The sequence below is a fragment of the Phyllobates terribilis genome, unplaced genomic scaffold, assembly GCF_046119375.1.
Source record: "Phyllobates terribilis strain yellow unplaced genomic scaffold, ASM4611937v1 Scaffold_2__4_contigs__length_985480577, whole genome shotgun sequence".
In the NCBI taxonomy this organism is placed as follows: Eukaryota; Metazoa; Chordata; class Amphibia; order Anura; family Dendrobatidae; genus Phyllobates; species Phyllobates terribilis.
Window position 1 is genome coordinate 216,274,412 of NW_027362762.1, and position 72,089 is coordinate 216,346,500.

The following is a 72,089-nucleotide window of genomic DNA, read 5'->3' on the forward strand; positions in this document are numbered from 1 at the left end:
GCATGCTGACGCTCAGAGAGCAGTGAAGAGAGCAGCACGCTGGCTGCTGTGCTTAGGTGAGCCAAGGCCTACAGCACGTATAAAGGCCTAGTGAGGGCCTTGAGTGGGCCGAAGGCGAGAGGAGAAGGAAGAAGTAGCGAGGGGGCAGAGGAGCATACCAGGCTCACCCCGATATATATACCGGACACCGGGTCCGTGCCTACAGGGACTCCTTATACCCAGTAGGAACCACAGGAACCCCTGGAGGACTACAGGTCCCAGTTTCACCAAACGCAGATTACAGTAGCAGGGCTAGGAGTCACGGAGGTCCCAGCGTCCAGGGAGAGTGATCGCCAAAGAGAAGGCCCTACCACCAGGTCAGCAGGTGCAAAGAGAGACCGTAACCAAGCTAGGCCTAGCTCCAGGCAGGTCAGAAGCTTAGAGAATAAAGCAACGGATCAGGAGGCCCTATACCCGCTCACTGGGGAGAGTCCAAAAGTGTGCCCTTCGCCTGGAGTACCCTGGACCGTGCCTGCAACATCACCAGTAAAGGTACTGAAGCTTACCCCCATGTGAGTGTCCGTCTTTCCTCCGGGACCGTCCTGCCATCTCTCCCCTGCACCACCATCCATTACACCCCGCGCTGCCCTGGAGTTAGCTCTACCTGTGGAGAGCCACACCATCCCTGCTGCTGTAACACCAGCTCCAGAGGCTCCAACACTTTCCCAAATCCCCTATAAACTAATCCCCCTTTTACTGACCGCCATGAGTCACGGACCGGGCCAGCTACCGTGATATCCCCCAGCAACCAGAGGCCTGGCTGCCGAGTACCCCACGGCCCATGGGGGGCGCGTCACATTCAACACCTGGGACGGTCACTACGAATACCGCATGATGCCCTTTGGTCTCTGTAATGCTCCAGCTGTCTTCCAGGAGCTGGTCAACGACATCTTCTGAGATCTTCTGTATTCTTGCATGGTGGTGTACCTGGACGATATCTTGGTTTTCTCTCCGGATCTGCCCTCACACCGGAGGGATGTTCGTCAGGTTCTGCTGAGGTTCCGGAAGAATCGCCTATACGTTAAATACGAGAAATGCCTCTTTGAGCAGACCTCTCTGCCTTTCCTGGGCTATATTATCTCCGAGACTGGTCTGCGGATGGATCCCAAGAAGGTGTCTGCCGACTTAGTGGCCCCAACCGGAGGGGTTGAAGGCGATTCAGTGATTCCTGGGCTTCCCAAACTATTACCGCCTCTTCATTCCTCATTTCTCCTCCCGGACTGCTCCCATCTCTGCGCTCACCCGTAAAGGAGTAAATCCCAGAGAATGGACTTCCGAAGCAGAGAAGGCCTTTGTCTCCCTCAAACAAGCCTTTTTCTCCGCTCCTGTGCTACACCGTCCGGATTGCAACAAGCAGTTCTTCCTGGAGGTTGATGCGTCCTCCTCCGGGGCCAGAGCAGTGCTCACCCAGAAATCCTCGTCCGGGCGAATGGTGACCTGCGTATTCTTCTCCAAGCTATTCTCCTCGTCCGAACGCAACTACTCTATAGGAGATCGAGAACTGCTGGCCATCAAATTAGTGCTGGAGGAGTGGCACTATTTGATTAAGGGGGCTCTGCACCCAGTGGTCATCTACACTGACCACAAGAACCTCGCTTATTTGCAGAACGGCCATAGACAAAATCCGTGTCAGGCCAGGTGGTCTCTATTCTTCACCCGATTCTGCTTCACTCTGCACTACCGCCCGGTGGACAAGAACATCAAAGCTGACTCTTTATCCCGCTCATTCCTGTCTTCCGACCAAGAAGAGGAGCCTCTACATATCATTGACCCCTCCAAAGTAATGAATGTAATGAACTTTTTGCTGCTGGTTGCGAGGCTGGCTTTTGGAATACAGGAGCGAGATGCGGAAATCTTCTCTCCCGGGTAGTCTTAGCACGTTCCAGAAAACGGATGTCAATCTGGGTAGCTAATGACACCAGGTCGTCCAGGGTGGAAGCGATGTCACAACCGGCTAGCTCATCCTTTATCCATCCGGAAAGACCCTCTCAGAAGGTGGACACCAGGGCCTCGTTGTTCCAGGCAAGCTCAGATGCGAGGGTTCGGAAACATATGACATACTGGCCCATGGAGAGACTCCCTTGGCGGAGACTGAGAAGTGAGTAGGCAGTAGAAGATTTTTGTCCAGGCTCATCAAACACCTTCCGGAAAGAAGCGAGTAAAGCCAGAAGATCGGACACCAGATATTACTGACCGCACAACTCCTGCCCTTACAAGGGCAGTCCACAGCTAGCCCTGTATAGAGACCCTGCACTGTCCCTTATTTTTCATGTCCCAAGGGACAGTGCAGGGTCTCTATACAGGGCTAGCTGTGGACTGCCCTTGTAAGGGCAGGAAATGTGGGGTCAGTAATATTGTGAGCTGACAGGGAATGATAGGGTCAGCCCATGTCCGCACTTTGTGTTCAAAAGGTAACTCTGGACATCAACCTCCTCCCTTGTTAATCAAGAAAGAATGCGTGTGAGAATTCCATTTTTTTCTCTTATATAATTGAACTGTGATAAAAAGTTGTTGTCTGCACTCAGACTATACTATGTATAATCACTTTTTTATGTTACTTTTATCTTCATGGACTCGTGGTTAGTAGGTAAATGTGTGGACCTTGAGTACATGTTTCAGTGACTATTTTGGTTACACAGACCGGAAAAAAATCTATATCATAGAGGGTATCTGTTTGACACAGGGTTTTCTCCACTGATCCCTGTTCTTCTATGGTCCTTCTGTTATAGAATCTATCCTATCAAGTTTCTTGATCACCCCTGCAGTAAGGAGATCAATAAACCATATTTTTTATATACACAGGGGCGGTCTCTGGGCTATATTTCTATTAATTGTCAGGTTGGCCCAGCGACTCGCTCCAATTTACATTGAGTGGCACATTTTATATATCGTTTTAAAAGTTACGTTTTAAAATTTCACAGTTTCGCTATCTAATTTCTACATTCAGCAGAAATTGGGGGACAAGTTTTGGTGCAATTTTTACCCACTTCCCAGTGTGAAAATGTAAAATCTGGGGCTAAAACAAAATTTTGGTGGTAAAAATTTAATTATTTTTTCTTCATTGCCCAATGATATAAAATGCTGTGACACACCTGTGGTGTCAATATGATCACTGCATCCCTAGATAAATTCTAGGTGTAGTTTGTAAAATGAGGTGACCTCAGGGGCTCTACCAATGTAACATGGCACCCTCAAACCAGTCCAGCAAAATCTGAACTCCAATATGACACTTCTTCCCTTCTGAGCTTTGCACTGTGCCTCAAAAGTACTTTTCGACTACATATGGGGTATTGGTGTACTCAAGAGAAATTGCACAGCAAATTTTGGGGTCCATTTCTCCTGCTATCCTTGTGAAAATGAAAAGATTTGGAGTTAAAACAACATTTTTGTGGAAAATAATATTTTTTTCATTTTTACAGATTAATATTGTAAAATTCTGTGAAGCACCTGTGGGTTCAAAACGCTCACCACATCTAGATAAATTCCTTGAGGGGTCTAGTTTCCAAGATGTGGTCACTTGTGGGGGGTTTCCACTGTTTAGGCACATAAGGGGCTCTACAAATGCGACATGACACCCGCAGACTATTCCATCAAAATCTGCTTTCCAAAGCGTCACTCCTTCCGTTCTGAGCCCTGCCATGTGCCCAAACAGTAGTTTTCACCCACATATGGGGTATCTGCGTGCTCAGGAGAAATTGCACAAAAAATTTTGCCATTTGGCATCCATTTTCTCCTGGTACCCTTGTGAAAATGCAAAATTTGGAACCAAAAGAAACTTTTTGTGGGGAAAATGTGATTTTTATTTATTTTTTTATATTTTCACGATTCAACATTATAAACTTCTGTGAAGCACCTGGAGGATCAAGGTGCTCACAACACTTAGATAAGGTCCCTGAGGGGTATAGTTTCCAAAGTGGTGTCACATGTTGGGAATTTCCACTGTTTAGACACATCAGGGGCTCTCCAAACGCGACATGACGTCCGCTAATTATTCCAGCAAATTTTGCATTTAAAAAGTCACATGGTGCGCCTTCTCTTCCAATCCCTGCCATGCGCCCAAACAGTAGTTTTCGTCCACATATTGGTTATCGGTGTATGCAGGAGAATTTGCACAACAAATTGTATTGTGCAATTTCTCGTGATACCCTTAAGAAAATGTAAAATTTGGGAATAATAAAACATTTTTGTGGGAAAAATTAGATTTTTTTTATTTTGTGCTCATCACATCTATACAAGATCCCTGAGGAGTCTAGTTTCAAGAATGGTGTCACTTATGGGGGGTTTCTACTGTTTAGACGCATCAGGGGCTCTCCAAACATAGCATGGCATCAGCTAATTATGCCAGCAAATTTTACATTCAAAAAGTCAAGTCACATGGGGTATCTGTGTGCTCAGGAGAAATTGCACAACAAATTTTGGGGTACATTTTCTCCTGTTACCCCTGTGAAAGGAAAAAACTTGGGTCTAGAGGAAAATTTTTGTGAAAAGTTACATATTTATTCCTTCCACATTCCATTAATTCATTTGAAGCACCTGAAAGGTTAATAAACTTCTTGAATGTGGTTTTGAGCACCTCGAGGGGTGCAGTTTTTAGAATGGTGTCACTTTTGGGTATTTTCTGTGATAAAGACCCCTCAAAGTTACTTCAAATGTGATGCGGTCCCTAAAAAAATGTTTTTAAGTTTTGTTAAAATGAGAAATCGCTGATCAAATTTCTGTTTTTTTCACAAATATATACATAAGTCATATTAAAGAAATTTTACCACATATAAGTACAATATGTGACAAAAAAAACAATCTCAGAATCACTGGGATCCATTGAAGAGTTCCAAAGTTATTACCTCATAAAGTGATGTGGCACCCTGCTGTTCACAGGAACCACAGGACCCAAAAGGGTGCATGGATGGACTTCTCCACAAGAGGCCCTCATTACCAACAAACACCTCCACCCTTCCACCTCATACCATCAGAGGGAGCCCGTTAGGGATATATATGGAGGGTGGAGCCAGGCAGCTCAGTCAGAGAGCGTGCTGGCGCTGAGACCAGTGAAGGAGCAGCACGTTTGCTGCTGTGTTCTGAGGGCCCCGAGTGTGGCCGGAGGCAAAGAGGAGAGGAGAAAGGAGTTGAGGGGGCAGAGGAGCATCATAGGCTCACCCCAAGACAAGAACTGGACACCGGGTCTTCGCCTACAGGGTCCTTTATACCCAGTAGGGATCACCGGCATACCAGGAGGACTACAAGTCCCTTGTTGACCTGAAGCTAAACCCTTGACAGGACTAGGAACCACGAAGGCCCCGGCATCCAGGGATAGTGGTTGCCAGAAAAAGGTCCTACTACCAAGCGACAGGTGAAGGAACAGCATGACACAGAAGCTAGTCCCAGTTGCAGGCTGGCCAGGAGCTCAGAGAGAGGGAGACACGGACCAGGAGGCCTTATACCCGCTCACTGGGGAGAAGTCCTGAAGTGCACCATTCCTACCGAGTACCCTGGATCGTACCTGACATCGGCACCAGTAAAGGTACTGAAGTGAACCCCCTGTCTCTGTCAGTTACTCCTGCTGCGCCATCTTGCCTGCACTACAAGCCCCAGCATCACCACCATCTGCACCTACACTGCCCCGGGGGCCCGCTCCGCCTGTGGGGAGTAAGAACATCCCAGCTGCCATCCCATCACCCACGGAGGTCTGCAGCAGCGCCGGTAACCATTACCGGAAACCACAGGTGGCGTCACGAGACAAACTGTATACTAAAACCCCTTTTTAAAGAGACCCAGAGTACGGGCACAGGAGCTGACTGCCGTGACCTCCTAAACAAGGTAAAAGGCCCGAGTACCGAGTCCCCTATATTCCCCCTGGGTGACACAGCTCTCTTTCCTGGCGTCACGAACAGGATTTCCCGTTGCCACCAGGTACTGTGTGCCGTAATTGAACTGTGTTTTTACCGTGGTGAACATCGCCGTTACCGCGTCGCCGTGCGGGAAGAAGAGGGGCGTAACTGTGGGAATCGGAGAGGCGTGACTGCTAGAAGCGCGCGAAGCTCAAGCCCCGCCTCGCGCTCTGCCGCAGCACCAGGAAGTGTCAGGTCCTGGAAGGAGACTGTCGTCTTCGGAGCTGCGGCCTACCCGAAAAAGAAACAGGAGGTAGGCTACGGTTTACTAGGGGGGGGGGGGGCGCAACCATGGCCGATGACCAGCAAGACGCTGGAGCACCGGATAACACTCTCGATGCTCAACTCGCGCCCGGCGCTGCTCAGGCCGGAGCAGCCGCCCCACCAGCAGGGGTCGTGATTCCAATCATGCCCATGGCCCTGCCGTACATCCCCGGAGCAAAATGGCTTCCCCAGTATGATGGCAAACCAGACACCCTGTCTGGATTCAAGAGAAAGATATGCGGTGTATTGGACATGTATTCAATAACTGGTAAGCAGAGAGCCGCTGTTGTGCTGGGACAATTGACTGGTACCGCAGAGCGGGAAGTTGAAACCTGGCCAGCCGCAGACCAGGAATCAGTATCCGTTATCTTTAAGAGACTGCGAACTGTCTTTGAAAACCGCACTAAGACAGATCTCCGGATGAGGTTCTACCACTGTACCCAGAAACCTGAGGACAGTATCCGGGACTATGCCTGGTGCTTACAGGAAGCCCTGCGGGCCCTGAAACAGGTTAGTCCAGCCAGCATACATGGTGAGGACAAAATGCTGACAGAACAGTTCATCCAGGGGTTGAGGTTTCAGGAGGAGAGCAGAACCGTAAGGTGGTGGGCCTTAGATCATCCAAATGCCACCTTTGACGCCCTGAAGGACATGGCTATTAAGGGTCTGTAGCCCCTGGAACCATCAAATACTGCTATCCAGCATTACCAGGATGGGGTCACCTCAGTGCCCGCTGCACCCACTGCTTCTTCATTAACGGCTGAAACAAAAATGCAAACAGTGCCCCCTAGCGAGCTGGACAGCCTGCGCTCTGAATTGCGTCAGCTAAGTAAAACCCTGGCCACTGTCCTAAGCGCCCTGCAGCTACAAGCGGAGCCCGAGCCGGAGGGAAGGATCCTACTCGCCGACAGTCCTGAGGATGTCCCCTGGATGAGGAGAAGAAGAAGGACAACGCCACCCCGTGGGAGGACCAACGACCAACGTCTCCCTCCAGGAGACTTCATCTGCTACGGTTGCCACAAGGCAGGCCACACCACGCAGAACTGTCCTTTAAACGGGCAAACCCTGGGGTCAAGGGCCGACTCCCAGGAGTAGATCAACCAGGCCCATCCAGCTGGTGCGACCGGTTTGTAGGAGGAAGGCCTTTCCTGTCCATCGTGCTGGACGGCATAGCAACACCAGCATTACTGGACACCGGCTCACAGGTAACCATCATACCTGACGTCCTCTACAAAAGGTACTGGTCCATAGATGAACTCCACCCGCCAGCCCCGAACCTCTCTGTGTATGCCACTAACGGCCTTCCTCTAGTAGTGTGGCCAGTGACACTGGGTGACACAGTGACACTGGTCAGAATTAAAAAAAAATTGGCCTGGACAGGAAGGTGAAAACAGGCTTTGGGTTTGGGTAAAGGGGTTAATTGAACATTGGGGGAATGATTAATTAAGGAAAGCAGCTAATCTTAAGAACATTTTATTAGTAATATGAGCGTTAAAATCAAATAACATTTTATTACAACTGCAAAAATATCTGAACAAAGCCAACATTTCTCATATCTATGAAATGACATCCTTCATGTTTTACAACAACCTCTGTTGTCTAGGTAAAGTTTAAAGCGTTTTTACCAGGTTGCTAAGTAATCACCTATCTGGGCATGCGCTCTCAGTTCAATGTCTATGGGACCGCCGGAGATGCTGTAGCTCTCCTTAGCATAAATTGACAGACTGCAGATTTACAAAGTAATATGTCAGAGTACATGAACCCGAAAACAGGTGAACATCCAAAAATTCCTAATTAAATATGAAAAATGAAAGCGAACATTGGGTATTCACCTGCTGGGCTGAGTTACAAGTGTTAGTAACATGCTCAAATGCCAATCAAAGCTATAGCTCCTCCATAGAAAGCAACGTAAAAACAGATCTGTCAACAGTTTACAGGAGGAATTTTTCTCTGCACCAGATGTAGAACAAGGGAGCCATGAGAATACATTACAATTTTGATGACATACTGTAGCATTATTTTAATTAACATGTAAACATGGAGAAGATAAACAGTAAAAGTTCAGCGATTTAATAAGTCACTGGCTGATTCCAAGACGATGTCTTAAACTGGATGCTGTCTTTTCCATCTCTTCAATATTCCACTGATGCTGTCTCCTGATCAGCTGGGCCTTGTTTAACTGAGAATGGAGGCGTTTCAGTATCGCATTGTATCTTTTCTTCTGTACCTGTTATGTCATTGAAATAACATAAAACATGAATTATTCTGCAGTCTCATCTTATTACACACCATTAAGGTACATATTTTAATTACAATGACAAATAGGCGTTGGCCAAGAAGATGTAAAAAAAAAAAAAAACATTCATTTTCAGAAATTCATGAATTTATAGCATTTCTTTTCATTCTCTCCAGCGCACTTTAAAGTGTAACCGTTGTATCATGTTTTATTTCGTAAATCGATAGTACACATGAAAATACAGTATGTAATGCTACAATATAACTTATCAGAGAAAATTGCATCTTTCTCTTCCTGAATTGATCTTTGACACTCAATTCATGGGTAAAATCTGTATTCAGTGAAGACAGATTTTCACATTACTGAGATAGGAGATGTCAGTTTTCCTGAAATTACACTAAGGGCTCATACTCATCTGCGAGAAAAACAGACAAGTGCAATCCGATAAAAAAATCGGATTGCACTCTGACCAATGTTAATCTATGAGTTACAGCTCATCTGCGATTCTTTTTCTCAGCTGAAATCTGACTGAGAAAAATTGCAGCATGCTGCGATTTGCTGTATATATTGGACGAGACTAGCCAATGCAAGTCAATGGGTGCAAGAAAAAAACGGACGGCATATAGACCATCCGTATGCCATCCAATTTTTACATAGATACATTACCATTTTGTAGCATAGAACACTGTAAATGGTCCTGTAATGATTGCAGAATAGTTGCTGAGAAATAAAACGCATTGCATATGGATGTCATACGAATGCTAGGTGTGAAAAATTGCATTGTCCTCTCATGAAAATCACATGACACTTGTCCGATTTTTCGGTCCAGATATAGGAACATTTTTTTTCAAACATATGGGTATGTGCCCTAACACCACGGCCCAACTATCACTATTCGGTCAGTATTTTTTCTCAGGAGTGGGATCCAAAACCAGGCGAGGAACAATCAGAGAAAAGGTATAATAGAAACAAGTCACCAATTCTGCATTTATCACCCACTCCTGGTTTTGGCTCCCACTTCTGAGAAAAAATACTGACCGAATACTGATAGTGGGGCCGTGGCCTAAGGGTCTGTGCACACGTCATAGATTTTTCGCAGATTTGCCTTGTTTTTTTCTGCGCCGATTTGTCACAAAACCTGAAGGTTTTCCTGATGCCAGCTAGGTGAATAAGAATCCTGAAGTCTCATGCACACGTTTCTTATTTTTGACTCGCACATTTGGTGCAAATATAAATCTACAGCATGTCAATGCTTTCAGTGTTTTTGTTGCAGATTTTACTCATACTGAGTGGGGAAAAATCTGCACCAAAAATGCATGTAAAAAAAACATCAAAAAGTGCTTATTTTACAAAGTGTCTTTTCCGCCAAGAGATGCAGAAATATCCGCACCAAATACTTAATGTGTGCACATACCCTTATGGTTCCCCATAACACTTTATGAGCACCAATTGTCATCTCTTATCTCAGGAATATGAAAGTCTGTGTTCACTGAAGTCAGATTGTACCGTGAATTTGAGAATATTGAGAAAGAATAATCAGCTAAAAAGGAGAAAGAAGCACATTTCTCTGATAAGATATTCTACAAAGTTTCATATTTTCAAGTGTACTATTGAGAGATATATACAGTACAGACAAAAAGTTTGGACACACCTTCTAATTTAAAGATTTTCTGTATTTTCATGACTTTGAAAATTGTACATTCACGCTGAAGGCATCAAAACTATGAATTAACACATATGGAATTATATACTTAACAAAAAAGTGTGAAACAACTGAAAATCTGTCTTATATTCTAGGTTCTTCAAAGTAGCCACCTTTTGCTTTTGTAGCATCGGCGTCTCTGCCTCCTGCCCGGCAGAGAGGCCATCCCCCTTACCGCTGCGGTCCTGCCCCAGCGTCTTCTGGCCTCCCTGCAGCTGCTGCTGGTGCACGCAGCTTCCCTGGCCCTGTGCTTAGGGCACGCGCTCCCGCCCTCTTAAAGGGGCCGCGCGCGCCGTCCTAAGAAGTCCCCGGCCAATGGCCGGAGGACTTCCCCTATAAAAGGCACCTCCTCCAATATGGAGGTGCCCGTGCAAGGTTGTTGCCTGTATGCTAAACTCTGCTTCAGCCCACAGGTTCCACTGCCTGTCTGACTACCAGTCTAGTCCGTCTGACTATCAGTCCAGTCTGCCAGCCTGATTACCAGTCCAGCCCGACAGTCTGCTTACAGCCCTGTCCGCTAGTCTGTCTATGGGCTTGGCCAGTCCGCTTATCCGGAGCCTCCACCTGCTACCTGTCTCCGCCTGCCAAGGACACTCTCCAGCCCGACGGTCTGCCTCCGGTCAAACCCGCCAGTCTGTCTATGGGCTAGGCTAGCCTGCCTACTTGGAGAACTTGCCTGTCACCTGGAGGCTCCTGCCTGCACCTGCCGTGTATACCTGACAGCCTACCTAGAGGCTCCCGCCCATCACTCGCCGTGACCACCTGACAGCCTACCTAGAGGCTCCTGCCCATCACTTGCCGTGACCACCAGACAGCCTACCTAGAGTCTCCTGCCTGCACCTGCCGTGTATACCTGACAGCCTACCTAGAGGCTCCTGCTAGTTTCCTGCCGTGTCTGCCAGCCCGTCTGCCCGGATCTCTCGTCAGCCTGCCTGCCGTGCTCATCTACTGTACCGGTCAGTCTCTGCCTTCTGACCCGTGGGAGTCACCTGCTCTCATACAAGGTCGGTCCCCAGAGTAGCACCTGGTCCCTCTGCTCGGTCCTTCCCTCGTCACGGAGTCGATTGAGCCACCGTACAGCCTTGGTCGGTCCGAGTTGATACCTAGTTACGCCCCTCTGGTCCCTCCTTGCACCGCAGCACAGAGGTTCCACCACCCGGATCTGTAACAGCTTTGATGACTGCTTTGCACACTCTTGGCATTCTCTTGATGAGCTTCAAGAGGTAGTCACAGGAAATGGTCTTCCAACAATCTTGAAGGAGTTCCCAGAGATGCTTAGCACTTGTTGGCCCTTTTGCCTTCACTCTGCGGTCCAGCTCACCCAAAACCATCTCGATTGGGTTCAGGTCTGGTGACTGTGGAGGCCAGGTTATCTGGCGTAGCACCCCATCACTCTCCTTCTTGGTCAAATAGCCCTTACACAGCCTGGAGGTGGTTTGGGGTTATTGTCCTGTTGAAAAATAAATGATTATCTAACTAAACCATGGAGTAGCATGCTGTTGCAAGATGCTGTGGTAGCCATGCTGGTTCAGTATGCCTTCAATTTTGAATAAATCCCCAATAGTGTCACCAGCAAAGCACCCCCACACTATCACACCTGCTCCTCCATGCTTCATGGTGGGAACCAGGCATGTAGAGTCCATCCGTTCACCTTTTCTGCGTCGCACAAAGACAAGGTGTTTGGAACCAAAGATCTCAAATTTGGACTCATCAGACCAAAGCACAGATTTCCACTGGTCTAATGTCCATTCCTTGTGTTCTTTAGCCCAAACAAGTCTCTTCTGCTTGTTGCCTGTCCTTAGCAGTGGTTTCCTAGCAGCTATTTTACCATGAAGGCCTGCTTCACAAAGTCTCCTCTTAACAGTTGTTGAACAGATGTGTCTGCTGCTAGAACTCTGTGGCATTTACCTGGTCTCTAATCTGAGCTGCTGTTAACCTGCGATTTCTGAGGCTGGTGACTCAGATAAACTTATCCTCAGAAGCAGAGGTGACTCTTGGTCTTCCTTTCCTGGGGCGGTCCTCATGTGAGCCAGTTTCTTTGTAGCAATTGATGGTTTTTGCAACTGTACTTGGTGACACTTTCAAAGTTTTCCCAATTTTTCACACTGACTGACCTTCATTTCTTAAAGTAATGATGGCCACTTGTTTTTCTTTACTTAGCTGCTTTTTTCTTGCCATAATACAAATTCTAACAGTCTATTCAGTAGGACTATCAGCCGTGTATCCACCAGACTTCTGCACGACACCTGTGAAGTGAAAACCATTTCCGGTGACTACCTCTTGAAGCTCATCAAGAGAATGCCAAGAGTGTGCAAAGCAGTCATCAAAGCAAAAGGTGGCTACTTTGAAGAACCTAGAATATAAGACATATTTTCAGTTGTTTCACACTTTTTTGTTAAGTATATAATTCCACATGTGTTAATTCATAGTTTTGATGCCTTCAATGTGAATGTACAATTTTCAAAGTCATGAAAATACAGAAAAATCTTTAAATGAGAAGGTGTGTTCAAACTTTTGGTCTGTACTGTATATATATATATAAAAAAAAGATGGTTACACTAAGGCCATGTGCACATGTCGTGTTTTTGCCACGTTTTTTCAGCGCGGATTTGTTAACAAAACCTGAAGCCAGCAAAGTGAAAGAAAAACCTGAAGGCTATGTGCACACCATCCGTACAGACCAAAGAGCTGCACGCAGGTGAATCCGCATGTGTTCATTGAACCATGCGGATTCACCGCAATCAATACATTGTATTGATCTAATTTCTCTTGCGGAGACGCAAGAGAAATTGACATGCTGCGGTCTATGAAGAGGCGCCGCATGTCCGTGTCCGCGGGTGATCCGCAGGTGCACGGACACACATAGTGGGCATGGGATTTGTTGAAATACAATCCACTTTGCTTGCAATGCAGAACGCTGCGGTTTGCACACAGCGCAAGTGTGCTGCGTCCAATCCGCAGCGTTTACTGACCGTGTGCACATACCCGAAGTGTCATGCACACGTTGCGTTTTTTTGATTTGCAGATTTGATACAGAAAATCTGCAGCATGTCAATTCTCTGTGCGTTTTTCATCCATTGAATTCAATGAAAAAACGCAGGCAAAAACACGTTTTTGAGGCTGCGTTTTCCTGCCAAGAAATGCAGAAATGGTGCCAAGATTTCTGCACACAAAATACTCAACGTGTGCACATATCCTAAGTATTCCATTAGACATAAGATTACTATGTGCCTATGGACAGCCCTGCTTCCTAAAATCATTGGCCAGATTATAATTTAAGCAGAGGGTGTCAGCTCTATATTCTCCAGAATCTAGGCTGTTAAAATACTCATAGAGAAGTACTTCGCGTTTGGCCATCTGTGTTATGATCAGATATGAATAGTACTGTGTACAGTGTCACAGTCTAATAACAGTGGCAGTGTAATTCGCAGCCCCTCTTTGTGTGTGAATACTATTATTTATGTCAACACTTGTACATTTATTTACTTCCATATGTAATTACTGCTAACTGAAGTGTGATTACTTGCCTCTATGTCTTTTCTGAGCACAGCATGTCTTTCCAACTCCTCTTCATATATTTTCTTTTTTGCGTTTATACATTCCCCAATTGCTTTGATTTGCTCACTTAAATGTAGTATTTCCTCCTGTAAATGGTGAACACTTACTAATGTCTTAGTAGGAATTACTTTATGATCAAAAACAGATCTCAGCTTAAAGTAATAACTCCCTAGTGCTCTTATTAAACGGCTTTCATAATTCCCATTCATTTGCTTAAACAGCATTTGAAAAAAAAATCATGAGTCCCTCATCTGCTAGACCACCCTGATCTTTATTTATTGTTGGAAAGACTTCATCTAAATCGAAATTCTTACTTGCATCGTTAACAATATTATTTTTATTACTTGCTCCTTAGAGGCCTTTTATTTCAGAGCTGCAGCAGTGACCTCAACCATCAACATGACTTGTCTTCTGCAGTAAATCAGTGGCCTCGGCAGTCTTGTGTATCTAAACACAGGATCACCACTGAGTCTATTGAGGAGAGTGTCTGCAGTGCTACCAACTAGACATGACCGCTGCATCCCTGTAAATACAACATTTGCTTTTGTCACAGTTGGACTTGTAACTGCAGACTTGTGAATCCTCGCAGCACGAACAGCACACACTGTCAAGATTCTCTGAGGCCAGCGGCGAGGCCAGATGGTCATGTGACCACAAGTTTCCAATATTCGTCTAGTTGAAATGTGACCGAGTGTATAGTGTATATAAATCACATATTGCGGCCACATGCCCGGTGCCGGGACTGAAGAAGCCTCACAGCACGCTCTGTGCACACTGTGAGGATTCACAAGTCTGCAGTCACATTGAGTGACTGAAGACTTTCGTGCCAAACCTGGACATTCCCTTTACCTAATATAATGTCTTATTCCTATAAATTCCACAGATCACAAAGTAGACAATGGTTTATTGTTACTGAACATGTCTTGAAGTGAAACTCCCAGGTTATATTTGTAATTTTTATATTACTCTCTGAATTGAAAGGTCAAATGCATGTTTTGTTATTTGCAGTTTTATAAATCTTCCCCAAGATATTATACTGTATACCAAATACTATGGTGATTCAGAGATGAGGTGTAGTAAGAGTTAGAGACCAATCGGATTGTTTCCTGCACGTTCATTTTCTTCCTACCCTAAATAGACTATTTTTTGCAAGCGCAGTTTTACTTGCTTTAATTGTTATTATTTGCAAAGTATAATAAAAGAACAATAAGGATAATCAAATTTAATTGTAATATATGCATCTTTAAACATGACCCACTGAACGCTGCTTATAAATCTTACCCATTCATTCCTTACATAATTACACAGAAACGAGTGGGAAATGATGAAGTTACTGACGATGGTTCCTTTTTTTAACCACTAATCTTTCTCATGCAACATAGTGGTCAGGAACAGGAAGCATCAACTGCATGGAGATTCCAAAGTAGTCAATGGTCGATGTCTGCATGAGTAGTTCAGTCATTACACGTTATCATTCAGTAAAGTACACCAACCAGAAAAGAACAGCTGACTGAGAGACCACTAATAAAAGGGAAGTAAACTTCAGAACACAAGTCCTGTTATTTTTTACAACCTTTCGCAATTATTTCTGACATGTTTACTGCAGAATTCTTCAATTAGCTAAAAAGGAAAAAAAAATCTGAAATATTTTACACATTTTCATAAATCCTCTCTAGACTTTTAAAAGGGATCTGACAGCTCTTTTGACAAGTCTATTTTAGTAAAAACTTGTATTTGCCATTAAATAACAATTCTGGAGCATCTTTTCTTAGAAATCTACATTGTGACGTATCTCTGATATTTTGCCTATAAATTTATAAAAGAAAACCTGAAAACTGGTTGTTACCATTCCCCTTGTCAAAGGTGTGTGTCCCTACTCAGAATTGACAGTGTGAGATTGTGTGGGGACATAGCCTCAACTTCTAACACAAAATTGTCAATTTATTCATAAGATTCTAAGGAGTAACAAAACAGCACAATGCAGAGCTCTTAGAAAATATGCTCCAAAATTGTTATTTTAGGTTGAATATAAGTATTTATTAGACAGTATGTTTTAGTGTACTTATTTATCATCATAAATATGGATGTTATTATGCCTTTTCATCCACTATATGCTACATTACCCTACATATATTACTTTCAAGATAATTTAATTACCAACCTGCACTTGTTTTACAGCAACGCTTCCAGGATTATGCAAGTCAAGGATCATTTCCTCCTTCTGCTTCTTTAATAGTTGAACCCTTGTTCGTTTCTTATTAAGCTCAATCATAAATGGCAGTGTATTTTCTGCCACTGAAAACCTATCAATACTATCTGAAATTCTTTTTCGGTAGCCATTATTTCTGGTCACAGTAGATTCCAAATTTTCTTTCTGAATTTCTAACTCTAATTTAAGCTTAATGTTATCGGCATAAATTGAGTGGTTTTTGGTCTCCAGGATTTCACATTGCTGTGTTATATTTTCAATTAAGTTTTCTTCTTCAGTAATCTTTCTTTCAACTTCTCTTGTTTCCAATAGAACAGTCTTCAGCTCTGTTTCAAGTTCATTAATCTCTGTCTAAAATGAGAACAAAACTTTAAAGATAGGAACCTATTTAAGAGCATATGTGGACAATAGGTAATTGTAATCTTGCTAGTAATTGCTTGTGTCTTATACGGGTCAATTCTGGTGCCACCTGAAACAGCAGGTCCAACCAAAGCTGGCTTAACCACTTACTGTGATGGCTGGGCAGGGCCTGTGCAGTTATAAACTCTATATAGGTCATGAAATGATAGCAATCAGTGGTGTACAAAATTAACACAATAATAAATGATGGAAAAGTGAGCAAACAAGCTACAAGACCTGTCGTCCCAGGTGGTTCGAGTTGAGGTTGTGTTAGCAAATACTAAAAAGGGCTCCATTTTATTTTTTTTCTATGGGACACCTTCATATATATATATATATATATATATATATATATATATATATATATATATATATATATATATATATATATATATATATATATATATATATATATATATATATATATATATATATATATATATATATATATATATATATATATATATATATATATATATATATATATATATATATATATATATCTCTCTATCCAGTATAATAATTCATTACAGACTTAAAGCTTCATGCTACATTGCACATTTATCATCTACTGAAAAGGAACAAAACTGACTTTCCAATACTTTACCTTTAAAAGACAGATTGCAACTCCTGGCAAGGAAAAGCGTCCCAAAAGAACAACCACAGAAATAAACCATGAAAGAAGAAAGTATATGCAACCCGCCTGAGGACGCCCACGCGAAACGCGCTTTAGGGTTGCAGGCACATACCAGGGCATTTGGATCAATGGGTAAGGATTAGCATTGTTGAATCTATTGGTAAATTTACATTCTTTGTTAGATGCAGCACATTACTCTCAGGTATTCGCTTCTTTCTAGGATTCTAAGGCTGCCGTTAACCCTTGCTGTAATGATATACTCTTTGATCTGTCTATGTACATTTGTGCCCTTCTTGCTGCATGTACATTATTTATATTTGTATTGAATTAATTACACGTATCATCATCATTGCTACCCTTCCATATACATTGTTTCCTTTTTGTGTCCCCTTGTTTTTCAGTCTTCACCTCTGAGCCCTTGTTGTTTTTATTAAATTTTGCTTTAGAGATAAATTTGATTACGTATTTTGTACTTATTTGCCATATAATAAAATTTGATATATGTTTTTAGTTTCTATCTTGGTGAGTTTTAGGACTCCACATTTTTATAGGACATACTATACATCTAAACTGGCATTTTACCATTAATGTTTTTGCATAATTATTGGGTCTATAGCCCCTTTTTCTTCTTGTTTTACAGTTGCTCTTCGGATACTGATAATAAAAAAAGAAAAGTGCTAGGACTAAAGTAAGTATGAATAATAAAATTGTTTTTTATTGAGTGTAGATTAAAAAAAAACATATACAGCAGCATGTAAAAGTTTGGGCACCCCTGGTCAAAATTACTATTAATGTGAACAGATAAGCAAGTTGAAGATGAAATGATCTCTAAAACGGCTCAAGTTAAAGAGAACACATTTCCTCTTTATTTTAGGCCAAAAATATATATTTATCTCAATATATCACATATATCAAAAGCAGAGACAAAAAACAAAAGTCAAACTCCATGTCCCATAAATGACAGCAAACCACTGTTAAGTACATACTGTGGTGGCCAAAAGTATTGGCACCCCTGCAATTCTGTCAGATAATACTCAGTTTCTTCCTGAAAATGATTGCAATCACAAATTCTTTGGTATTATTATCTTCATTTAATTTGCTTGCATGGAAAAAACACAAAAGAGAATGAAGCAAAAATCAAATCATTGATCATTTCACACAAAACTCCAAAAATGGGCCAGACAAAAGTATTGGCACCCTCAGCCTAATACTTGGTTGCACAACCTTTAGCCAAAATAACTGCGAACAACCGCTTCCGGTAACCATCAATGAGTTTCTTACAATGCTCTGCTGGAATTGTAGACCATTCTTCTTTGGCAAACTTCTCCAGGTCCCTGATATTTGAAGGGTGCCTTCTCCAAACTGCCATTTTGAGATCTCTCCACAGGTGTTCTATGGGATTCAGGTCTGGACTCATTGCTGGCCACCTTAGAAGTCTCCAGTGCTTTCTCTCAAACCATTTTATAGTGCTTTTGGAAGTGTGTTTTGGGTCATTGTTCTGCTGGAAGACCCATGACCTCTGAGGGAGACCCAGCTTTCTCACACTGGGCCCTACATTATGCTGCAAAATTTGTTGGTAGTCTTCAGACTTCATAATTCCATGCACAGGGTCAAGCAGTCCAGTGCCAAAGGCAGCAAAGCAACCCCAAAACATCAGGGAACCTCTGCCATGTTTGACTGTAGGGACCGTGTTCTTTTCTTTGAATACCTCTTTTTTTTTCCCTGTACACTCTATGTTGATGCTTTTTGCCAAAAAGCTCTACTTTTATCTAATCTGACCAGAGAACATTCTTCCAAAACGTTTTAGGCTTTCTCAGGTAAGTTTTGGCAAACTCCAGCCTGGCTTTTTTATGTCTCGGGGTAAGAAGTGGGGTCTTCCTGGGTATCCTACCATACAGTCCCTTTTCATTCAGATGCCGACGGATAGTACGGGTTGACACTGTTGTACCATCGGACTGCAGGGCAGCTTGAACTTGTTTGGATGTTAGTCGAGGTTCTTTATCCACCATCCGCACAATCTTGCGTTGAAATCTCTCGTCAATTTTTCTTTTCCGTCCACATCTAGGGAGGTTAGCCACAGTGCCATGGGCTTTAAACGTCTTGATGACACTGCGCACGGAAGACACAGGAGATGGACTTGTAGCCTTGAGATTGCTCATGCTTCCTCACAATTTGGTTTCTCAAGTCCTCAGACAGTTCTTTGGTCTTCTTTCTTTTCTCCATGCTCAATGTGGTACACACAAGGACACAGGACAGAGGTTGAGTCAACTTTAATCCATGTTAACTAGCTGCAAGTGTGATTTAGTTATTGCCAACACCTGTTAGGTGCCACAGGTAAGTTACAGGTGCTGTTAATTACACGAATTAGAGAAGCATCACATGATTTTTCAAACAGTGCCAATACTTTTTTAGGTTTGGTGTGGAATTGTATCCAATTTGCCTTTAGGACAATTCTTTTTGTGTTTTTTCATTGAAGACAAATTAAATGAAGATAATAATACCAAAGAATTTGTGATTGCAATCATTTTCAGGAAGAAACTGAGTATTATCTGACAGAATTGCAGGGGTGTCAATACTTTTGGCCACCACTGTAGGTTGTGCAACATAGCAGTTATCATAAATAAAGGGAAGGATAATAGGATTGGGGCAGTAGTAGATCAAACTCAATATTGTTATATCAATAGCATACACCCAAATCTCAATCTCAATAACCCATGACAAATACTGCAGATCATGGTCCCAGCATATATAAAGTGTATTAGTTGGCTAGCCTGATAGTATACACAGAATAATATTTATAATAATGTTAGACAATTGAGGGATTATATACCTGTATTCATATTGCTGGACCGATGACCAGGGACAGAAGGGAGTTTGCAATAACGCCTCAATGCGTGTTTCACCGCCTCACACTGCAGCTTCGTCAGGGTTGTTATGGGTTCTTCTAAGCAGCTGCCTAGCACTCTAAAAATGAAAATGGTGGAGGCCCACAAAGCAGGAAAGAGCTATAAGAAGATAGCAAAGCGTTTTCAAGTTGCCCTTTCCTTAGTTCGAAATCTAATGAAGAAATAGTAGTTAACAGGATCAGTGGAGGTCAAGATAAGGTCTGGAAGATCAAGCGAAATTTCTGTGAGAGCTGCTCGTAGGATTGCTAGAGAGACAAATCAGAACTCATGCTTGACTGCAAAAGACCTTCAGAAATGTTTAACAGACTCTGGAGTTGTGGTACATTGTTCTACTGTTCAGAGACACCTACAGAAAAATGGCCTTCATGGAAGAGTCATCAGAAGAGAACCTCTCCTGCATCCTCACCATAAAACAAGCCTGACGCATTTTGGAAACAAGTCCTCTGGACTGATGAGGTTAAAGTAGAACTCTTTGGTCACAATGATAAAAGGTATGTGTGGAGAAAAAAGGGCACAGAATTTCAGGAAAAAACATCTCTCCAACCATTAAGCATGGGGGTGGATCAATTATGCTTTGGAGTTGTGTTGCAGCCAATGGCATTTCACGGTGAGAGGGAAGAATGTATTCAATGAAATTTCAACAAATTTCAACAAATTCTTGATGCAAACATAACACCACCTGTAAAAAAAGCTGAAGTTGAAAAGAGGATAGCTTCCTAAACACACGTCAAAATCCACAATAGATGACCTCAAAAGGCACAATCTGAAGGTTTTACAATGGCCCTCACAGTCTTCTGATCTGAACATCATTGAAAATTTGTGGCTAGACCTCAAAATAGCAGTGCATGCAAGACAACCCAGGAATCTCACAGAACTGGAAGAATTTCCCAAGGAACAATGGATGAAAATCCCTCAAACAAGAATTGAAAGACTCTTGTGTGGCTACAAAAAGTTTTTACCAGCTGTGATACTAGCAAAAGGGAGTGCTACTAGGTACTAACCATGCAAGGTGCCAAACTTTTGCATTGGCCCATTTTCCTTTTCGTAATTTTTAAAATATAAAAGATGAAAATATTTTTTTTGCCTAAAATACAAAGCAAACGTATCATTTTTAACTTTAGGCCTTTTAGAGATGATGTAATCTTCAACTTGCTATACTGTTCACAGTAATTTTGACCAGGGGTGCCCAAACTTTTACATGCTACTGTATATATGCAATATAACAAACACAGAGATCTATTGGTGGGTGGGCCAGCAGGGAAACCGACATAATGAACAGGCACCAATCACTAGGTAAATCAATATATGCAAAAATAAATGTATACTTAAAAAATATATATTCAGATGGTTAGTAAAAAGCACAAATATCAAGCACAGACTATTGTAAAAATGTAGTGAAGCTCACTCACCAATCACCAGATCCGCATTTTGCAAATGCTTTGTTAGGGGTAAGTTTTTACCTTTAAAAAAGGTAGAATAATAATACTAATATAATAATAATAATACAATATGGCTTTCTGTGAAATAACTGTAATAAAATATGTGGTAATTACATGATACACACTTGTAATTTATGTACAACTGAAATAAGGCAAAAAATACTCAAAGCAGCCAATAAGATTCCTATATCATTTCTCTAATATGTATAAACTGTACATAAGAAAGTTAAAAATCGACTTCCTTGCCATGAGCAATACAGGTTGTGGAATATGTAAAATTCAAGTAATACTCAGTATATGTAAAATCTAGGTGTCTCTCAGGATTCTGGAGATAGGCAATGTTAGAATCTATGTTGTTTTACTTTTCAGCCATCTTTTTGTGGTTTGCTGGCTTGTAGTCTTTTCCTCTGGTGCTGGGTGTCTTGGTCACGTGATCTCCTCACTCTTTATTACTCAGCACCTTTCTCCCATTCCTTGCTGGACATCAGTGTTGTTACGCTTGTGCTCTGGCTAAGTTGCCTTGTTAGTTCTTTGTGCTTAGGACAATTGATATCCTGGGACTTCTTGTTCCACCAGTTTTGTTCCCTTTAATGTTCGTTTCTGCAACTAACTTTTCTGTTAGGAGGTCTCCTGTTTTTGCTCCCAGTTCTTAGATCTTTTAGGGACACCTTTTTCCCTTTCCTTCAGGTCTTCGTTTGAGTTCAGTGCAGGAGTGTTGGTGGGGCTATTCACAAGGAATAGGGCACCCACCGCAGCGTTGGGTTTTAGCTGAGTCTCAGTGCAGGGACAGCTTTTCCCTTCTATTCCTTAGTTCTTAGTTGCAGAACATAACAGGCAGCTTCTTAATCAATCGAAGTAAATGTACCAGGCATGTACCAGTACGTCATTGTTTTTGGCTATTCTGCTATGGTTTCTAGTTGTAGTAGTTCTGCTAACCACTAAACCACTGCATCACATGAGTGAGTAAACTACTGTATAAAGATTTTCCATTCTTGCAGAGTGACAAAGTGGAACTGCAAGATCTTCAGAAATACCAGTTTCTCCAGTAATTTCCTGAGAGTCTGTGATACATAATTTACATTCATCTCCCCAGACATGTAAATACTTCACAGGGAAAATACCTGGATGCGTAACTTTGTGTATGTTCAAGAGCTGACTTAAGTGTTTTCAGGGGCATTTCCTTCTTATATGTAATAAAATAACTATAGAATATGGGATAAAAACGTGATTCTCACCGTTCGTAAAAAGGAGACCACAATGGGGGGAGATGTACACAAGCATGGCTACGTCACTATTTTGCAATGTTTGTAATTTTATAGTGAAGATGTAATAAATTAAGTTTTTTTTTGATGTATCCGGCACCTTGGAAAACAATTTTATCCTAAAAAAAAATAAAGCTAGGGACGCAAAATACACATAAAGCGCCAGATTCATCATATGATATGTACCAGAATTCTGGTGTTTAACTCTTTGAAATTTTTCAAAATATACTGTATGTGCTACTAGTAGTTGCGCAAAAATATTGCAACTTGTGGCGATTTTATGGCAAGTCCAGCCAGCTTCACGAACTTTTTGAAAAATGGGCAAATTCATCAATTTATGGCACAAAAGTGGTATACCGTATGACAGAAATGTACTCCAGTTCATGACTGGAGTATATTTCTTAAATGAAATCTGTCAGCTCACTCAACCCCCATCCAAATAAAAACAACTTCACGTGTGTGCAGATTCTAAGAACACAAGTGAATCTTGTGTTACACAAAAACAGTGTTCTGTTGCAGAGAAATCCACTTTAGAAGTGATATGCAAATGAGTCTGCAAGTGCTCTGGGTGGGACAGAGAACTTCCATTGCCTCGTCGCCTAACTTCACCCTTTACTCGATGAGTGACACACTGTAGCAGTGTTAAAGAAGCCCTCCCATGAATACTTTTTTTTTTAAATTAAATGTGTGCTTAAGTCCATGTAATGTATTGAGAGTGTATTAATATACTCACATACCACTGCTGTCTCGGGTGTCCAGTGCCGTTCTGCTCCTCTTCACAGTGATGTCACAGCTCTTCAAAGTAGCTGGCTCACTCTATGTTCTATGTGTGAGCCGGAAGTCTTTTACAATGTAAGCCTAAGGAGCCTCGTTCTGATTCCCCATAGGCTTACATTGTAAAATGCACTTCTGGGTCACGCAGAGTGCAGTGGGACCCGGAGAGACTACAGAGGGGTGAAGTCACGTGAAGCAGAGCAGAACAGTGCTGAATCCTGGAGACAGTGGCGGTAGGTGAGTATATTAATACACTCACACTACATACCATATAAATATACATACATTTAATGATTAAAAATATTCCTGAGAGTGCTTCTTTAACTAACTGACAATCAACTAATGGAGGGCAGAGTAAGGGAAGAATCAGACGGTTGTATAAGGACGAGGGTCCAAATGCAATACTTGGACAGGCCAGCGTCTCTCCCGACCTGAGCATGACAGCATGTTATATCTCTATTTTTGTTTCTTATTTTTATTTAAAAAATGTAGACAGTTTAGATTGATATTACAATTCATCTTATTATACAGATTGATTGGCAATCCAGGAATCATGACAGTACTTGTATTCTGCGAACAGAAAGAGGTGCAGAGATTGGAAATGCAATTTTTCTTTTCTATCAGTAAGTAACTGAAGGTGACTCTCCAAAAGCAGTAATACATTTTACATGGTTCTAATTCATAAATGTCTTTTCTGAATGTTTATTAATACTGTACATTAGGGCTTTTAATATGAAGTTGAATTTAGCAATAGTAAAATGACGGAAATTAGGACATGTAAATTGAGAGATCACAAATCTCTTCCCAGGTACTCTCTGATGCATGAATAGCAATAATTAAGAAGCAGGCAGCACAGATTGCTGTTTTAACACATCCATCTGGGTTTTTTCTTCTTCGATGGACAGCTTAATCTTCATACAGGAAGAGATTTCCACCATATGTTTTATGGTATTAACGTTTCAGCATTGCTTCTTTTACTGCATCATGATTTCAATTACCCACTATGAAAGTTAGAATTATACAGATTACACTATTAAATTTCAAACCTGCTTAAACATGAAAGTACAGGTTCACGTTTGAAGACCATTATTAATCTATAGAAAACGTTGAGTAACTTGTACTTTTTTTCTTCTGATTTTAAGTTTCAGCCTGTATTGAATCCTAGTGCTGCATTTCCAATTCTTCTGGCTTCAGGCCATGTGCCCACGTAGCGTTTTGTGGCGTTTTTACGGCTGCGAAAACGCTTGTAAAACAGTCTGCCATGCAAAGCAATGTGAATTCGGATGTGCTCTGCACATGATGCGCTAATTAGCGTGCCGAATTCGCATAGCGTTGCAAAACGCAGCATGACCATTTCTACCACGATTACGCTGCAAATTCGCGGCCATTGAAGAACATTGAAATGTGGCACCCTGCTGTTCACAGGTACCACAGGACCCAAAAGGGTGCATGGATGGACTTCTCCACAAGCGGCCCTTATTACAAACAGACTCCTCCACCCTTCCACCTTATACCACCAGAGGGAGCCCTGTTAGGGATATATATATATATGGAGGGTGGAGCCAGGCAGTTAGTCAGTCAGAGAATGTGCTGCCACTGAGAGCAGTGAAGACGCAGCACGTCTGCTGCTGTATTGAGGGCCCCGAGTGTGGCCGGAGGCAAAGAGGAGAGGAGAAAGGAGTTGAGGGGGCAGAGGAGCATCATAGGCTCACCCCAAGACACGAACCGGACACCGGGTCCACGCCTACAGGGTCCTTTATACCCAGCAGGGATCACCGGCATACCAGGAGGACTATAAGTCCCTGGTCGACCTGAAGCTACCAGCAATAACAGGACTAGGTACCACGAAGGCCCCGGCGTCCAGGGATAGTGGTTGCCAAAAAAAGGTCCTACTACCAAGCGACAGGTGAAGGAACAGCACAACACAGAAGCTAGGCCCAGTTGCAGGCTGGCCAGGAGCTTAGAGAGAGGAAGATACGGACCAGGAGGCCTTATACCCGCTCACTGGGGAGAAGTCCTGAAGTGCACCCTTCCTACCGAGTACCCTGGACCGTACCTGACATCCGCACCAGTAAAGGTACTGAAGTGAACCCCCTGTCTCTGTCAGTTACTCCTGCTGCGCCATCTCTCCTGCACTACAAGCCCCAGCATCACAACCATCTGTACCTACACTGCCCCGGGTGCCCGCTCCGCCTGTGGGGAGCAGGAACATCTGCCCCAGCTGCCATCCCATCACCCCCGGAGGTCTGCAGCAGCGCCGGTAACCATTACCGGAAACCACAGGTGGCGTCACGAGACAAACTGTACACTAAAACCCCTTTTTAAAGAGAGACCCAGAGTACGGGCCCGGGAGCCGACTGCCGTGACCTCCTAAACAAGGTAAAAGGCCCGGGTACCGAGTCCCCTATATTCCCCCTGGGTGACACAGCTCTCTTTCCTGGCGTCACGAACAGGATTTCATGCCCGTTGCCACCGGGTACTGTGTGCCGTAATTGAACTGTGTTTTTACTGTGGTGAACATCGCCGCCATTACTGCATCACCACGCGGGAAGAAGAGGGGCGTAACCGTGAGAATCGGAGAGGCGTGACTGCTAGAAGCACGCGAAGCTCAAGCCTCAACCTCGTGCTCTGACGCAGCACCAGGAAGCGTCAGGTCCTGGAAGGAGACCGTCGTCTGCGGAGCTGCGGCCTACCCGAAAAAGAAACAGGAGGTAGGCTACGGTTTACTAGGGGGGCGCAACCATGGCCGACGACCAGCAAAACGCCGGAGCACCGGTTAACGCTCCTGATGCTCAACTTGCGCCCGGCGCTGCTCAGGCCGGAGCGGCCGCCCCACCAGCAGGGGTTGTGACTCCATTAATACCCATGGCCCTGCCATATATCCCTGGAGCAAAATGGCTTCCCCAGTATGACGGCAAACCAGACGCCCTGTCTGGATTCAAAAGGAAAATATGCGGTGTACTGGATATGTACTCAATGACTGGTAAGCAGAGAGCAGCTGTTGTGCTGGGACAATTGACTGGTGCCGCAGAGCGGGAAGTTGAAACCTGGCCAGCCGCAGACCAGGAATCAGTATCCATTAACTTTAAGAGACTGCAAACTGTCTTTGAAAACCGCACTGAGACAGATCTCCCGATGAGGTTCTACCACTGTACCCAGAAACCTGAGGACAGTATCCGGGACTATGCCTGGCGCTTACAGGAAGCCCTGCGGGCCCTGAAACAGGTTAGTCCAGCCAGCATACATGGTGAGGACAAAATGCTGACAGAACAGTTCATCCGGGGGTTGAGGTCCCAGGAGGAGAGCAGAACTGTATGGTGGTGGGCCTTAGATCATCCAAATGCCACCTTTGACGCCCTGAAGGACATGGCTATTAAGGGTCTGTAGCCCCTGGAACCATCAGATACTGCTATCCAGCGTTACCAGGGCGGGGCCACCCCAGTGCCCGCAGCCCCCACTGCTCCTTCATTAACGGCTGAAACAAAAAATGCAAACAGTGCCCCCTAGCGAGCTGGACAGCCTGCGCTCTGAAGTGCGTCAGCTAAGTAAAACCTTGGCCACTGTCCTGAGCACCCTGCAGCTACAGACGGAGCCTGAGCGGGAAGGAAGGATCCTACTCGCCGACAGTCCTGAGGATGTCCCCTGGATGAGGAGAAGGAGGACAACACCACCCCGTAGGAGGACAACGCCACCCCGTGGGAGGACCAACGACCAACGTCGCCTTCCAGGAGAATTCATCTGCTACCGTTGCCACAAGGCAGGCCACACCGCGCGGAACTGTCCTTTAAATTGGCAAACCCTGGGGCCAAGGGCCGACACCCAGGAGTAGATTAACCAGGCCCATCAAGCTGGTACGACCGGTTTGTAGGAGGAAGGCCTTTCCTGTCCATCGTGCTGAACGACATAGCAACACCTGCATTACTGGACACCGGCTCACAGGTAACCATCATACCTGATGTCCTCTACAAAAGGTACTGGTTCATAGATGAACTCCACCCGCCAGTCCCGAACCTCTCTGTGTATGCCTCTAACGGCCTTCCTCTTAACCTAGTAGGGGTTAAGGACATGACAGTGAAGGTGGGGAGAGCGGATCTATTTATCAAGGACTAATTGTCATAGAATCTAACCCTGGTGATACCAATCCGTATATGATACTTGGTACAAATATTGTTGGCAACTGTTTGGGAGAAGTGTTGTTTTTACTCCAACAGATTGCTGACACTGCCAAACCAGGGCAGAGAAAGGAGCTCCAGAAAGAAATTCAAGCCCTCCTGTACCAGCAACAGGTAAAACTAACAGGTGGTGAGATTGGTAATGTACGGATGACAGACCCGATACCCATTGTGATTCCCCCAATGAGTGAAATGTTGATTTGGTGAAGGGCAGAAATAGGTCTCAAGGGACAGAACTACCAGGCGGTAGTGGAGCCCATTAGCTCAGAGCACAGACCTACACTCCTAACTGCTAGAGGGGTAGTTGATGTACGCAATGGGAGGGTACCTGTATGTCTCCTAAATTGTGGGGAGGAGGAAGTCAAATTGCCAAGATACGCCACTGTTGCCAGATTGTATACTGTGAATAATGATACCATACACACAGTGGAATCCTTGACCCGACCAGATGCAGTGGAGGACAATGACTCCGAAGCTCAGCTGGAGGATTGGTGTCAACAGCTCCATGTTGGAACTGACGCCACTCCTGTCCATCAAAAACACTGTGTCTACAGAGTGGTTCAGGAATATGAACAAGTGTTTAGTAAACACCCACTTGATTTTGGAAGGGTTAAAGGGGTACAACACCACATACCCACCGGTAACCATCCACTCATTAAAGAGCGTTACAGACCCATACCACCAGCACATTACTAAAAAGCCAAGGAAATGTTGCATGACATGAAAAAGGCAGGGGTTATATAGGGATAGCTGTAGCCCCTGGGCAGCTCCCCTGGTCCTGGTCAGGAAAAAGGACAGTAGCATGAGGATGTGTGTAGATTATAGACAAATTAATCGAATAACACATAAAGATGCATACCCTTTGCCCCGTATAGAGGATTCCCTGGCTGCACTAAAATCTGCCGATTACTTCTCTACATTGGATCTCACTAGCAGGTACTGGCAAGTCTCTGTTGCTGAGGAAGACCGGGAGAAGACAGCCTTCACCACCCCGATGGGACTGTGCGAATTCAACAGCATGCCGTTTGGACTCTGCAACGCACCCGGAACGTTCCAGAGGTTGATGGAGTGTTGCTTGGGACACCGGAACTTTGAGACAGTGCTGCTGTACCTGGATGACGTTATCGTGTACTCGAGGACGTATGAAGACCATCTGAAGCACCTGGCGGAGGTAATTGAAGCATTGTCCCGGTATGGGATGAAACTAAAACCTTCCAAGTGCCACCTGCTCAAACAGAAGGTTCAGTACCTGGGACATGTAGTCAGCTCAGAGGGAGTAACACCAGACCCGGAAAAGGTCACTGCCATCCAGAAGTGGCCTGAACCAAGAAACGTCAAAGAAGTACGGCAATTCCTGGAACTGGTCGGGTACTACCGGAGGTTCATAAAGGATTATACCAAAAAGGTAGCACCTCTACAAGATCTCCTGGTAGGACAGTCCAAAAGAGGAAAAAGTCCCCCATTCCAGTGGGGCAAAGAGCAGACTGAGTCCTTTGCATCAATGAAGGAAGTCCTAACTGGTGAAGAAATCCTGGCTTACCCTGACTACAGCCAGCCTTTCCTGTTGTACACCGATGCCAGCAACGAAGGACTGGGAGCTGTGTTGTCCCAGAAGCAAAATGGCAGAGAAAAGGTAATTGCATATGCCAGTAGGAAGCTTCGCCCTACTGAGAGGAACCCAGAGAATTACAGTTCCTTCAAGCTGGAGTTCCTGGCCTTGGTCTGGGCTATCACGGAAAGATTCAAGCATTACCTAGCCTCAACCAAATTCACAGCCTTTACCGACAATAATTCCTTGACACACCTGGAGACAGCCAGGTTGGGAGCCATGGAACAGCGTTGGGTGGCCAGACTGTCAAATTATCAGTTCACAATCAAGTATCTGGCAGGTCACAAGAACACCAATGCTGATGCTCTGTCAAGAATGCCCCACCAGTCAGACACCGAGCATGAAGTGGATGACCTAGAAGAAGTTGAATTACCTGCTTTCCACAGAAGCGGGGTGGTCCACGAGCAACACGCCTTCAGAAGACGTCATGGTAGGATGCTGAATCCTTTACCTCATCACAGTTGGAAGGAGACCCAGGACAGTGACCCAGTTGTCAGCCTCATCAAAGGACTGATAACCCAAGAAGGTTCTCACCTGGAGAAGGATGCGCCTCCACAAGCCAAACCTTTGGAATGAGAGAAGCCGGCTGTTCATCTACAGAGAGAAGCTGTGCAGAAGGTATGTCAACCCCAAGACCCATGAAATGGTGTGGCAGATTGTTGTACCTAGGACAGATATCCAGATGGTGTTAGAGGCCTACCACGACCAAGCAGGTCACTTTGGCTGGAAGAAGCTGGAAACTCTGCTGAAGGACCGGTTCTATTGGGTTGGAATGCGGAGTTCCATAGAAAGGTGGTGCCGGAATTGTGGACCCTGTAGCCTCAGAAGGAAAGACTACGGCAGCCAGAAAGCACCCTTGTAGTCCACCAAAACAACCCAACCCCTGGAGATTGTCGCTCTGGATCACATCAAACTGTCACCCAGCAGATCAGGCTACTCCTATGCCCTGACCATGGTGGATCACTATTCCCGGTTCCTGGTGGTAGCCCCTTTCAAGGACCTGACAGCAGAAACTGCAGCAAGAATGTTCCAAGCCTACTTCTGCAGACCCCATGGATATCCGGAAAAGGTGCTCACAGATCAAGGCCCTGCTTTCGAAGCTGAGCTATTCAAGGAATTCTGCCACCTGTATGGATGCAAGAAGATCCGGACTACGCCATATCATCCGCAAACCAACGCTATGTGCGAGAAAATGAACAACATCATTATAAACCTGTTGAAAACTCTACCTTTGGAAGAAAGGAACCAGTAGCCAGAAAAGCTACCTGACCTAGTGGACCTGTATAACCACATACCCGTGAGTTCTACTAATTGTACCCCAGCATACCTTATGAGAGCAAGGCCTGGAAAATTGGCCAAGGACCTGGAGCTCGGAGTGGTAGAACCTGCTGCAGATACGTCCACTGAAGACTGGGACACAAGTCGGCAAGAGCAGAACAGGAAAGTACAGGCCTGCGTCGAAGACAGTCTAAACAAGGTGAGGGAAAGACAGGAAGAGCAGTATAACAAACATGCACCAGCAGAACCCTTGGCACTTGGAGAGATAGTGCTAAAGCGGAAAAAAAGAGGTCACAAGCTCGATGACCAGTGGGAAAGAGCCCTACACAGTGCTAAACTCCAGATTTGACAGCAGTAAAACTTGCCTGATCAGTAAGGATGGAGGTAAAACAACCACAACAGTCTCAAGAGACCACTTGAAAGTGTGCCCAGGTCTACTGAAGACAACGGAGGAAGACGTACCTCCTATAGCACCGGAAGAACCCAAGGAAGATGTGCTTCACACAGTTCTAGGAGATTTCCCTGCGGACTGGCCTCAACTTGATGGAGCAGTTATTATACCAGTAATACACTTCTATCAACCACAAGAAGAACCTGTGAGCGCCCTAGAGGAACCTGCTCAGGAACAGGAAGAGTCCCCAGTTAGAGGAGGATCACCCGTTGAAGCAGAGCCTGAAGGCCCGGTAATCAGTGCACTTGCTAGTCCCATAGAGAGATTGAGGCAGTTTTATAATCTACCAGCACTTACACCTGATAGGTTAGCCTAGAGTGCATGCACAGACACCAGTATCACCCCAGTGCTATGAAGGTCCACACGCAGCACACAAGGCCAAATCCCTGCCAGGTTTAGGGATTAAAATACAAAATGCCTAAAGTATAAATAGTTACCCAGTTGGGTATTGCCTATTGTTTATTGTGTAAACTGAAATTAATGTGTGCCTGTAGTTACCTGTCAGGGTGCAGAGACTTGTAGGCTGAGGACTATGAGCAGCCAAAAACTGTCCTTGTAAATAGTTGCACTCATCAAAAGTGCCCCCCTTGTTTGACCACTGAACAAAAACCCGTTTGGCGTGGCCGAAGACGTGGTCCAACACCTGGATCACTTATGCCCTGTAGCCACGCCCAGGGCCTACGTTGAGGGTTTTCAGGCGGGTCCCTCAAGTTACTCATGTTATACCATCTTCAGTGAAATGGACACCTGGCTACGGGACATACTGTAACTTTATTATTGTTATTGTTGTAACCTGTTACAAAATGCTTCAGTCCAGGAGTACTGAATTGTACTAGGGGGGAATGTGGCACCCTGCTGTTCACAGGTACCACAGGACCCAAAAGGGTGCATGGATGGACTTCTCCACAAGAGGCCCTCATTACAAACAGACACCTCCACCCTTCCACCTTATACCACCAGAGGGAGCCCTGTTAGGGATATATATATATATGGAGGGTGGAGCCAGGCAGTCAGTCAGTCAGAGAGTGTGCTGCCACTGAGAGCAGTGAAGATGCAGCACGTCTGCTGCTGTATTGAGGGCCCCGAGTGTGGCCGGAGGCAAAGAGGAGAGAGGAGTTGAGGGGGCAGAGGAGCATCATAGGCTCACCCCAAGGCACGAACCGGACACCGGGTCTGCGCCTACAGGGTCCTTTATACCCAGTAGGGATCACCGCCATACCAGGAGGACTACAAGTCCCAGGTCGACCTGAAGCTACCGGCAATAACAGGACTAGGAACCACGAAGGCCCCGGCGTCCAGGGATAGTGGTTGCCAGAAAAGGTCCTACTACCAAGCGACAGGTGAAGGAACAGCACGACACAGAAGCTAAGCCCAGTTGCAGGCTGGCCAGGAGCTTAGAGAGAGGGAGACACGGACCAGGAGGCCTTATACCCGCTCACTGGGGAGAAGTCCTGAAGCGCACCCTTCCTACCGAGCACCCTGGACCGTACCTGACATCCGCACCAGTAAAGGTACTGAAGTGAATCCCCTGTCTCTGTCAGTTACTCCTGCTGCGCCATCTCTCCTGCACTACAAGCCCCAGCATTACCACCATCTGCACCTACACTGCCTCGGGGGCCCGCTCCACCTGTGGAGAGCAGGAACATCCCAGCTGCCATCCCATCACCCCTGGAGGTCTGCAGTAGCACTGGTAACTGTAACATCCCTGGCGACATGCTTGCATGGTGCACCACCTCCCACCATGCAAGACCGCAATCTTACCTGTCAGTCCATGCTGCACTCTTTGCTCCATTACCTGCTGTGTCCATGTCTCTTGTCTGATTGCTTAGGGCGTCGGCGCGGCTTTCTGCTTGTTTCTTATAGCTACTGTGTGCACAGTCCTAATGCGTCCCCAGCCTATTGCTGTGAGTCACTGGATACTTAAACCCCCCCACACCCAGTAGGAGGTGCCTGAGCAACACTTTCACTGTTTGTCTGTTGCAACTGAGGTGCCAGGTCCTGTCCTGACTCTAGTCTGTCCGCCACCCTGGGGGCTGAGTACCCAGGGCCTTTTCCTGTACCTGTGACTTCTAGTCTGTTTCCGCCACCCTGGGGGCCGAGTACCCAGGGCCGCTACCTGTATCTCTGACTTCTAGTCTGTTTCCGCCACCCTGGGGGCTGAGTTCCCAGGCTTGTTCCTGTATCTTGCTCCCAGTTCAGTTCCTGTCTGAACAGTGTCCTAGCCCGTTACTTGTTTCTCTCTATGTCCGTACCTTCCCTTTTCCTGCAGTGTCTGAACCTGCACCTAACTCCAACTTGTTGTCTCTGTACTTCTGTTTGTGAGTTTTGTGTCCACTCGCTACTTCATTGCAAGTACCTTGTGTGTATCTGGTTCTGCTTGTCCCCTTTCCCTGCCTCCGTATCTACCTCCTGTGATCTAACCATCTTCCTGTATTTTCCAGTCTGTACCATGTGAACAGAGCCCTGTCCTGTCTGCCTTCACCTTCTGCTCTGTTCTGCTCTGCTTGTTCACCGTTCCGGCGGTTCTGCTCTGCTCCGCTTGTTTACCGCACCTGCAGTTCTGTTCTGCTCTGCTTGTTCACCGCTCCGGCAGCTCCGCTCTGCTCCGCTTGTTTACCGCACCTGCGGTTCTGTTCTGTTCTGCTTGTCCACCGCTCTGGCGGTTCCTCTCTGCTCTGCTTGTTTACCACACCTGCGGTTCTGCTCTGCTTGTCCACCGCTCCGGCGGTTCCGCTCTGCTCCGCTTGTTTACCGCACCTGCGGTTTTGCTCCGCTCTGGTTGTTCACCGCACCTGCGGTTTTGCTCCGCTCTGGTTGTTCACCGCACCTGCAGTTTTGCTCCGCTCTGGTTGTTCACCGCACCTGCAGTTTTGCTCCGCTCTGCTTGTTCACCGCTCTTGCGGTTTTGCTCCGCTCTGCTTGTTCACCGCTCTTGCGGTTTTGCTCCGCTCTGCTTGTTCACCGCACCTGCGGTTTTGTTCCGCTCTGCTAGTCCACCGCACCTGCGGCTCTGTTTCTGTATCCCAGTCTGTACTGGTCCCAATCCAGCCTGCGTTCATACCTGCCAGTATCTGCCTGTCTGCATTCCCGCCGTGCCTGCTAAGTACCCACCTGCCTTCATACCAGCCGTGCCTACTAAGTACCCACCTGCTGTCATACCTGCCGTGCCTGCCAGTACCCACCTGTCTTCATATCAGCTAACCTGCCTGTTCCTGCATTCCCCGGTGTGGGTCAACAGCTGTGACCGGGGTCTGACCTGGAGTAGCACCTGGTCCCTCTGCTCTGTTCCTCCCTGGTTCATGGAGTCGACTGACCTGGTCGGACCGGGTTGATACTTAGTTACGCCCCTCCAGGCACTCCTCGGTTCATGGTACAGTGGGATCACGCTCATGCCAGTCAGTCCGGGCGCGAGAGTAACAGTAACCATTACCGGAAACCACAGGTGGCGTCACGAGACAAACTGTACACTAAAACCCCTTTTTAAAGAGAGACCCAGAGTACGGGCCCGGGAGCCGACTGCCGTGACCTCCTAAACAAGGTAAAAGGCCAGGGTACCGAGTCCCCTATATTCCCCCTGGGTGACACAGAAACGCAGCAAACCCGCAGGTATATGTGGATTTGCTGCGTTTCAATTAAATTCAATGGCCGCAAATTTGCAGCGTACTCGCGGTGCGTGTGGTACCCGGGATGAAGAGGAGACTACAACTCCTCTTCATCCCGGCTACCACGCGGTGAAAAAAAGAAATAAAAAAGTTAAAAATAAACAAAACCTGTATATTCACCTCTCCGGCGGCCCCCGGTCTGCTCCCGGCCACATCCTCTCTCCTTGGCGTCTCGTGGTGTACTGTCAGGACCTGCGGTGACGTCATTTAGTCACCTGATGGTCACGCGACCGCTGACGTCGGCGGTCAGGTGATGGTCGCGTGACCATCAGCTGACTAAATGACGTCCCCGCAGGTCCTGACAGTACACTGCGGGATGCCGAAGAGGGAGGACGCGGCCGGGAGCAGACTGGAGGAGACCGGAGAGGTGAGTATACAGGGTTTTTTTTATTTTTAACGTTTTAATTCTTTTTTTTTTACTATAGATGCTGCATTTAAAGCATCAGTTCGCACATTATAAATCCATGGCGGTTGCATGGATTTATATTGTGTGATCAACTTCTCAAGCACTTTTCCAAGTGATGCTCAAAATCGCTTGGAAAACTGCTTGAAAAAACGCATGCGAAAACGCATGTAAACGCTGAAAAAACGCTTCTCTCTGGCAGAAAAAACGCATGTAAGGCTGTGTTCACACGATGCGTATTTCATGCGTTTCCGTGGCGTTTTTGCAGTTGCGTAAACGCCGCGGAAACGCATGAAAAACGCATGGTAGAAGGGAAGCAATGTTCCCCAATGGAAATCCGCATGTGCTGTGCCCATGATGCGGATTTTTCCGCGGCGTTAACGCTGCGGTCAAAAATCCGCAGCATGTCAATTAATTTTGCGGAAACGCGGCGATTTCGCCGCCATTGACTTGCATTAGAACGCGCCAATTCCGCAAGACAGCATTTGTACTTGCGTAATTGGTGCGTTCTAATGTGCGGATGGTACCCGGGTGTGGAGGAGAGGAGAGTCTCATCCACACCCAGGTACCATTAAAAAAGCTGTAAAAAGAAGAATAAAATAAAAAATAAATGTATTCTTACCTTCTGTCGGCCCGCGCACCGCTCCCGCTTGGTTCCCGGCACTTGCAGTGAGTTGTAGGACCTGCGGTGACGTCAGAGTCATGTGACGGGTCACGTGACGCTGACGTCGGCAGGTCTTTCAATTCAAAGTTGCCGGGAGAACGGAGTGAGCAGGACAGCGCGGGCCATCAGAGGTAAGTATATACACTCTCTCGGTTCACACTGTATAAATCCATGCTGTTTGCATGGATTTATACAGTGTGACCTAGTTATCAAGCACTTTCCAGGTGATGCTAACATCGCCTGGAAAGCGCTTGTCAATCTGCATGCGGAAACGCATGTGAATCTGCATGTGGATCCGCATGTATTCTGCAGGAAAAACGCATGCACAATCTGCATGCGTTTTTTCTGCCAGGGAGATGCAGAAATGATGCAGAAATTTTCTGCTTCATTTCTGCATCGTGTGCACATACCCTTAATCTGCATGTGGGCACATAGCCTCAAACTGAAATCTTCCAGCATTCTTTCCTGGCTCAGTGACTGCGCAGAGCTTGCGCTGGTGATTTACATTCTGGGATGGGTAGTCTTTACAATAGACACTATGAGGTAATTTGATTTAGGTAGAACACTGTTTGCAGTACAGTATTTCAGGTAAGCGCTTAGGAATTTATCATTATGCCCAGCATAGTATTGGAAGTTAAAGGAACAGTAAGCCTAGAAATAAAGTTGTCTTCGCTGTTTGTTAGGGCTCGTTCAGAAAAGAGTATTAAAACTCTGAGTGTCCAAATGCAAAATGTATTAGTAAGGACCAATGCAAGTCAATTTGCTAGTTCACATGAACGTTTTTATATGTGGACCAATGGCCTGCGTATGAAAAAATTGCAGCATACACTACTTTAATTCATATATTGAATCAGACTCATCCATTATATGTGAATGGGTGTGCAAAAAACAGATCACATCCAGGTTACCATACATATGTAATGCGTCTTTCACAGACCTGTTACAATTAATATAATGTGAGAAACTGTATTTGTCTGTTAATATTTATTAAATTGTTCATGAGTAAGGATGGTGGACTGTGCTATCACGTTCTTGTCCCTGAAGACACCAATCGCGTCTTGTGTAATGTGAACTATGTCATGCGTCTTTGTAAATACAGTGTCATGTAATGTATTATGTATGGAGTGTAATAAATAATTACAGTGTAGGTGTCACGGGTGTATCAGAGGTGCCAGACAGTCACCCTGCAGTTGGTTGCATGAGATCTGTACATTTGGCATTACAGACATCTTCTTAGATGAGAGGCTGTCTTTAGGACCGAGTGGCTCCTCTCTGTTGCTAATTAGCTCTCTGGCCTGGGTGTATATAAACCTGGTGTGTCTGAGAGGGAGGTGCTGGCTATCTTCATTTCTACTTGTGAAGGCTTAGCAAGAGCAGTACTTCGTCCTCTCTGGAGCTTGAGGCCAAGTTCGCATTTGTCTGGACTTGTCTAAAGCTAAGCATTCTCCCCGTTTGTCTACCCTTGTTATCTACAGAGTTTAGTGGAGATCGACTAGTGCTCATCTATTCCCATCCTTAGCCTTAGCCATACGCCAGGGAAAGACAGGGCGAGGCACGCATGCGGAGATTGCTGAGGAGCCTGACCGAGTCACCTTGGCTGAGTCTAGGCTACGTCGTCTTCAGCAAGGGAATCTGTCAGTGGAAACGTACAGTTCGGAATTCCGTAGATGGGCAATGGATTCTAAATGGAATGAGTCAGCCCTTAGAAGATAATTTTGTTCGGGGCTTACTGAAAGGTTGAAAGATGCCTTGGCAGAATATGAAACCCCTCAGTCCTTGGAGGCTGCCATGTCTTTGGCCATACATATTGATAGTCACCTTCAGGACAGGCGGGTGAGACCACCTTCTCCGGGGCCTTCTTGTCAGGGTTGTGTACCTCTGATAGGGGAGCGGTCTGGGGGTGAAGCAGTAGTGGGGGATGTGGAGGAACCCATGCAGTTAGGGGATGTTTCTACATCATATCTCTCCCCAGAGATTTGCAAGAAAAAAGGCGTATGTTTTTTTTGTGGGAAAAAGGGACATTTCGTTGGGACCTGTCCTTCAATTCCTAAACAAAAGGAGACTCGATTAACTCTTGGTAGTCTGGAGTTGGATAAGCAAGGGGTGAATTTGTGGCCAAACTGCAGTTCCTCCTTTGTCCTGACAGCTGAGTTGATGCTAGAGAGCAAAACCGAGAAAATTTCTTTGTTTGACAGTGGAGACAGAGTCAGCAAGGTTGATGCTGAGTTTGTGCTGTGCTTTAGCTGAACCTATATCCATCTTTGCCATTGACTCAGCGCCACTTGCACAGAAAGCATTTACTCATATTGTACATAATGTAAAACTGAGGGTGGGGTCAGTTCATTGTGAAATAATTCCTTGCTATGTTCTGGACAATCTTCCCACACCGTTTGTCTTAGGTATACCTTGGCTAGTTAAACATAATCTGCTGGATTGGCAAACTGGTGAGATTATTGAATGGGGAGATTACTGCCATGAGAACTGTTTAAAAATTTCCCTTGCCACTGTCTCAACGGAAATTTACCTGCTTTTCTGTCTGGTTTTGTGGATGTTTTTTCTGAGAGGGGGTGTCAGGATTTGGCTCCTCATTGTGCTTATGACTGTCCTATTAACCTGACCCCCAGAGCTAAACTACCAAAGTCCAGACTGTATAATCTTTCTGGCCCTGAGAGACAAGCCATGAAGGATTTCATTGCGGAAAGTGTGGAGAAGGGACATAGCAGACCCTCATCTTCGCCTGTGGCGGCCGGGTTCTTTTTTGTGAAGAAAAAAGATGGCGGTCTACGTCCCTGTTTAGATTTCCGGGAATTAATTCAAATTACTATCCGTGATCCATACCCTCTTCCTCTGATTCCTGATTTTTTTTTCAGCCAGGTTGTGGGAGCGAAGATATTCTCCAAGTTGAATTTAAGGGGAGCTTACAACCTGGTTAGAATCAGAGAAGGGGAAGAATGGAAAACAGCGTTCAATACCGCAGAAGGACATTTCGAGAGTCTGGTTATGCCTTTTGGTTTGACCATTGCACCTGCGATATTCCAGCATTTCATAAATGGTATTTTCCATCATTTGGTGGGGAGGTTTGAGGTGGTCAATCTGGACGATATTTTGGTTTACTCACCTGATTTTGAGACTCATCAGGGGCATGTTAAGCAGGTGCTCCAGATATTAAGGGATAACAAACTTTATGCCAAACTAGAAAAATGTGTTTTCGCTGTTCAGGAGGTGCAGTTTTTGGGGTACTTGTTGTCATCTTCGGGTTTTCGAATGGATCCAGAGAAGATCCGTGCAGTCCTTGACTGGGAACGTCCCGAGAGCCTGAAGGCTCTACAACGTTTTCTGGGCTTTACTAATTTTTCTCGGAAATTCATCCAAAATTACTCTGTTATTGTGAAACCCCTTATTGACATTACTAAGAAAGGGTCTGATTTTTCTAAATGGTCGGATGCTTCCCTCCAGGCTTTTTCTTCCTTAAAGAATCATTTTGCCACTGCACCTATTCTCAGTCAACCTGATGCTTCTCAACCCTTTATTGTGGAGGTTGATGCGTCAGATGTCGGGGTTAGGGCTGTGTTGTTTAAGGGTTCGTCCCCTGGTAAATGGCGTCAATGCGCTTTCTTTTCTAAAAAATTGTCTTCGGCTGAGAGACATTATGACATGTGTAATAGGGAACTTTTGGCGATCAAATTGGCGTTCAAAGAATGGCGATATTTGTTGGATTGGGCTGTCCATCCTATTACTGTTATTACTGACCATAAGAACCTGTCATATCTCCAGTCAGCTAAACGTCTCAACCCTAGGCAAGCCAGATCGTTCCTGTTTTTTACTAGGTTAAATTTTGTTGCCACTTTTTGTCCAGGGGTCAAAAATGTCAAGGCTGATGCTTTGTCCCAGAGCTTCCCTGATGGTGGTGACCATGAGAACCCTGCCCCGATATTACAGAAAGGGGTAGTCATTTCGACACTTTATTCTGAACTGGAGGGTGAGGTGTTGGAGGCACAGGCGGACGCCACTGCCTCCTGCCTTTAAGGAAAGTTATTTGTACCATCTAATCTGCGCCGCAAAGTAATTAAAGAACATTATAACTCTGTTCTCCAGGTGGTAAGGCAACCGCGGACCTCCTATCTCGTCATTTTTGGTGGCCGGGGTTGCATCGGGATATGATTGAACACGTAGCTGCTTCTAGTATTTGCGCGCGTTCTAAGATTTCGCATACCCATCCGTCTGGTACTCTTCTACCGCTATCCCTAGTAGGCCATGGACACACTTGTCCATAGATTTTATTACTGACCTACCGTTTTCTGCAGGCAAAATGGTGGTTTTGGTGGTAGTAGATAGGTTCAGTAAAATGGATCACTTTGTCGCATTGCCTGAACTTCCAAATGCCAAGACACTTGCTCAGGTATTCATAAATGAGATTGTGAAGCTTCACGGGGTTCCCTCCGATGTGGTGTCAGATCGGGGGACAAAGTTTGTTTCCAAGTTCTGGAAGGCATTCTGTTCTCAACTGGGGGGGCAGCTGTCCTTTTCCTCTGCCTTCCACCCTCAGTCGAATGGTCAGACCGAGCTTGTCAATCAGAACTTGTAGACCTACCTCGGGTGTTTTGTCTCCAAAAATCAGGAAGATTGTGCATCCTACTTACCGCTGGCAGAATTTGCCGTTAATAATGATCGGCAAGCAGGGCCGGCATCAGCACCCTGGCAAGTGCCGGGGCCCTGAGCAGGTGGGGGGACCCACTCACCGTCTGGCACCCTGCCACGCTATGGGACCCGTGAGCGAAGTCTGCGCCTGCTCCCCCCCCGCTTGCTCAGGGCCCCGGCAGCCAGCACAATACTTACCTCTCCCCGTGCCTCAGCAGCAGGTCCGGTCTCTTCCGCGTCCTCTGACTGTGACATCTCAGGTCAGGGGGTGCAGTGACATCTTTCCACCGCGCTCTCTCCTGAGCCATCACAGCGCAGAGCGGGAAGTCGCTGGCGCGGATGAGGAGTCCGGTGCAGCGGCAGCAGGTGAGAAGTGAGGTGAGTATTTTTTTTTTTAATGTATGGAGGTATAAGGCATTACAAGGGAGGGGGGGTGACATCCTGCATGGGGCATTATAATGGGGGGAGTGACATCCTGCATGGGGCATTATAAGGGAGGGGGGTTGTGACATCCTGCATGGGGCATTATAAGGAGGGGTGACATCCTGCATGGGGCATTAAAAGGAGGGGTGACATCCTGCATGGGGCATTAAAAGGAGGGGTGACATCCTGCATGGGGCATTAAAAGGAGGGGTGACATCCTGCATGGGGCATTAAAAGGAGGGGTGACATCCTGCATGGGGCATTAAAAGGAGGGGTGGCATCCTGCATGGGGCATTAAAAGGAGGGGTGACATCCTGCATAGGGCATTAACAGGAGGGGTGACATAATGCATGGGGCATTATAAGGGGGGATGACATCCTGCATGGGGCAATATAAGAAGGGGTGACATCCTGCATGGGGCAATATAAGAAGGGGTGACATCCTGCATGGGGCATTATAAGGGGGGGTGACATCCTGCATGGGGCATTATAAGGGGGGTGATATCCTGCATGGGGCATTATAAGGGGGGGTGACATCCTGCATGGGGCATTATAAGGGGGGGGTGACATCCTGCATGGGGCATTATAAGGGGGGGTGACATCCTACATGGGGCATTATAAGGGGGGGGTGACATAATGCATGGGGCATTATAAGGGGGGGGTGACATAATGCATGGGGCATTATAAGGGGGTGACAGCCTGCGTGGGGCATTATGTGGGGGGAACAGCCTGCATGGAGCATTATGTGGGGGCACAGCCTGCATGGAGCGTTATATGGGGGCCAGTATCCTGTATGGAGCGTTATATGGGGGCCAGCATCCTGTATGGAGCGTTATATGGGGCCCAGTATTCTGTATGGAACGATTCTGGTTTCTGAGCTATTGTGGAATTTACAATAGATATCGGTCATGTAATGTAAGAAGTGAAATCTATTTTTTTTTTTCTGAAGTATCTGTGCATCATGAATCGTGGTATGTGTTAAAGGCGCCCACTGAGACTCTTTCGCTCAGGGCCCACAAAAATCTGGAGCCGGCCCTGTCGGCAAGAATCCACTGGCTGGCAGGTCACTGTTCTTCGGTGCATACGGTTATCACCCACAGTTTGGTACCTTTAGTGGGGGAGGAGTGTCAGGAGATCCTGAAGAAACCGATGAGACAGAGTGGCTGGAAAAGGGTCCTTGTATAGGACAACTAGTCATGAGAAACCCTAAGCTTGCAAACGCCGAGGGTAACGGACCTAAACATGACTGAGTTCGTGGGACTAATGGGGGTCCCGAGTGGTAGATCCTGGCACCAGTAGTGGAAGAAATAGGATGCGGAACCACTGAGCGAGTAGAGACTTGCTGATCACGACTGTGGCATTGAAGCTAGGTTGTGACGAAGTAGGGTGAAACAGTGTGCTTTACCGGCCTTGGAATAAACTACTGAGGAAGGGTACTGTGTGAGTGAAAATGCTTTGTACTGCTGAGGAAACATCCATAATACTTTGTACCCGCTATCCAGTAGAGTAGCTACTAAGGGGGACAGAGGGGCCCAACCGGAGCCACGTTACCCCTAACTGTACTGGCGTGCATAGCACGCCAATATATTTAATCTTAGACCGCAGTTCTGTAGACCGCAGGCCAAGGCATCGACATTCGTGCACGACGTCAAAGTCCCAGTATGGTGATGTCATCACGCCGTGCCGGGACTCTGACGTCCTGTGCGTGCGTCGGCAATATGACAGCACATTGATCTGCCCGAGCCTCGCCGGTGGAGTCATCAGGATCCTGGATTAGGTGAGTATATCATGTTTTTTTATTTTAAATAAAACTTGTGCGTCATCATAAATGAGGGACCCTTAAACAGTGGGGGCCCTCATATATTATAGGGACTACTGTGGGGGCTCTTATAAAGTGTGGGGCCAATTATACAGTTTGGGGGCTAATGTGGGGACAATTATACAGTTTGGGGGCTAATGTGAGAGCAGTTATACAGTATAGGAGCTAGTGTGGGGCCCATTATACAATGTGGGAGCTAATGTGGGGACCATTATACAGTTTGGGGCTTACTGTGGTGGTCATAATACAATTTGGGACTTACTATGGGGGCCAGTGTGGGAGCAAATGCGAGGGCCATTTTATAGTTTGAGTCTTGCTGTTGAGCCCATTATACAGTTTGGGGGCTAATGTGAGGGCCATTATACAGTTTGGGGGCTAATGCGGGGCCATTAGACAATTTGGGGCTAATGTGGAGGCCATTATACAGCATGGACGCTAATGTGGGGGGGGGGCATTATACAGGTTGGGGGCTAAGGCAGTGTCCATTAAACAGTTTCTCCAATTTTGACAACAATGGAAGACCAACTGTATGATCAGCTTTTGAGATTCTACACGGCAACAGGACAAAAGTACACCCAGTGGATCTAAGATCTACCTCCAGAGAAACGTTCAAATGCCAAGTCCCAGTTTAGACAAACATCTAAGCCATATCGAGCAGAGAAAGGGATTATTTACTATGGAAAAAAGGAGGTTCTCACTAAAAGCCGACTGCCAAATATCCTGAAGGCCTATCACGACATCCCAACTTCTGGTGGCCATTTTGGCAGAGATAAAACATTTGCCAAAATTTCTGACCGTTATTACTGGAAGGGAATGAAGAATGATGTTCACCAACATGTCAAAGCCTGTAAAAAATGTTTTGTCACAAGTCCCAAAATCAGCAAAGAAGCTCCACCACTCAACAGTATACCAGTGCCTGGAAAAGTATGGAGCTTAGTTGGGATTGATATGATTGGTCCTCTTCAGGAAACATCAAACAGAAACAAATATATAGTTGCTGTCACTGATCAATTCTCCAAGTGGACTGAAGTAACAGCTGTTCCAGATAAGAGTGCCATGTCAGTAGCAAAATTTTTGTACACCATTATTTGCCGCTTAGGTCACCGCATTTCATCTGCCTACCACCCACAAACAAATGGCCAGCGGGAACATGACAATCGAACACTCAATGAATCTCTTATCAATGACCAAGGAACCAACTGGGACCAGTTAATCCCTGGTGTTTTGTTTGCCTATCACACATCTGTGCATGCCTCAACCAAGTGCACTCCATTTGAGGTCATGTATGGACGAAAGGCTAAGCTTCCTATTGACCTCAATCCTTCAGCAAATGACACTGTGGATGTCACGTCTCTTTCAGATGATGCCAACCCTGATGTGCTAAATACACTCACAACCGTTTTTAACAGGATCCACTCAACTGTAAGTACCAACATTCATTCTGCTCAGGAACACCAAAAGTGTCCCTTTGATCGCCAACACAACAGCAACAAAAAAATCACTGCTGGCACCATTGTTTATATCAAGAATCAATGTTGTATTCATCGCATGGGTTCAAAGATGGAACCACGCTGGGTTGGACCCTACTTAGTTGTGGAATCCTTAACCAAGGGACGAGTAAAACTTAAGAACAATAAGACTGGCAAGATACTAAGCAACACCTACCATGCCAGCAATCTTAAGATTTACCAGGATGAAGAGACTTCTCTACCACCCTAGTCCCCTGATGACTGTCCCAGTGACTCTGCCACACAGAAACACAAGCAAAGCAATACTTTCAACCCACTACCAAGTTCAGGAAGGAAGTATCTTACCACCACTCTTGACCTTACGTTTAGTAGGGTTGTGTACTTTGGATGCACAAGAGATCTTGGACAACCACGGCGTACACAACACCAAAGGTGATGGGAACTGCTACTTTCGGGCCATCAGCTGTATTCTGACAGGAACAGAGGACAACTACTCTCTTCTCAGAGCTAAAGTCACCCGCCACATGAAAACTGACTTATCCAAAAAACTACAGGGCTACTTTAATCAAGATGTGAATGAATATGTGAACACCTCTGGCATCTCTCGTGATGGAGTCTGGGCAACTGATGCAGAAATCATGGGCACAGAAAATCTGTTGAGTTGTGACATCGTCATCCACACAAAAGTCAGTGACACCATGGATTGGTTGACCTATCCCGCAAGCTTCAATCTGCAGTCAACAACAGAACATGCACTTTATCTTGAAAACAAGCATGATCATTTTAATGTTATCAGTGTTTACTAATCATTTTAATGTTGTTATCAGTGTTTACCTTTGAACGTTTATATTGTAGTGTCCTGTCACCAGTCATGTGTACGATTATCGTCCGAAAGCCTCTCTGGAACCAATAATCGCCCCATGTAAAGGTACCTTTATAAGTTGAAGTTTCTTCCCCCTCCCCCCCCCCCCTTGGGCGCTGTCTCTGCCCACCTGTGCGCTGTCTTGGGCCCCGTGCGCTGCCTGGGGCCCCGTTATTGAGTATATCACTCAATGGTTCTCAAAAGCCTTAAAAATCTGATCTACAGCAGCTGGGGTATATTCTGGCCCAGAAGGGTATAATCTGGCCTAGGCCACTTTAACCCCGGGTATATTCTGGGCGGGGGGGGTTAATCTGGCCTGTTACACCGGGCATGGGTCGGATCCTCTGGTCCCTAGATAACACAGGCGATGGTGGCCATGCCAGACGCCTGGCGCTGCGGAGGAACATTATAATTGACACATGGCTGCGGGGGTTAAACGTCATTTCTGCTGTCCCCTCATGGTGGTGTGCAATGTGGTCGACGTTCCCCATGGTATTTGGTGCAGAAGGGAGACAGGGTTTCAGAAGAGGTCGGAGAGAGAGGTATTGAAGCCAGGAGACTTTGGTAACGGTAACAAATGGTAAACTTTACTCGTTCACAGCCCAAAGGGGTTAAACAGCTGAAGCACGTGCTGATGGTAAAACAGTTCCATATTACAGACAACATCTGGCAGAGGAGGCAGAGTAATGGGTAACAAATGCAGAGCGATTTCAATAAGTCCCTCCAGGTGTCTAATGTCTGATGTTCAGTACTGATGCTATAGAGTTTCCTTGCAGAGTCTCTATCCATGCTAGGCCTCATCGTCCCATCCTCACTAACCATCATATTACATGAAGTGCAATTCGGATAACGTTATCCCCATAGCCTTCTATGAGTAACCTAACCACCAATGGCCGAATGTAAATCCTGAGTTCTGGGCACACTTGCAACAGCAATAGACAGGTGTGTGCTTTGTAGAACCAGGCGTTCATTCGCCCCAATTTGCAGACGTTGGTGCTCACTCATGTTTTCCCTCAAGCTAGCCGCTCCATTTTCAGCCTGATAGGAACAAGGGAGAGAATCCCCTACATGCATGACTGTGGTTGTTTAAGGGTGCTCGCTGAGCTTCTCTTCTTAACTCCCATTGCGGACTCTCTCTTTCTCCTCTCTTCCCCTGTAGTCTCTACATCTTCTTCTCTCCAACAACTATCTTTCTCAACTGACTTTTGGTTCTGCTAATTAACCCTTTAACAACCTTTAGATTTTCCGTTTTTGCGTTTTCGTTTTTTGCTCTCCTTGTTCCCAGAGCCATAGCGTTTTATTTTTCTGTCAATATGGACATGGAGCTTATTTTTTGCGGGACGAGTTGTACTTTTCAACGCCATTACTGTTTTTACCATATCATGTACTGGAAAACGGGAAAAAAATTCCAACTGCGGTCAAATTTAAAAAAAACGCAATTCCACAATTGTTTTTTTTTTTTTTTTTTTTACCACGTTCACTGAATGCTAAAACTGACCTGCCATTATTATTCTCCAGATCATTACGAGTTTGTAGACACCAAACATGCACAGGTTCTTTTTTATTTAAGTGGTGAAAAAAAAATCCAAAGTTTGCTTACAAAAAAAAAAAGGTGCCATTTTCCGAGACCCGTAGCGTCTCCATTTTTCGGGATCTGGGGCCGGGTGAGGACTTATTTTTTGCGCGCCGAGCTGACATTTTTACTGATACCATTTTGGGGTAGATACAATGTTTTGATCGCCCGTTATTGCATTTTATTGCAATGTTGCGGCAAACAAAAAAAACGTAATTCTGGAGTTTAGAATTTTTTTCTCGTTACGCCGTTTACCGATCGGATTAATTATTTTTTTATTTTGATTGGGCGATTCTGAACACGGCGATACCAAATATGTGTATGTGTTTTTTTTTTTTATTTTATTTTGAATGGGGCGAAAAGGGGGTGATTTAAACTTTTATATATATTTTTTATATTTTTAAAAACATTTTTTTTTTAATTTTTGCATGCTTCTATAGTCTCCATGGGAGACTAAAAGCAGCACTTGCCTGATCGGCTCTGCTGCATACAGGGGACGAGCAGATCCCCTGTATGCAGCAGAAATGCTCACTTGCTATGAGCGCCGACCACTGGGCGGCGCTCATAGCAATTAGGACATGACAACCACAGGGGTCTACTGCAGACCCCGGGTTGTCATGCCAACCCATTGGTCACCCGCGATCACGTGACGGGGTCACTGATGGACGGGGCTAACAACGCGCTTCCCGGAAGCGCGAGTTAAATGCTGCTGTCAGAGATTGACAGCGGCATTTAACTAGTTAACATCGCGATTCCACCCGTGGCTGTTACGGGGACATGTCAGCTGTATTTATCAGCTGACATGTGCCCGGCTCAGTGCGGGCTCAGCGCCGGAGCCCGCGCTGAACCGGGGGTGCTAGCCTGTGCCGTACTAATTCCTACTAATACAGCAAAGGGTAGAAAGGGGTTAAACTATATTGTAATGTTACTTTTGTGTACAAAACTCCACCCAACCTGCATTGGCAACCTGCATTGGTGAGGATATTAACTGTTACTGTACAAACTAGTATGAAAAGTGCTGAATCACAATAACATTAGTATACATTTAACCTATACAGAGGTCTTTTAGGAATACCCAACCCTGGGGTATTACAGCAGCAGCTTCCATGTAAACAAATTCTGGCAAAATAATTATTAGTGTGACCATACAGCCACAGCATACAGTAGTTTCTTGCTCTTGGGCTGCTTTCACAGGTTGTGACCATATGGTTGTTTTGCTACATTTACATAAAAGAACACACCAGGGCTTCAAGTGTGAAAGCAGCATTAATGCTGGAGCAAATGGTGACTAAACAAGTGAGTAGTATGTTGTTTTTTTTTGTTTTCTTGCATATGCTGCCTGAAAACTTTGATAACTCTGTAACACTTTCAAATGACTTATTGGGGATTTCCTATCCACAGAACCCATTTTAGATAAAGTGGGGCCCTGGGTAAAAGTTTAAAGGGGGCCCTAAATGATAACATATTGCACCATCACACTCAAACATTTATTTATATTGTATTTACATGCGCTAAGTTCAGAACGTTAAATGAGCGCAATCGACAATATTAAAGTTGTTCGGTGTTTGTTTCCCAGGTTCTTTATACAGGTTGACGAAGAATGATGAGCACAAAACAATCACTAATAGATCAATCTGTCCCCATAAATTATCATGTTATCAGCAGCACATCTGCAGTTTACACCAGCAATGTGCTGCTGAGAACAATGATTTTTGTTTTGCCATAAATAATCCTATCACCTGATGAATGAGCCCATTTGTGGGGCGATTACCGACATGTTTTCTATGGACTGTTGTCTGTTCAACCGGGATTTATAAATGGTTGCTACATACACACAATATGTGACACAAACACGGCATGTTACACAAACATATGTATACACATACTGTACGTAGCACACAATCATGTATACACCGAGCACATACACACATACATCTATACACAGAGCACATACACACATGGATACACAGAGCACATACATACAGACACATGTATACACAGGGCACATACATACAGACACATGTATACACAGAGCACATACATACAGACACATGTATACACAGGGCACATACTGTACATACAGACACTTGTATACACAGAGCACATACATACAGACACCACCAGGAGCCAATTTATTCTGATGTCTTCATTAATATATACCATCAAGAGCCCATTCTAATTAAAGGGTGTTTGCCACAAAAGGGATGCCAAAAGGATACCTTTTGTATCCACGTATAGTCCGGCTAGCGGGTGTATTGGAAGCATCCTACATAAACACTGGCCCCTTTTACAAAAAGGTCTCCCAAATATACAGGAGTTTGCCTCGCGACCTCTTTTGTCCTATAAGCGTAATGGTAATTTGAGAGATAGATTGGTCAAGTCTGACTTTGGCCCTTCCCGTGTGTCAGTTCAAACAACACTTAGCACTCCAAGACTGGGTAATTTACCTTGTCCGGGATGTGTTTGCTGTGATAATATTATTAAGGTTGATACTTTTTATCACCCTCACACGGGTAAACGCTATACCCATGAAGAAAGATATACGTGCTCCTCGAGCTATGTGATATATGTTTTGTCCTGCCCGTGTGGCCTATACTATGTAGGGGAGACCACAATGGAATTCCAGGCAAGGATAAGGAAACATAAAAGTACCATCAGGACTGGCCTTACTGAATTGCTTGTTCCTCAACATTTTGTTGAGAACAGACACTCAGTAAACCAATTGCGATTCAGGATTATTGATAGTGTCCCGGTACAGAGAAGGGGTGGAGATAGATTGAAAGTTTTGAAGAGGAAGGAATTTAGCTGGATTTTTGAATTGGGAACTCTTCAACATAGAGGGTTAAATATTGAATATAATTTACAGAATAGCTTATTTGAACCTTACTCCCTTCGATTCTCCATTCTAACTCTACATCATCTGGAGTAGGTAGATGTCATAGATCTATTTTATAGAATATGTATATGTGATTTTAACGCTTCTTCTCTTTTTCTTCTTTTAGACCAGTTGTTGGGATAAATCTGGAGGTGGATCGAAGTACGGGGACGAAGACATCGGGCGTTTACCCCTTAAGGGGATATCTACTATTTTTATATATGAATTTATATGTTTATATGTCCCTCTCCCCGAACTTTGATCCTCCTATGATTGTCTCAGTGTGGAGTTATTTTCTTTGCTTGACTTTTATGCATTTTCGTTCGTAGGCATATGTATTATTGCCATAATTATAATGATGCTAGAGCCATTAGGTTGTGTTTCTCCCCACCTCTCCTTTCCCACCCCTATTCCTTGTGGTAGTTACCCTAGTGCTGAATGGGAGTCTTGGTGAATAGCTGAGCCCACATGTGACATCTGATCATGTGGTCTTGGTCATGTGACTGCCCTTTAGTGATGTGGTAGGTCCTGCAGATGCAGCTGACAGGTAGTGGGCGCTTACAATTTATGCCATTACAATGTTTATATTCAATGGAGTTAGGAGAGGTATATATACATAATGTGGGGGTTAGGAGGGGTATATATACATAATGTGGGGGTTAGGAGAGGTATATATACATAATGTGGGGGTTATTCTAGCAATAAAATGTGCATTCAGACCAATAATGTACGCTGTTTGTGCAAACATGATGGGATCATAGGTCGCATGGGTGCGGTCATGTGATCGCTTTCCTGTGATGTGGCAGGTCCCTCTGGTGTGATCCGATTGGAGTTCATGCAGATGCTTGTGGACATACTCCTTTGGTGCCTATCCAAACACCTATGGTGATTGGTCTGGAGAACCTGCATACTTATGACTCCATATGAAGTGATTGGTGGGTGGTTGCTTAGATATCGTAGTGCCAAGCCTGATAGGTGAACTGAGGTACAATACATATGTAAATAATGGTCTAATAGATTTGCTTTGCGTAAGATTGTATTTTATGGATGTTGTATTTAAAATAACCTCTGTGTTAATGTATGGATCTATGTTTTTTTGTACTATATTCTAATTATCTAATCATTATTGATGTGGGGGTTGAACCTTTGCAGTGATTGGTGATCTATTGTAAACCACACTACATAAGGACGGCCCTGTGTTTTTTCACGTATACTTGACAAACACCCACACAGAGTCGAAACGTTGTGTGTTTTGAGATGGCGGAATAAACACCTCTTTTGCAATTGAACACCCTGGCATGGACGCTGTCTTTTACTTTTGCATACATTCTAATGTTCTCACTAATATATACCACCAGGAGCCCACACATTCTGATATCCTCACTAATATATACCACCAGGAGCCCATACATTCTGATGTTTTCACTAATATATACCACCAGCAGCTCATACATTCTGATATCCTCACTAATATATACCACCAGGAGCCCATGCATTCTGATATCCTCATTAATATATACCACCAGCCTAGAATTTATGGGCTCCTGGAATTTATATATTAGTTTCAAAATCAGAATGTATGGGCTTCTTGTCGGTATATACTAGTGAAGACATTAGAATGTATGGTAGGTGATGGCTTAGCTTCACTGGACAACCCCTTTAAGTGTATGATTGGCGTAGGTTCATGAAACATGCTGTTCTATAATATATTGTGCATGGTTGTGTGCCCAGAAGCATGCTCATCATTTTTAGTGCAGCTGGTAGATGAGCAAAATATATCTTTCTATAAGAAGCAAAATTATTCACCATGTAATTCCAGATTCAAGCCTAAAAGAACAAGACTACATTTATTTGCAACAGCAATACCAAGTGGTTTCCCAAATTTGACAGGCAGACGAGTAAGCAGATAATATCAGTATCCACTTCACCAATATATGCCTAACAGGTGCCTATGCATTCTAGGCTGAAGCACACAGAGAGACACACACAGACACATATAGACAATAGAGGAGTTACCACCAGTCCATCGCATCTTCGGTTCTTCCAACTCACGCAGAGTACAGGACCTGTGGCGACATCACAGTCACATGACTGTGATGTCACCAGAGGTTTTGAAGTCCAGCAGAGTACAAGACATGTGGTGACATCATGGTCACATAACCGATCACTTGATTGTGATGTCGCCAAAGGTCCTGAAGCAGTCTCCACATGGGAAGCTACACTGATAATGCTATTATCAGTATAGCTTCAGCTTTACACGCTGGGGTTCCCCAAGGGATTGGGGGCCCTGGGAAAATGCCCAGTTCCCTCCCCCTAACGTTGGCCCTTTCTCATCCAGAACATTTATAGCACATCCCTCCAAGGATGTGCCAAAAATGTCTGAGATGAGAATAACCCTCTAATTTAAGAATATTTACAACATATGACTGTGATTACTCACTTGACATTGGCTGAGCTCTTGTCTGCTTTTCTGTATTTCTGAAACTTGACTTTGCTGTTGTTGAGCCACTTGCTTTGCTACTTCCGTTAATGAAGATGCTGCTTCTGCCATTTCTTAAAAATGAGAGGAATTTTAAATCAATTATGAGGCATCTAGCGAATAAGGCGTGAAATGGCAGCGACACATTACAACATTGGATGTGGTGATTACCTAGAATGTGGCTATGTGACCTGCGGCAGAGTCACATGTTTCCAAATGTGTCTGGTCACAAATCGCATGCGACACACTTGCCAAGGATTTCAATGCAAGTCGCACGTGACATACAAATCATCTGCGACTTGGCTGTTTTATTTACAGCACAATTGAGCTCTAATATATTTACGTAAGAATTGCTGTTGACCAACACGTCATCCTGTAGTCCTAGCTTTAAGGTTCAGAGTTCTGGCAATGACATTTTTAAAATGAAAATGTACGATAATGAAATTTATGTCCTAATTATCAAGTAAATGCTCAACAATGTATTGTCTATAAATATTGCAAAACTGCTGTCATATTCTTCACATACATAGGCTATGTTCAGACAAAAATGCGCGATGTAGTTCAATGCACCAGTTTTCTAAATCATGGTACAGTATGTACTAGTCTCATCCATTTTGCACAAAAAATAGCCTATAGCTCATTTGCCCGCCCGCAATGCAGACAAACATAAAGAGCTGCACAAGAATGCAACAGGACGTAGGCAGTGACGCCCCTTACCTGTTTATAAGTGCTTAGCCTTATATGGAAGAAATTCCTGGATAACCCCATTAAATCACCTCACTGCAGTGGGAAAGATAACTATGCTGCCATCTGCTGGCTATTGCTGAAAACTAGCTAAGTTTCTGATCAAAAAACGTAAGATGGCAGCACAATGAATTATGTTGGTGAAGACTTATTAATACTTTAACATCAGAATCAGTTCTCTTGGAAATTATATAGGCCTTTTATTTTATTATGCGGAGAAAAAAGATAAAAACAAAACTGAAATAATTCAGCTATTTTGTTGTCAAATACATAACATATCCCGCAGCACTTTACAATGCATAAATATCTTTGCAAACTAAATTAAATTAGTCATTCCAATCTTCATAAATGGATATTGTTTGAAAGTGCTTGTAAATACAAGCAATTTACTGCTAATAAAATGTTTCATCCATTCTTGAGATATTAACTCTTGTCTACAGTTCATTGACTTGGAGACTGACCACCACTGCTGGACAGTAGAACATGCATAGTGCTTACAAAGTTTTTTCTATTGAGCTTGAAAGCACTGTTTTGGAGATGGCAAGAATCACTAGAACGAAGTTACCTTATAATCCAGCTTCAGCTAGACAGCTGCGATGGTCAGTCTCCTAAGCAATAAGCTCTAAACAAAATAAAAGTGTTACTATCTCAAGAATGGTTGCAAATTTTAATAAGCACTACATTGCAAAAGTTTTGAATGAAAATCCCATAGGAATAATAAACATAAACCGCAAAGATGCAAAAAGTTAAAGGGACAAATAGTGGACCAAATGCAGAGATGCTCACCCACCACACCTGAAGCGTGTTTCACTAATGATTCGTCAGGCATTAGGGAAACGCGTGTCGGGTGTAGTGGGTGAGCATTTCTGTATTTGGTCCACTATTTGTCCCTTTCAATTTTTGCATCATTGCGCTTTATATTTATTGTTCCTATGAGATTTTCAAATAGTGTTGTCACCTTCATTTTTATTTCCATTTTGTGATTTGTACCCTGCTTCACATCCCCTCTTTTAACTTACTTTGAAGCTTATCATTACTATTTTTCCATATTCAGGTATTTACCAGGGTACATCCCATGTGATCTACTTATCGTGTTTTGATATTCTTATATGTATTGCATACAGTTTGTCTGTTGCTCATTTACCATTTGCATATCTGCTATTGCCATATTGGATATTTTATTCCCACTTTACTTCACCCTCTTTCATTATCCTTTATATCATGTGAAATTGCATTAATAAAGATTTATATTATTTTCAATAATTATTTTCCCAGCACATTTTTTTTTTTTTAGTTTTCTTGTTCTAGGTAATATAAAGTACATTGACTTCCCTTTATGGTATTTTCATGACTGACATACCCCAGTTAATCCCTAGAGAGAACTACAATGAAGTTTAAGAGTGGGTGAGAGTGGACAAGTAATGTCCACAACTGTCGAGACCACAAATGGTTAGGAACTGAAGCCATGCCCTTACACAAATACACTGTGTTCCAAATTATTATGCAAAAAGTGTTTAGGAGTGATAAGGTAAGAATTTTTTTGTTTGTCAGTTAAACTCATAGATGGTGATGTGTGTCAGGGCTCTTTATATCACTGTAAGCAATTGCAGACACCTGTGCTAATTAGTTTGGCAGGTGTGTCCAATGAAAGGCAAGACTACTTAAGAAGGCTGTCCCACATTATTAAGCAGCCTACATTTTCTGCCAAAATGGGAAAGAAAAATGATGTGTCGGCTGCTGAGAAGCAACAAATTGTGGAGTGTTTAGGTCAAGGCATGACTACAATCAACATTGCCAAGGCACTTCATCCTGATCATCGCACAATCAAGAAGTATGTAGCTGATTCACAGTACACACGTGTGCGTGCTGATAAGGGAAAATTGAGGACTCTTTCCTACAGGCAATTACGTCAGGTTAGAAGAGCAGCGGCAAAAAAGCCTTGTCATAGCAGCAGACAAGTTTTTGAAGCTGCTGGTGCCTCCATATAGGATTTCCTTGTAACCATATCAATTGTGATTGGTATTTTGTAGCCAACTTTTTTATATATGTACCCATATACCATCATTTTTGCCTGGCGGTGCATTTATGGAGCAATATTTTGAATGTCATGTGTGGACTGACATCCAGTTTATGAAGTATACTGGTGTTCCCCCCTTTTTTTTATTAGCTACACTTGTAGTGTTGTAATTTTATTTTCAATAAAAGTTATATTTTATGATCTCGCTAACTCAGTTTCTTGTTTTTGGATTAATTCATTTCCAATACACAAGTGGTTGTTATATCAGGTTATTTATTCTGTCTGATTCCGACAAGAAAAAAAAATGATGGCTTTCTCCATCTAACTGTGTATGCACACAGCTATCCTCCTCTAGGATAGACTAGGTTCTTACATGCTTTCCTATATACAGCAGACCTCAGAGGTCCCTCTCCTATGTATTGAGGAGCCGCATGGCCTCTGTGGACTGCAGCACAGTGCCCGTGTGCATGAGCTATTACTGATTGCATAAGGGTACTGATGAGAAAAATTGATTATTCGCATACTGTAGTAGATGAGCTGAATCTCTGCATGTTGCTGAAGTTATTCTATACGAGTGCCACATTTCAGAAATCCATGGCACCATCAAGTTTCCCAATGACTGGCCCAGAGACAGCTTTTATATTGCCCTCTCTATACGACATTGCATTTACTATGTTTATTCATTACCAAAGCAAACTACCCTTGTGACAATTTGCATCTGGATTTGGAGGCACCAATATAAATTTACATTATTTATGAATGATTACAAGCTGTAAAAGATTTCTGAGCTTGGTGATAACTACATCAAATGGGATTTTTTTTTTCAGCTCCTGTAGTTTACAGTCTGCTTTTATTTGCAAAGCTGCAGATATCACGCAGGGTTATTTGATTTCCAGCACTTGTCTTTAATAGGGCACCCATATGTTTCCGTTGTACAACAATCAGAGCAATAATTATAAAACCATTGCCGCTAATAAAAATTACTATATTTTACAACAACTTGAACAATTGCTTAAATTATAGCAAAAGATTCTGTTGTAAAATGTGAGAAAAAAAAAAAAAAACTCCCACAAAATACACTCCTCAACATTGAAATTGCAACAGCAAAAAGGAAAAGTATAGAATATTAGTAGAATTATGGAAATCGCAGGATGAATAGACATGTTAATGATATGCAAATGATGAAAAAATGGAAACCTATTTTCATAACACCTTGATTTATTCAGTATTGATCATGAGCACCTCACACAACAATATACACACTTACATGCGTTGTTATGTTCTTAAAGAAGCACTCCTCCCATTTACATTTTTATCCTCTTAATATATTGCAGTCATCATATTATATAGCACTGTGTCCTTACTATTGGCTCATTTTGCCTTTCTACACAGCTAATTCTTTCCTTTTTCATTAGGTCTATGACATCACATGATTAAAAACTGACTAGATTAATCCTTCTAAGCTCAATGTAAAAACATGAGGTCAATTTTCCCTGCATGAGTCATAAGTCACTGCAAAAATCCCTGGCAGGGGGGGGGAGGAGGGATGCAGCTGGGTCAGTAGTTGAAGACGGGAATGATAAATGCAGGGACAAGAGACTTCCTGTTTCTACATAGAGCAGAGAAAAGAGATGATTTAGCTGGGTAGAAAGGCATAATGAGCAATTGTAAGTGCACAGTGGTATATAACATGACGACTGCAGTATATTAAAGAGGATAAAAACGTTGAAGGGATTGCTTCTTTAATGAGGTTATTAATGTTTTCTGAGGAATGTTGTGCCATGCTGAATGCATTTGCACACAAATCATCAAAATCCTTGGCTGGCAGTTCCCTTTGAAATTGCCAATTACCAGTGATGTCCCAGATGTGCTCAATGGGACACAAGTCCAGAGATGCTGCAGGCGATGGTAGCACCATGAGACTATGCAGGCTGCTAACAGTAACACGAGCAACATGCAGCGTGGAGTTATGTTGAAAATGGCTCCTTGGTCTCAACCAAATCAATGTATGGTCAAACTGTTAGTATACCTGGAACGAAGACCAGAGGGGTCTGGCTTCTGTACATTATGCAAACCTATATCATGATCCCGGTAGTAGGTTTGACATTTGAAGTTCTCTTCTTCATGGTGTTGTCCACTTGGTCTCCTGTCAATCTCCAGCTATCATGTCCAAGACACAAACCGGGCTTATAGCTTATAGACCTCAATTCCAGCCTCCATTGCTCCATTCCAGCCGCCAGTCTCCATCTGGAAACCATGTGGGCAATACCAAGAAGAGAGACCCAAAAGGAGGTATTAGAAAAAAGGCAGAAACATATACAGTACATTAAATATTCACTTTATTAGATACATAAACTACATATAAAAACAACATAAAAACAAGGACATATTAAAAATATAAAAAACAGCTCAGGAGGGGGAGGGGTATGTCCAAAAAGATATAGACAAATATTATACTTCAAAAAATCACTGCTACAATTGTATATCCTCCATAGTAAGATGCCAATACAGATAGCCCAGTATACACAATCATACCATAGAAAAAAAATATTAATATAAATGTTCAGGGACAATATATTGCATAAATTATTAGACGCACATGACTAGCTAATTACTAAGAGGCATGCATTGTAATGATAATAGAGATATACATTATATTATAAATAGCACAAGCTAGATACTAGAAGGTATAAGTTGTCACTCCCTGATGAGGCAGTAGCGAAATGGCGTTAGAGTGGTGTGAGGGGGTTGTGATATGTCCCTATCTATTTCTAATAGAAATGCTATGGGTATTATCCATTACCACTATTATCACCACTGTGACTTAGCTTGCGCTATTTACAATACAACTTACAATAATTTATTTTTGGTAGCTCCTTCTTTTATAGGATTTATTTTTAACACCATGAAGAGCACTCACCACATAAATCTTCATCCAAGATTTCCTTTATTTAAATAAGGCGCATACAGGACACAATTTACTACTGCACATTTGTCTCCCGTAAATTATATCCTGTATGCGCCTTATGCAAATAAACAGAAATCTGGGATGAAGATTTATGGGGTGAGTGCTTTGAATATAATTCTCTTCATGAAGGATTTTGTTGTATCTTTCTGATCACAGAGCACCACCCATTTTTAATGCAGAGACCTGTGGATTTTGCCTTTTACATCTTACATAGTAGTGCTGGTCTAATTCTCCTGTCATGGACAATGCCATGAAGAGGCCTTCATGAGGTAATGTAGCACCAGTCCTACTCATTCCAGGTACACTAGCAGCTCAGTTGGCCATTTCTCCAAAGTGTCCCAGGAGCCATGTCTCAACACGACAACGCCAGGCCGCATGTTGCTTGTGCTATCGTGAGCAGCCTGCATGGCCTAAACATGCTACTGCACTACTGTGGCTGCAGCCTCTGCAGAATTGTCTCCAATTGTGAACATTTTTGGCAGCAGCCAGCAGTGGATCTTGATGATTTGCTTTCCTAAGTGCTTTTGGAGTGGTGGAACATTCCTTAGACAACCATTAACCAATAACCTCATTGATAGCATGCCAAAGCTTTTAAGTACATGGATTTCTGTGCAAGGTGCTCTGAACAAATTTAGTGAAAAAAATCGAGATGTTTCGTAAATGTTGTTATCTTTTTTTCAGCATTTTCAGATCACTAACATGTCTATCGCTCCCGTGATTTCTATAATTCCATCACTTTTCCTTCTCTGTATTGCAATTTCAATGTTGAGGAATGCATATATAATGTACAAATAAATGCAAAGAAAACCTTTCAAGAAAAATGAGTGTAATATTCTGTTTGCCACCAGGTGGCAATGAAGGAAAAGATCAATGTGCGGCTGCTGGTTATGTAATGAAAAGTAATTATGCTCTACCACTTTAGGATTCTTTATTTTACTTATTATTTTATTCTTCAAAATCATTTAGGAAGTGAATGTTTCATATTAAAACTATTGCAAAATGTTATTTGCAGTAACATATGAATATTTTTTTAGTACAATTACTTTAACTATGAGTAAAATGGGGTGTAGTGGGGACAATGAATTTAAATGAAGCCAAAGAAGTAGAATATACAGTGGCAATATATCTAGGGAACACAGATAGGGTTATATTTGTAATGTGCATTTGTTGTATGCTCTGGAAAAGATCTTAGCATATTCTTGAAACATATAGACCCCCATTCTCACGACCAAGGCCTAAGGCCAAAAGAATACTCTGTAAGGTTAGTATACGTCAGTAAATTTTATCCATACAGTATGGAGGCTCAGTGTTTAGCACTGTAGCCCTGCAGCACTGGGGTCCTGGGCTCAAATCCCACCCAGGACAACATTACTTGCTGTGAAATATAAAGGTGCTATATAAGTTAGCATAATGATTCTGTTCTTTCGATGCAGGCCAAAGAATTCTACTTCTGGTCCTATTTGGGTTGATATGTACAGGCAACCTATTTCAACTGAGTTGCAGTTGCAGTTGAAAAAAGATGTGCCCTATAGATATAAATGCAACACAATGGCAGTTTCCCAACCATATATATTAAATGTAGGGCTCTGGTGTAGTGTGCACACAGTCTTATTCATCCAGTACCGATCACACAAGGTTTCCGCTCCATTTATGCCTAATGCTTCACATAATGCCTTGAATATTTGGTGGCTGAACAGCTACTCCTTCAGACTCCCATATACATACACACCTGTCACAGCCAAGTCTTCATGTGTTTTCATTGGGGAGAAGAGATGAAGCTGCTACCAGACATCTCTGGGGGCGACTCATCTCCTGAGAACAAATGCACCTGGTGTTGAAATTCAGAGTGCCCAGCATCTGTCAGGAGAGATCCAGGAGGCCAGCAAACAGACGATCCCATCAAAATCAGCAGTTCCGGCCTACTTGTCTCTTATGTGGATAGGGCCTTAAAGGGGTTGCCCACTCTTAAACTACAAGTCTTCAGTCACTCTATGTGACTGCAGACTTGTGAATCCTTACATTGAGTGCAGTGCGCACTGTAAAGGATTCTCTGATGTCAGCGATGGGAGCGGCGGTCTTGTGACCACAAGTATGCGATATGCATACTCCTGGCTTCATTCCGAATAGATGTACACCTGCATTGAACGAGGCCTGAAACAGTCTAGTCAGAATGTGGCCGGGAGTATGCATATCACATAGCTGCGGTCACATGACTGCCGGTGACACTGGAGAATCCTCACAGCGCGAAGTGCGTGCGTTGTGAGGATTCTCAAGTCTGCAGTCACTGTATGTGGACAGAAGTTTGGTCACTGGTGGGGGTGTATGTGTAGTCTAAGATCAGACAACCCCTTTAAGGGCTCGCTCACATGAGTGTATAAATCGGACAAGTGGAATCTGCTTAAAAATCACATAGAACTCGGCCCAATGTTATTCTATGGGGCAGTGCAGATCTGCGATTATTTTTTCATGTCGGTTCAGCATGAGAAAATAATCATAGCAAGCTGCGATTGCATCCGATATTCGGATCACGCGCACCCATACAAGTCTGTGGTGTGTGTGAAACATCGGCCTGCACTTGGATGTCATCCGAGTGCAGTCCGATTACCACTGACACATACAATAGAGAAGATGGAGAAATTATTTTCTCCGTATTCTCCACACCTGTTCTGCGATCCCCTCTTGCGAGAGAATTTAATCACAGTATGATTCTCTTTGCATAATTGGCCCGATTCTCTCGCATGAGACAACATACACCCAGCCTTAAATTAAGCACAGTATCCAATTCTCTGCTACCAGAGAGGAGAGCTTTGGGGGAACTCACATACCAGCAATACACAGTTACTGAGAGACACCCTTAGCACAAACCTCAAAGAGCCAAATCGTGACCTAAATAGAAGGAAGTTCCTGGTTCTGTGGAGTCACATGGGGTATCACATGATCCCTCTCAGCCAGTCAGGAGGCCTGAAAAGGATTAGGAAATGCAGCTTCAAATCCTGTTTCTGGGCAACAAGTTCCTTTTCCACTGACTGAGAGGGGTCATGTGATACACCATGTGACTCCACAGATCCAGCACATTCTTTTGTGCTTTCTTTTTAGCACCCATTGTTCTGTCACACTGATGCACTACTTTAAAAAGAAGTCTGTCATGGTGATAAGTTCGCTTCAAAACCTGACAGAACTCCTGACATGTCTATTTTCTCTGCATTGTGCTGCTCCTCTGCTATCCCTACTGGAAATACATTAATACATTAATGACTGGGTGTTACCATTTTCCTCATCTGACACGGTTCAATCATTTCTGATAGAGTTAGAAGCTTTCATGCCCCAGTATTTTGGTCATTATTTATGTGGCCTAGAGTAGAACCTGCACAGCAAAAAAACCTGTCGCCTATAGCATTACATATTATTCCGAACCCCTTATCTATACAGCGCATAGACAAAAAACTACTTGACACCTTGACTTGGCGGATAACAATCGGCCACGGCCTTTATTTAACTATTAAAACATATCATTTAAATATAACCATAGTAACATATCACCTTCTTAAACAAGGTTCAAAACATTTACCAAACACCGCAGCCTAGCCACAAGACTCAAGCCCGATAACCAACTACTAGTGATGAGCGAGCATGCTTGCTACTGCTCGGTGCTCGCCCGAGCATCTCACTACTCAAGATGCTCAGAGCTCGCCGAGTATTTCCGGGGTTGCTCGGCAGGAGCTCGGGTCCCCTCCCTGCATGTTTGACTCTCTTTAGAACATGCGGGGATTGCCTGCCACTCATTGTAATGCCGCAGCCATGGTGGTTGTGGCATTACAGTGATTGGATGGGCGCACAGCGTCATCAGGTCTATATCAGACCTGGCGCCGCCATGTTCGTCACAGTCATTCCGGAATTAGACAGTGTAGGGAGAGGTGCTGCTGCGTCAGGGAGAGATTTGCTTGTGTATGAGGTAGTGTAGGGAGAAAAACCGTACATTACACATATCTGACTCGCCCCCTGGGCAGTGGGGCACTCGGATCCAGGCAACAGGGCAATAATGGGGGTAGTAGTGGCAACCCGATCCGTGGCTCAGGGTGGTCAGACCAGTGGCAGTCTTCTATAGGCCTTGCAATGTCCGACTACGCCACCCGTGGATTGCGGTCAGAGCGAATCGCCGCTGCAGAACAGACCGCTGAGGCTGGTGTTGTGGGTGCAGCAGGGAATAGTACGACTCCCCATGGGAGGAGTGTAGCCTCAGGGCAGCGAGGGGTAGATGGTGGGGGTGATGGTGCAGGGAGTCCCAGTACCGTTAGTGCTGGCGAAGTAAGAAGCACAAAGACAACGTGTTGCAGTCCAGGGTCTTTTACTCACAGTTCGTATACTCCGAGCCACTTCTGTACAGGTAGTGACTGCCCAAGCCGTGCCACGTTCACCAGGTGAGGGGCTCAGTCAACTCCCAAGCAATTCAGGAGCATGGCACAGGACCCCCTTCTGTCCTTTCTCTGGCTCGTGCCCCACCAGTGTCCAAACTTCTGTCCAGCTGCCGCGGATTTATGCGGGCAAACGTGGGCCCCATTTCCCGCTATCCTATATGGTGCCTTCCTAGCAGGTTTAGCGAGGGGTCGCACCAATATATGATCACGACCTCCGGTTCTTGGATGAGGATTATTTGCCTCCACCAACTTGGGATCCGGTACCCTTTCCTTGCCTGACCCGTCACCCGTAATTTCCTGAATCCTTAGGGTCCCTTCTTCCTTCGTGTTCCTGGGCCTTTCTCTTCGGTTCCTTTCTCTCTCTGTTTTGTTCCTTTCCTTCTCTCCCTCTCGCCCGGCCCGTGTCCCTAGGCCTGGCTCTGGAGCAGAACTCCAGCGGAGCCTCTGCTCCCCTCCTCCTCCACTCTCACTTTCTCCTCACAAAACTGAACTTCTCTCCTCCTAGAACTAAGATGGTGCCCACCTTATATACCTCCTCCTCTGTGTCTGAGCCCAGGTGACCTGCAACCAATGAGCTCCTTCCTATGCCCAGGAACCAGACCCTATCTGCTTCCACATCACTAGGGTTCCCCCCCTCCCCACTCCAGCCAGGGAAATAGTCAGTCGTGCCTGCATACTAATGGGAGCACCGTAGAGCTGTCCTCCGGAAATGGGGAGTGTATATGTGTGCAGCTAACTGAGCTCTGGTCCATACTCCATCCTTACCCGGGAGTGGAATACCACACCTCCGGTTAAGGTGCAATACCCCTGTAGTGGCCGAACCCTCGGGGCGCTACATATCCATCTTAACAAACAGTCCTTCTGAAGACTAATCCATCAGCAGAGATATCAGGCAGGCAGGGTATATAGGCAGGCAGGCAGGGTATATAGCAGACTGCAGTGCATATAGCACAAGAGGCTCCGTTCCAATTCTGCCTTCTGCTGCTGTTAGATATTTCTATACAAAGGCCCAGGTCTCAGGGGCCAGGAATACTTTGCTTTGATTTTTAATCCTCATTATTTGCTTAAAAAACAATCCAGAGAACACTGTTTTTCTGCGCCATTTCCTTGTTGGCACTGCAGAATACAGCCAGGTCCTTTCCATATTACAGCGCTAGAAATCCAGCTATTTAAAACTGTGTTTTCCCGTCAAACGGATCACATATACGTTGTCAGAAAATACTGCCATTTCTGGCCTCCATTAAAAATTTCCTTTAGTGTGTCAGTGAAGCAATTCACACCAGTTTGCTGTTCAAACTACTTACCTACAGTCCAGGTATTTAAAACTCTGTTTTCTCCGTCACACGGATCACATATACGTTGTCAAAAAATACTGCCTTTTCTGGCCTCTATTAAAAATTTCTTTCAGTGTGTCAGTGAAGCAATTCACAGCAGTTTGCTGTTCAAGCCATAATTAGTGTCACCATCCCGCTTCTCTGTCTTCTGAAACGCTCTCTGCTGACAATCAAAGAGGATGCATTGCAGGCGGAGCACGATGAGATGGAGCAAGGAACCATACAGGGTGATTACACACAGCCAAGCCTCATCTCATCCCAACATGGATTGGGTGACAATGAGGAAGAGGAGGAGGAAGGACAGGAGCTAGTTTCATGCACTATAGACGGTACAACCTGCATAACTGTCATACAGACTGTTCAGCGTGGATGGCCAGAGGACAGAGAGGAGGAGGAGGAGAGCATGGTCATCTTGGTGAGGACACGGAAGTCTTGCCTGTTAGTAGTCTGGCACGCATGGCTGAGTTTATGTTACGCTGCCTTTCCCATGACCCTCGCATTCTCAAAATTTTGGGTGACAGTCATTACTGGTTGGTGACACTTCTAGACCCACGCTACAAGGAGAACTTTATATCTCTTATTCCTGAGGTGGACAGGTCTACAAAAATGGGGCTGTACCAGAAGGCCCTTGTTGCGGAACTATTAAAAAAATTCCCATCTGAAAACGCTGGAGGCAGAGGGCACACTTCATTGGACAACGAGAGAGAGAGACACAACTCCAATCCAGCAGAGGCAGGGGAACACTGTCAAAGTTCTGGGAGAGTTTTCTCAGACCCTCCCATCGCACAGGCCCTGAGGCGCGGGGTACTCTCACAAGGAGTGCAAAGTTTGAGAAGATGCTGAGGGAGTACCGTGCCGACCGTACCAACGTCCTCCGTGATTCTTCTGTGCCTTATAATTATTGGGTATCCAAGCTGGATACGTGGAATGAACTGGCTCTCTATGCCTTGGAGGTACTGGCCTGCCCTGCCGCCAGCGTTTTGTCAGAGCAGGTTTTTAGTGCCGCTGGTGGAATTATAACTGATAAGCGCATCCGCCTGTCAACTGAAAATGCTGACAGGCTGACTCGTATAAAAATGAACAAGGGCTGGATTGGGCCAGACTTCTCAACACCACCGAATGATAGCAGCGTAACATAAACTGAAATCCAGTGTCTTTTCTTGGGAGGTGTATTCCCATGCACCTTTTCACACCCACACATGGGTATACGCTTCCTGATTTTGGCTATTTGCTCTTGTACTCCTCCATCTCCTCATCCTCCACCACCATATCACCAGGGTGACCGTGGTCCGTGATGCAACACCCACATAATTTTTTTAAAGGGTGTTTATGATGCCCGTAAAAAAAAAAATGTATACAGTATGTTCATGTATATCCCCCAGGGGTAAATGTTTGTCAGCCCATACACTTAGTACATGGGCTTTACAAGTATAGGAGGCCCGCTCCTTTCTAATGGGAAAATTTTTTCATGAGGCCCTCCTCCACGTCTCTTCCAAGGGGCATTGAAGTACCTCCAAATTTTTGGCAGCCCTTGCATTCACTGCATAGGCCAACACTATGGGAGACTCTCTCCTTTCTAATGGGAATTTGTCATTACTGTGGCCCTGCTCTATGTGTCTTTAAATTCTTAGTGGGGCTTATCCTAAAATTGTTCAGCCGTTGGACTCACTGCATACCCTATAACTGTATAGCAGACTCTCTCCTTTCTAATGGGAACATGCCGTACTTGTTACTGTGGCCCTGCTCTGTGTGTCTTTAAATTCTTAGTGGGGTTTTTCCTAAAATTGGTCAGCCTTTGGACTCACTGCATACCATATAACGGTATAGCAGACTCTCTCCTTTCTTATGGGAATTTGTCGTTACTGTGGCCCTGCTCTATGTGTCTTTAAATTCTTAGTGGGGTTTTTCCTAAAATTGGTCAGCCGTTGGACTCACTGCATACCCTATAACTGTATAGCAGACTCTCTCCTTTCTAATGGGAATTTGTCATTACTGTGGCCCTGCTGTATGTGTCTTTAAATTCTTAATGGGGTTTTTCCCAAATTTTGGCAGCCCTTACAGTCACAGCATGGGCATTACCACTATAGGAGACCCTCTCCTTTATAATGGGAATCATAGAATCATAGAATCATAGAATGGTAGAGTTGGAAGGGACCTCCTGGGGCATCTGGTCCAACCCCCTGCTCAAAGCAGGATTCACTAGATCATCTCAGACAGATGTCTGTCCAGCCTCTGTTTGAAGACGTCCATTGAAGGGGAACTCACCACCTCTCGTGGCAGCCTGTTCCACTCATTAATCACCCTAACTGTCAAAAAGTTTTTTCTAATATCTAATCTGTGTCTCCTCCCATTTAGTTTCATCCCATTGCTTCTAGTCTTTCCTTGTGCAAATGAGAATAAAGATGATCCTTCTACAATGTGACAGCCCTTGACATATTTGTAGACAGCTATTATGTCTCCTCTCAGTCTTCTTTTTTGCAAGCTAAACATTCCCAAATCCTGCAACCGTTCCTCATAGGACATGGTTTGCAGACCAGTCACCATTCTGGTCGCTCTTCTCTGAACTTGCTCCAGTTTGTCTATGTCTTTTTTAAAATGTGGTGCCCAAAACTGTACACAGTATTCCAGATGAGGTCTGACCAAAGAGGAATAAAGACTGATAATGACTTCACGTGATCTAGACTGTATGCTTCTGTTAATACATCCCAGAATTGCATTTGCCTTTTTTGCTGCTGCATCACACTGTTGACTCATGTTCAGTCTATGATCTATTAGTATACCTAAGTCTTTTTCACATGTACTGTTGCTTAGCTCTATTCCTCCCATTCTGTATATGCTTTTTTCATTTTTATTGCCCAGATGTAGTACTTTTCATTTTTCCCTGTTAAAAACCATTCTGTTGGTTGCTGCCCACTGCTCCAGTTTATTTAGGTCTTTTTGAATCCTCTCTCTCTCTTCTCTAGTATTAGCTATCCCCCCTAGCTTTGTGTCATCAGCAAATTTAATCAGTTTACCCTCAATTCCTTCATCTAAATCATTGATAAAGATGTTGAACAATACAGGTCCCAGGACGGAGCCCTGTGGTACCCCACTTGAGACATTCATCCAGCTGGATGTGAAGCCATTTACAACCACCCTTTGAGTCCGATCACTAAGCCAGTTATGAATCCACCTAACAGTTGCCTGGTCCATTGCATACTTGGTCATTTTTTCAATAAGGATGGTGTGAGATACTTTGTCAAATGCTTTGCTGAAGTCAAGATATACTATATCTACAGCATTTCCCTGATCCACCCAGTCAGTGATTCTGTCATAGAAGGAAATTAAGTTAGTCTGACATGACTTGTTAGTTACAAACCCATGCTGACTCTGGTTAATCACTTCATTCTTATCCATGTACTTACATACATGTTGTTTAATAATTTGTTCAAAGATCTTTCCTGGTATAGAAGTCAGACTCACCGGCCTATAGTTCCCTGGGTCCACCTTCTTCCCCTTTTTGAAGATAGGAACAACATTTGCTCTTCTCCAGTCTTCTGGGACTTCTCCTGTTCTCCAAGAATTTTCAAAGATTATGGAGAGTGGTTCTAAAATTTCTTCTACGATCTCCTTCAGTACTCTGGGGTGTAATTCATCTGGACCTGGAGACTTGAACTCATTTATGTTAGCTAAATATTCCCTCACAAGCTTTCTGTTTACAGATAACTTGGATTCCTCTATTCCTTTAAAAGGACAGTGAAGATCAGTTGATGTTACATTTTCTTTCTGAGAGAAAACAGATGCAAAATAGGAATTAAAAAGTTCGGCCTTCTCAACATCCTCTCTTACCATTTCTCCATTTTCATCCTGTAAAAATCCTATAGCATCTTTGACTTTTCTTTTACTTTTGACATACCCCCAAAATCCTTTTTTATTGCTTTTGACATCTCTTGCAAGCCTTAATTCATTGTCAGCTTTAGCTAACCTGATACGTGCCCTACAGGATCTGCAGACTGCATTATAATCTTCTTTAGATATGCCTCCCTCTTTCCATTTAATAAACATTTCTTTCTTTCTTTTTAGCATGTGTTTAAGTTCTGTGTTCATCCATCCTGGTTTCCTTAAATGCTTCCCATTCTTCCTACTTTTCGGGATTGTTAACGATTGTGCTTTGAGAATCTCATTTTTAAAAATTTCCCATCCTTCCTGGACATTTTTGTCCTTAAGGACATCCAGCCATTGGATCCCTCCTATTCTCTTTCTGAGTCTCTTAAAATCTGCCTTTCTAAAATCTAACCTTGAAGTCTGATTCTTCACATGTCTTCCTCCTCTAGTTATCCAAAATTCTATAATAGCATGATCGCTGCCTCCTAGGGTCCCAGCCACCTTTACCTCCTCAACCATTTCCTCCCTGTTTATAAGGATTAGATCCAAAGTAGCAGATCCCCTTGTTTTCTCCCTTACCTTTTGGAAGATAAAGTTGTCAGCAAGAGAGGATAAGAATTTGCTTGACCTGTTAGTTTTACTTGAGAGAGATTCCCAACAAATGTCTGGATAGTTGAAATCTCCCATGACCACTACGTCATATTTTTTGGAGAACTTGGTCATTTGATACATAAAGAGTTCATCCATATCTTCAGCTTGCCCAGGTGGCCTGTAGTAAATGCCTACAATGGTGTCCTTTCCGTTGTTCTCTCCTTGTATTCTTACCCAAACAGTTTCCACAGAACTCCCAGTCTCTGAAGCTTCAATCTCTGTGCAGATATACGCTTTTCTAACATACAATGCAACACCTCCTCCTCGTTTATCAAGTCTGTTTCTTGCAAATAAGTTGTATCCTTTTAGCCTTTTATTCCAATCATGTGTATCGTCCCACCAAGTTTCAGTGATTCCAATGACATCATATTCCTTTTCCTGCATTAGTAGTTCCAATTCTCCTTGTTTGTTGCCCATGCTTTGTGCATTTGTATAAAAACATTTTAGTTTGTGATTGGTTTCTCTTCCTCCCATATTTTTATTATTTAAATTGTTTTGTCTTTGTTCTTCCTTTCCACTTCCAGTAGCAGAGATCTCAATAGTATTTGTCAGCTGTATGGCTTTTTCTGGCCTTTTGCTTCCCTTCCCACATTGTTCTAGTTTAAAGCTCTTCTGATGAGTGTAGCAAGGCGACTTCCAAATACATGTTTTCCAGTCTTCGTAAGATGCACCCCATCTCTAGCAAGTAGTCCATCGTATAGGTAATTCATTCCATGATCCAGAAATCCAAATCCTTGTTGACGGCACCATCGACGTAGCCAGTTGTTCACCTGTAGAATCTTATTCCACCTCATTGTTCCATGGCCATCCACTGGGAGGATGGATGAGAAGACCACCTGCGCTCCCAATTCTTTCACTTTCTTGACTAAGTCTTCAAAGTCACTGCAGATGGTTTCCAGGTCCTTTCTTGCGGTGTCATTTGTCCCCACATGTATTAGCAGGAATGGGTAGTGATCTGTAGGTCTGAAGAGTCTTGATATCCTGTCAGACACATCTTTAATTTTTGCTCCTGGAAGACAGCACATTTCTCTTGAGGTTATGTCTGGTCTGCAGATAGCGGCCTCTGTTCCTCTTAACAGGGAATCCCCCATGACCACCACTCTCCGTTTTTTCTTCACAACATTCTTCTTTCTCCATCCAGGAGAATTCTGAGGGCTTACAAGGTTATTCATTGCTGGCAAAGTCTTATTTTGCTGTATTTCTTCATGGTTCTCCTGTGTGAGTGCCTGGTACTGGTTCCTGAGCAGTATGGGTGCTGACTGCCTCTCGATCCTCCTGCTTCTGTGGGTCACATGCTTCCATTCCTCTGTTTCGTCAGGTGCAGTTCGAATTTCTTCTCTTTCTGAATCATGAAGAGATAATTCTGCTCTGTCTAAGAACTCTTCACCTTCCTTAATGATTTTCAAGGTAGTTAACCTCTCTTCTAGATTTCGCAACTTTTCCTCCAACAGGGACACAAGCTTGCATTTCTGGCATGTGAAGTTTGGCTTTTCCACTGGCAAGTCTGTGAACATGTAGCAGGATATGCAGCTCACCAAATGGCTCCTGGACTCTTCCATGTTCTTATTGTTAATGTTCTGAAAACAGTGAAAAAAGCTTAAAAAAAAAGCTTCAAAATGCCAGCGCGCGGTTTACCGATGTCCTCTTTTCAGCTCCAACAGCCAAAATCCAGTGTTCTTTGAGCTCGCGGAGACTCTTCACTTACCCCAAAATGCAGTGGGAATATGCAAATTATCTCCTCAGGACTCCTCCCCTGGAACATTTTTTTTACTGAGACCCTCCTTTATGTCTCTTCAAAGGGGTATTGGGTTGCGTCCAAATTTTTGGCAATCCTTGCAGTCACTGGATATGCAATAACAATATAGGAGACCCACTTGTTAATAATGGGAACAACAAAGCATAGCCGGCTGATGGCTCTCTAACAATAGCGAGGGCCGACTGCTGGCCTTTTAAGAATAGTAAGGGCCGTCTGATGGCCCTATAAAAATAGGCTTTATGACTTTCAGAGTTCCTCCATCATAAATAAAACAGGATGTGTCTGATGATGTGTCACACACCACATTGCCAGATAAGGTTGTAAAATGTTAAAATGACATTTCCCGGTGAATGAATTTGTCTTAAAAAATAACGTAAAAAAAACAAAACAATAGGATCTTTCTTTAGTATAAAAAACAGAGTCACCAATTTAACCTCAATGTAATCACATTGTTCAGCTCCTGCACCTCCTCCTCCATCTCCGAAATGACCACATCAGTCACAAGCTGACAGCACTGAAGCACTGCCTTGGCCAAGCAGCAACAGGCTGTGCTGAAGATAACATGCTTAATTGAAAAAACCACCCAGCGCTACAGAGTTGTTGAAAACTGTAACACAGCAGCCTGATCTGTGGCTCTCACCGCTGAACATACAGCCAGGCATGGTCGTGTGTGACAATGGGCGGAACCTGGTGACGGAGAAATGACACCCAGAGTAGATACGGTTTCCCTCTATGCCAGTTCCTTCACTGAGCTAAATACAACTCTCATCAACAAAATGCTGTGGACTGGCTCCGTACCGTCCCTGGCCACATTCACCTGTCCACTGTCCACGTGTTTGTGGGTAGGCGGTCCTTCCCAGTAAGTGCACTGGGGAGGGCACGGGTAATGTTGTGGGACCCGTGCTTGTGGAAGGCGGAGACGACACAGGGAGAAACAGTGGCGGCTGGGGACCGAGTATGGACACCCGGCCACCGCCGGCATGAGGTTATGAAAAGCTTCCGCCTCCACGTGCCTAAAAGGTCACATTTCAAGTGCAAGCAGCTGTCAAAAATTTGGCAGTGTAGTATTGCAGCGTATGGGTGGGTGGGTGGCTGGCTGCATACTTGCGCTTGCATTCCAAGGAATGGGGTAGGAACAACTGAACGCTGCACTGGGAAAAGGACGTGGACGGTGATTGTTGCAAGTCTGCAACGACAGGTGCATGGCGGGAGGCATCTTTGCATGCGCCAAGGATCACTTATGATAGGCACACTTTTAGGCAGTGACCTGGGAGTCAGAAATGCTTCCAGAGGTCTTCCCCATGCTCTTCCCATGTCTTTTCAGCACTGTATGCATGTGTCTGATGATGTGTCACACACCACATGGCCAGATAAGGTTGTAAAATGTTAAAATGACATTTCCCAGTGAATGCATTTGTCATGGTTTAAAGCAATGCAAAAGTGAAAAAACGCATCAAAAACGCTACGTGTGAACATAGTCCAAGGTGTGGAGGAGTATTTTTGGTTTTGGTTATTTATTTTGCCTTATATACAAGTCATTACCCTGGAAAGGATGTTCCTTAATATATTTCCCCGGAAAATCCATTTTGGTTTTGTTTTTGTATGTTTTATTGTGAATCCGTAAAAGTGGCGTAATATTCTGACAACGTTGTTGACAGCAGTGACCTGGGAGTCAGAAATGCTTCCAGGGGTCTTCCCCATGCTGTTCCCATGTCATTTCAGCACTGTTCCCATCGATTTGGGCAATTTTTAGGCCCTCTGCATACCGCCGGGGGGAGCTGCCTGAAAAATGCCCCATATGTCCCATAGACTTACATTGGGCTCGTTGGTCGGGTCGAGCACCCGAGTAATCCAATTTGCTCGACCCGAGCAATGAGTACCCGAGCATTTTAGTGCTCGCTCATCACCACCAACTACCTGTCCATCCAGATACCTGGACAACTAACCCTAGGCCATGACAAAATTCAGAGAGGGACGGCAGGGCAGCACCTTCTGGTATGACAAGGCCAGAAATCAGACACGAACCTCCGGCGCTGCACCTTTTTATCCCCATTCTCCCTCCTTACGCGCCAATCAGGGCCAGTCTCCAGGGAAGAAAAACTTATCTCCCATACTACCGACCCCTGAGTGGCCCAACTTGACCTCCAACCACGTATCCCACTTCCCATGGCTACGTGACCAGATGAAAACGGCGGGAAAGCCATATTCCCGCCATTTAACCCTTTCAGAAGATAGAAACACATACACTGTGTTCCAAATTATTATGCAAATAATATTTTCTCAGATTTTCCCAAATTACCTATATGAATTGCAGTCATTGTAATTTTCCAGTCAAATAACTATTAGAGTACAATTGAAAGGTTTTTGTACAAACTGCCTATGATAACAGTATATTTTTAAAAAAATAAAAAATTCAAACTGTACTCAAAATGCATGTTCCAAATTATTATGGACAGCAGAGTTTTCAACCTTTTCATTTTAATAAAGAACAAAAAAATGGTCATTTTTGAAATTATAAGCATTAGCCGGTTATTACAAACTGAAATCAAACAGTTTTCAACTCAAAACTTTATTCTAGGTGATGTTACATTTGCACATAGGACCCCTTGTTCGAAAGGAGCTTCTGAATTCTCTCGTCCATTGAATTTGTCAGG

General features: G+C 44.3%; 1 protein-coding gene across 1 annotated transcript; it reads right to left on the bottom strand.

Annotated features, from left to right (window-relative positions):
- Window positions 1–8,116: 8,116 nt before the first annotated feature.
- Window positions 8,117–52,488, bottom strand: CCDC122 (coiled-coil domain containing 122). The gene is made up of 5 exons (XM_073670296.1): window positions 52,404–52,488; window positions 51,648–51,760; window positions 15,846–16,244; window positions 13,654–13,770; window positions 8,117–8,415 (listed from the first exon to the last, which is right to left on the bottom strand). The coding sequence occupies exons 2-5, from the start codon at window positions 51,756–51,758 to the stop codon at window positions 8,266–8,268; spliced, it is 777 nt and encodes a 258-aa protein (XP_073526397.1). The 5' UTR covers window positions 51,759–51,760; window positions 52,404–52,488; the 3' UTR covers window positions 8,117–8,265.
- Window positions 52,489–72,089: the final 19,601 nt, after the last annotated feature.

Bases quoted from the DNA above. Each gene is read 5' to 3' on its own strand.
- CCDC122 (XM_073670296.1), bottom strand. From the start codon at position 51,758: ATGGCAGAAGCAGCATCTTCATTAACGGAAGTAGCAAAGCAAGTGGCT. The intron at 16,245-51,647 runs GTGAGTAATCAC...TTCTCATTTTAG, and splicing joins AAGAGCTCAGCCAATGTCAA to ACAGAGATTAATGAACTTGA. The intron at 8,416-13,653 runs GCAAGTAATCAC...ATGACATAACAG, and splicing joins TGCTCAGAAAAGACATAGAG to GTACAGAAGAAAAGATACAA.